The sequence below is a fragment of the Ruditapes philippinarum genome, unplaced genomic scaffold (genome assembly GCF_026571515.1).
Source record: "Ruditapes philippinarum isolate M1 unplaced genomic scaffold, ASM2657151v2 ctg2701_1_1_1_1, whole genome shotgun sequence".
NCBI classification, from domain to species: domain Eukaryota; kingdom Metazoa; phylum Mollusca; class Bivalvia; order Venerida; family Veneridae; genus Ruditapes; species Ruditapes philippinarum.
In genome coordinates this window covers 51-72,139 of record NW_026853988.1, presented here as the reverse complement: position 1 = coordinate 72,139, position 72,089 = coordinate 51, and the positions used below count along the sequence as shown (strand labels likewise).

The window sequence follows — 72,089 nt, the reverse complement described above, 5'->3', positions numbered from 1 at the left end:
ATATCTACGTATTTCAAATGAAATGCCGACCATGAGAAAAACTTTAGACGCGGTTTAATTGCTAAGTTGCCCGATTTTAACGAGTTATTATTTAATCATGGCAATCGTGATTTGATTTCTGTTGACAATATAGTCAATAAATTTACTGGTATTATTCGTGAGATAGCAGACCCATTATTTAAGAAAACCCGAAAAAATTGTAATAGACCGACTATTGATGATTATAACAAAACTTGGTTTGACCATGAATGTCGATCATTAAGATCTATTTACGAGGCGGCACTTAATAAGTTTAATGGGAATAAAACTCACGAAAATCACATTGAACTTAATCATGCAAAATATGCATATAAACAATTAATAAGAAAAAAGAAAAAATTACATTATCAAAAAATGTCTAAACAATTAACAGAATTAAAGCATGCGCGACCTCGTGACTTCTGGCGACTATTTAGAAAACACGATAATAACAAGACTGACTTATCTAATGATGATTTGAAACAGTATTTTTTCGTCAATGTTTGAAGATATTCAGGTACAATGTATCGATGAAGTTGTAAATTTTTTGTCAACAGACGAAATTAATATAAGTTCTGATGTTAATGTATCTAAACAATTAAATGAGCGTATTTCTATTACAGAAGTACGCGAAGGAATAAGGCGTTTAAAGCGTAACAAAGCTTCATGTCCAGCTGACAATTTACTAAATGAATATTTTTTTAATGCAGCTGACATTTTAGACGGGCATTTAGCGGATTTATTAAACATTGTTTCTGATTCAGGTGTCTTTCCAGAGAAATGGGCCGAAGGTTTCATTATACCGCTACATAAAAAAGGTGATGTGAATAACGTCAATAATTATCGTGGTATAACGTTATTGAGTAATCTCGGTAAATTGTTTACGGGGATTTTAGATGCGCGAGTCGTTAAGTGGTGTGAGAATCAAAAAAAATTACCAGATGCGCAATTCGGTTTTAGAAAAAAATCATAGTACCGTAATTGCAATCTTTGTACTGCAGAATTTAATAGAGCAAAGCTTGAACGACAAAAACGTCTGTATTGTGCTTTCGTTGATCTGAAAAAGCATTTGATTCGGTGAACCGTGACGCGTTGTGGTTTAAACTGTACAAAAAAGGATTAAATGGTAAAATTTTAACAGTGTTTAGAAACATGTACAATATTGTAAAGTCTAGTATAAAATTTAATAATGAATTTTCTAATTTTGTTGAAATCGCGGTGGGCTTACGTCAGGGGCAGACAAATTCGCCGACATTTTTTCCTTATCTATTGAAGACATCGAATCGTTTTTGCAGCAAGATAATACAACTGGCCTAACCATTAATGAAATTTGTCTTGTAATTTTGTTATTTTCAGATGATATGGTAATATGTGGCGATGCTGTAGAAGATTTACAATCGAAACTGAATTCTTTACACGAATATTGTGAAAAATGGGGGTTAGAGGTAAACACTGCAAAAACCAAAGTTGTTGTTTTCAGGAAACGAGGGCCAGTTAAAAGAAATGAACATTTCATTTATAATGATGAACAGTTAGAAATTGTTGATGATTTCAATTATTTGGGAATAACGTTGAATTACACTGGTACTTTCGCTTTAAATATAAAATGTCTAAAAGGCAAAGCACTTAGGGCGATGCACACATTGTTAAATGATATCAAAAGATATAACATTCGTCCGGATATTTCATTGCAACTTGTTGATGCATTCGTAGGATCAATATTAAATTATGGTTGTCCTATTTGGGGGTTTACTAAGTCTTGTGAATTAGAACGTATTCATCTACAGTTTTGCAAAACAATCCTTGGTGTAAAACAATCGACAAGTAACGCAGCTATATATGCAGATTTGGGTCGCTATCCTTTATATGTTTTTCGTTTTGTACATATTATTAAATACTGGGTCAAGATTATCAATACGGATAATATGCTATTAAAATCAGTTTATGCACATTCATGGGCGCAGTATTATAATGGTAGAAAGAATTGGGTTTTCCATGTTAAAAAACTGCTTGATGATTATGGTTTTAGCTCTGTTTTTGTAAATCATGAAAACATAAATTTCAAATTATTTGTAAATTTGTTCAAGAAAACAGTAACGGATTGTGCCTTACAGAAACTATTTGGAGAAAAATGAAATACTGAAATCCTTGTACATATATTTAAAACCGAGCTTTGGTATATCGGATTACTTGATTAAAATAAATTCGTTTAAAATACGTAATAGCATAACTAGATTGCGCGTGTCGTCGCATAATTTATTTATAGAATCTCTTAGACATGGGCGTAATCGAAAACCAAGAAATGAAAGATTATGTTATTTCTGCGGTTATGACATAGAAGATGAATTTCATTTTCTTATCACATGCAAAAAATATTCTGACCTGAGAAACAAATTCATACCACAATATTATGTGAAAAATCCGAGCATGTACAAATTTATTGATTTATTAAGTTCTAAAAAGAAAAAAAGTCTTGTTAAATTTGGGAAATTTTATAGCACAAACATTTAAAAGCAGGGAATTAAATCAACCGAATCTTCAGACATAATTATAAAAATGTTATCTTGTTAGTAATATTACTTTATTTCTTTTCATATATATCTATCTATCTGTCTGTCTGTCTGTCTGTCTGTCTGTCTGTCTGTCTGTCTGTCTGTCTGTCTGTCTGTCTGTCTGTCTGTCTGTCTGTCTTATCCTATCCTATCCTATCCTATACTATCCTATCCTATCCTATCCTATCCTATCCTATCCTATCCTATCCTATCCTATCCTATCCTATCCTATCCTATCCTATCCTATCCTATCCTATCCTATCCTATCCTATCCTATCCTATCCTATCCTATCCTATCCTATCCTATCCTATCCTATCCTATCCTATCCTATCCTATCCTATCCTATCCTATCCTATCCTATCCTATCCTATCCTATCCTATCCCTATCCTATCCTATCCTATCCCTATCCCTATCCCTATCCCTATCCTATCCTATCCTATCCCCTATCCCCTATCCTATCCTATCCTATCCTATCCTATCCTATCCTATCCTATCCTATCCTATCCTATCCTATCCTATCCTATCCTATCCTATCCTATCCTATCCTATCCTATCCTATCCTATCCTATCCTATCCTATCCTATCCTATCCTATCCTATCCTATCCTATCCTATCCTATCCTATCCTATCCTATCCTATCCTATCCTATCCTATCCTATCCTATCCTATCCTATCCTATCCTATCCTATCCTATCCTATCCTATCCTATCCTATCCTATCCTATCCTATCCTATCCTATCCTATCCTATCCTATCCTATCCTATCCTATCCTATCCTATCCTATCCTATCCTATCCTATCCTATCCTATCCTATCCTATCCTATCTATCTAGAGGACACGGGAGACAGAAAAACAAATAATAAATTTCTTTGTATTCATTTAAGAACGTAAAAAATATATAGCTTTTCATAATTGGCATATTTATTAATGATTAAGATTGCTTTTAATCAAGTAATATGTATATTTAATCCCCACTTTGTATAACCGTGTTGGTGTTGTGATAATGTACGCTTTTCGGTACCGGAGACAGTGAAAGACCGAAACGTCGTCAATCGCACGTTGTAAACACGTGGATCTCGTCTTCTGTTGTTTATCTGAAGAATCATTAAAACAGAAATGGTAAACTGTGCAAATAAAAAAATAACATACTGATATAAACCATATTACTTATGAAGTGTCACATAGCGGCGATCCACTCCACATTTCATAGACAACATGACGGTAACTTGAAACATTAAAAATAATAATGCTATAAACATTGTCATGATTGTACAAGGTTGATCAAGATCCCAATTTCCCTGCTATATATTTTCTTCAAATATAAAAGAACAGAATCCCTAAAGAATGCCCCAAAACGACAATATTGAAAAATGTTGCAGGCACGGTTTAATTGAGCGTGTTCATGGACGACACTTGAAAATGCATGGTACATAGTTATGTCTCTTTTACAGTTTATGTTCTGTAAATTAAATTTTCAAAATGACGCAATTGACATTGCTATCAGTGGAGATAATTCATTAATTCTTGGACCAGCATGTACTGGGAAGTCATTTACTGTTTGTGGGATTAATAAAAGAATGTTGAAAGATGGGATACGTGTAAAAGTAACATGTACAACAGGTATTGCTTGTTCTTTATACCAATACTCAATGTCCGTGTGTACTGTTTACAAGTTGTTTGGTTTTAATGATGGGCGATATAATCCAAAAGAAATCAACAGTGTTCATGCAAACAACCCGTTTATAGCTATGTTGATGAAAATTTAAATGTAGACTGTAAAGTTAAAGTCGGATGTTCTATGCTAAGGAGAAATTTTTTTGTATGTGTTTAAGCAGTCTGCCAAAAAAAAAGAAATGTCATATGCAGTTTATCTTTGTAGGAGACGTTTATCAACTTCCACCTGTATGTAATTTATTACTTGATGATGATGGTCAGTTTTCTATTAAAAGCTCATTATTCTCTTCTGTGTTTAAACATAGAATTGTTCTGAATGAATGTATTAGAACAAATGAGGCACGTATACATAATGTCATCACAGAAGTGTTTAACTGAGAAATATCTGATGAAGGGGCGAGTTATCTGTATAGTTTGAACAGACAGATACCATTTCAATTGTCACAAAAAAGTTATTTTCAAAAAAAGGTTTTGTCTATGTTTACAATAGAATTTGTTTATTAAAACTTACTGGACAAGTATTTTTCTAAGGATTTAGGAAATACGGTATTTCTGAAAAAAGTCATCCATTCCAAAGATACTGTGGATAAAGATTGGTTGTCCAATAATTTTGTTACATATGTACCAGACTATACTTTGTGTATTTTGTAAGTGATGTTTTATCACATAGAATATTTTCTAAAAAATTTGGCCGTATAGTGGGATTGGGAATATACAAGTCAAACGAACAACAACAAGCTTTTAAATTCAAACTATAAATTTAATTGTGTGAATGAATCAATTGTATATAAATAAATATATAGAACCTATGTTTTCTAATTAGGATTACGTTAAATTTATAGGTTTATAGAAAGAATTGCCCTCCGATATTTAAATAATAACTAGATTTCTAATATTATTTTGCAATTAGCATAAATAAAATGAAGAGAAATAGATTCTCAAATTAAAATTGAAGCACTAAGGCTTCGAAGGAGTACCGGAAGGCCGATACACCTAGCTAGCATAATAAAGAAATGCACGAGTTTATATAGTAAATACAAGTGCAAAAATCACGTGACCAAGTAAACAATTAAACATTGGATAAAAATGGAAAGATATAACCAATGAATAAAGCCGTACTAGATTAACTTCGGCATAAACGACATAATGGCTGCGCCCACGAAATAACAATAATTGAAAGTAGCGTAAGTAAAAATAAAAGGAATATAATTAAAATACGCATTTAAGATGCAAACTATTACACATAATATATCGGACAGACTGTGTGCACAGTGTTGGGGATAGTGGACCAGTTGTTCAGTTTGATAATAAAAACATCAATATGGAAAAAATACAATTAAAAAGTCGGCTACTCATTCATTTATTCAAATAATAAAACATTTTAAGAAAATCAATGACCCCCTGTGGCGGGGCCAATTTTGACCCTAGGGCGTTTTTTTTGTAAAAACTTGGTAGAAACCTATTAAAAGACGTCGAAGCTCTAGCTATTTTGGTTTTTCACAAGATGTTTTAGGTTTTTTCGTTTGGTTGCCATGGTAGCCAGAATTCAGCATGGAATGGAATTCTTTGAACAATTTTTAAAATATCCCTATAATACATAGGCATTCGAGATAAAACAGTTTTTGGAAGGAAATTTTTTAAAAAAAAATTTCCTTTCTATAGTATCGGTCTGCCTATATTAAAAAGAACGAACAACACCTAATTGCATTCTGTTTGAGCTCAATAGAAAATAAGTAGTTAATGCGACCAAGAAAGTAGTGCAGCAGAACTATATGTATACTTTCAAACGTGGATGACTTGAAGAAAAAGCTGATGTTCAAAAAAACTTGAAATGATGATTTTCAATGTTAGCTTACATCAATGGAACATAATCTTAAACGTGTACGAAAAAAAAACATCAGTATTATTACGCATTAGGCCAAAGAAAAGTTTGTGTCCCTGTACCTATGTACAATAAATTGAATATAAATAAGGTGTAATTTTGTAGCAGAGATGCTGAAAAATTTACATGTAAGTCAACCGAAGGGAAATGAAAGTATTTATTGTATATATTTAGCAATTTATTGAATCGCATTTTATGCCACCTCTGATTTTTTTTACGTCAATAACTCAAGAGGAAACAATGGATACAATATGTGGCCTTAAAGAAGCGTACTATTTTCGCAAAAAAATGGTTCGCAAACTTTCATAGAATCAAAGCGTTTGAAACAAAAATATTATTATATAAATAATAAAAAACAAGATTACAATACAAGACTTTCAAAAGTATTCTGGAATTAACGGATGCAATTTGGTAAAACTTGGATTTGACTAGTAGGGCACACCCGCCATTGTTCGGACCAGCGACAGAATAACGTTCGTGTTTTTCAGATTTCTCCATGCAAGACCACAGACACTTGGGGTTTGGAGCTCAAAACGCCTTTAAAATCCAAATAAAATGCATATTTGTCAATCCCAGGTCATGTACTGATCATATATATCAAAAAATCTTAATATATGCCGTTTTGAAAAAAAATCATATTTGAACAACTATAATAATACACAAGATAAAAATGTTCGCCGGAAAAAAATCCGCACCCCTACCGTCATAATCACCATGTATTTTATTCCATTTCCAATATTTTCACATAATCCTTTGGTCCATCGACACAGAAGATATAATTCTTCACGATGATGGTCAATTTTAAACTTCAACGGTAATATAAACAACGCAACAGCCGAAATAAACATCAATATTAACGCCGTTTTTTTCCAACGACAAAATCTTTCGATAAATTCAATGGACCAGACGGCTATGAACGAAGCTATCCGATTATGTGGTTCCCAAACTTAAAAGCGCTGCGCATTTTGCACACGGCAAAGCTGGGGCCACATAATCGGATAGCTTCGTTCATATCCGTATGGTCCATTGAATTTATCGAAACATTTTGTCGTTGAAAAAAACGAGTTGGAATAGGGCCCGGCCGAGCTGTCTCGAGGGCCAAGTACGTTTAAGGGCAGATCTGACCCTGATTCGAATTTACAGTGTTGACTGTTGTGTAGGATTTGCTTTTTCATTTCTATTGTATATAGACTATCTATTAGCATAGAAATAAGTTTATGATATATTATATTTAACTGTTGTGTACAATTGATATTCGATAACTGTATCAAAATTTATCATGGCCCTCTTGATTTTTATTTGGCGAGGTCCGAGGACAGGCAGCCTTTCGCACAGACTGCAATTTGCAGTTGGTATAGTAATTTTTAGTGTTTGATGATCAGAAGATTTTTTCCTTCTGAAAATCATGGACTTGAATAATTCAAATCTGTGTGAAAGCGCAAAGAGAAAGAGACTGAAAATTAATTTATTATTTCTATGGACAATATTGATGTAATAAATTTGTAATAAAACATGTGGGTCAATTTCCAGCAGTAATTGAATCATGACAAAGTATTTTTTATAATTTTATTTTACTTATGGCTACTTGAAAATTTCATGCTGGATGTTTGCTTACCATTACATTTTGCATAAGAGCTCTATGATTGACATTAAAGTCCACGGGCCAATTCATTTCTGATATATCTATAATCTTTCCGATATCTTGTTATAATATTAATGACTGAACATCATTGTAGAATTATAAGGAAAAAATATATATATGTTCATTCTTTGTAAAAATGTTAGAAGACTTGCAAGTTACCGACTTAATCATTGCATTTATTTATTATTGAAAAAATGCTGAACAGCTAGTCTCAACAGTGTTTATAGGCTAGAATTTTCAGTTTGCATAAGGGCAAACATTATTAAATATATTGTTAGTCATGACGGCTTTCCCATTGCTGTCATCAAACTTTAACCTTGTTCATAACTTTTTCAGATCTTGGTGTATTGTCTTCACACTTGGCCACAACAACCCTTCAAATAGACCAGACTAAACTAAATTAACTTGACCACCATATAAACATTCAAGGTAAATGTCTAAATTTTCTTGATTTTTGCTATTAGTGGCTATAACTTTGTTATTTTTGAATGGATTGTCTTCAAACTTGAACAACAATCTTTCAGGATAGGACCTGACTCACTCATAAATGTCCTTGAAGCTTTTGTGATCAGAAGTTGTACAGAATTATACAAACCCAGAGCAATTTCATTCACTTGGTTTTGCAACTTCTGAGAAAATGGATTTTAAAGATAGTTGTTTTCTTGAAATTTCAGGACAGTATAGTAGATAGTAAAGACATTTAATACATACTGTATATACACTATAATTACTATAGTATACTATAAAAATCTTTATGCTTGGACAATTTTAAACAAATTGTTTCTTAAACAGTGTAAGAAATTAGGATTTGAATCGACTAGGCTGGTCAGACTACTAGATTGGAATATTCACTTGTCCAAAAGACATTTCACTAGCTGAATTCATTTGTTCAAAACAGTTGTTTATATTGCCTCTGAAAATACAGTAGCCTGGTCGGGCTTGTTACTGTGAAAAGTTGATAGCCCGAGGAGAAATTTAGTAGTCGGGCTCTCGGACTACTGCTAATTTCGAACACTGCTTAAATTATTGATTTGATATCAACTAACATAATTATTGGGAAACTATATGTATATCTAATAATAATTATATTTTATGTTTCAGAAGTTCGGCCTACATGTCAGATTTATGAATGTGAACAGCAGGATATTGATTTTAAGGATGCTTTAGGGTCAATGATAATGAAATCACGAGAGATAAAGGCTAAAATGTGAGACTGTCAATCTGACTAACCTTGAAGTGAACAAATGGAAAAAATGTTTCTTTCAATAGCATGGGCTTTTAAGGAAGAGGTACATGATTATTTAGAAGTATTTGTATATGATATTTCTTAATTATTATATTTTAATAGCTTTTTTTTTCTTGACTTGTTTAAAGGCAGACACAGGACAGTTTATTTTAAGTCAGTGAGCTTCGGTCACTGGATAGACTATTGTCACAAAAAGCCAAATTTATAAAAAAAGAATTACAGTGTATTTGAATATCTTATACAAGAAATTAGGAACAAAATTAATAGCAAGAACAATTGTGACATGTAACATGTATTTAGGAATTCAGCTTTCTTTACCTTTTTACCTCAGGACAATTCACATTAAAATATTGAATATTCACAGTAAGCAGTGTTAGCACTCCGACATATCTGACATATATGATCATCTTATCATCACTTAGCTGTCTATAGCTTATCAGAATCACTCACATTTATGAATTTAAATAATTTTGAAAAAATTGCTGCTTAGCAAATAGATAAAATACTTGGGGTGTCTGTGACTGATTGGTTTAGTTTCTTGACTTTAAACCTTTAAGCCTTTCACTGCTGTAAGTTCGTGCTCGGCAAGGGTTTACAAGAGGAATTTTAACTTTGCAATTAACTTTTTCTAAACAAATATTTCAGGAAACAGAGGCGCTTATATGATAGAACAGTAAAAGCAGGAGTGATAAGGAAAGATACATGTAGATGTGTCTTCATGTCGGAAACACTAAAGAAATAGAAATATTGTGGTTTTATAAAACTTAAAAGAAATTGGAATATCAGGAGACTGCCTGCCCTTTGCAATGTTGGATAATGAGTTCTTAGATGTGATGTCGAAAGCCTCATGAATATAGTACCATGACTTAATCTAATTAGAAAAAGAAATGACATTGAGGAGAAAACTAGTCACCAGTCTTTCACCAAGAACTAGAGATAACTTTCCAATATTTGAAATATCATAATATGTATAGAACTTTATTGAGCCACCAGTTTTACACCAGGAAAATAAGATCACTTTACTATTTTTAGCTCACCTGTCACAAAGTGACAGGGTGAGCTTTTTTGATCGCTTTTCGTCTGGCGTCCACTTTAAATGACATCTCCTCATAAACCATCAAGCCAATTTGATCCAAACTTCACAGGAATGTTTCTTTGGTGGTCACCTCTAAATATTGTTCATAGAACGCTGGTTGCCATGGCAACCAAAAGAAAAAAACTTAAAGTATCTTCTTTTAAAGAACCCAAAGAGCTAGAGCTTAGACAAAGTATCTTCTTTTAAAGATATGAAACATCTTCTAGTGAGTGTCTACCAAGTTTGCTCAAATAAAAGCCCTGGGGGTCAAAATTGGCCCCGCCCCAGGGGGTCATTGAATTTCCCTATATGCATATAGTAAAAACTTAAAAATCTTCTTTTAAAGAACCAAAATAGCTAGAGTTTAGATATTAAGCATGAAACATCTTCTTGTAAGTGTCTACAAAGTTTGTTCAAATAAAAGCCCTGGGGTCAAAATTGGCCCCTCCCCGGGGGTCATTGATTTTCCTTATTTGTGTATAGCAAAAACTTAAAAACCTTCTTTGAAAAAACCTTAATAGCTAGAGTTTAGATATTAAGCATGAAACATCTTCTGGTAAGTGTGTTCAAGGTTTGTTCAAATAAAAGCCCTGGGGTCAAAACTGGCCCCGCCCAAGGGGTTTCATTGTTTTTAACTTTTTGTGTATAGTAAAAACTTAAAAAATCTTCTTTTAAAAAAAACCAATGAGCTAGAGCCTAGATGTTTAGCATGAAACATCTTATGGTGTCGACCAAGTTTGTTCAAATAAAAGCCCTTGTATAAAAATTGGCCATGCCGGGGTGGGGGTGGTGCAGAGGTCTTTGTTTTACATTATAAGTGTGTAGTAAAAACTTAACATCATGAAACATCTTCTAACGGGTGTCTTACAAGTTTGGTCAAATAAAAGCCCTGGGGTTTAAACTGGCCTCTCTCCAGGGGCCTATATACACTTGGCCCTCTTGTTCAACAATCTTGTTGAAATATGTATGAACAAATCTTTATCAACTTCAAGCTTTTATTGAAGGAATTTGAAATAACTTGGCAGAAATGATTGTTATAATAAGACAATGAGTCATGTCAACATCCAGACCCCTACCTCCAGGGTCAAGGTCGCACTTGCTCATTCAAGGTCAACTTGTCTATTTGAGAGTATATCTCGTGTCCGGTCTTCCCTATCTCTAAAGGGATTTTGTAAATTCTTGCCACAATTGCTCACAATAATGAGAAGATGTGTCATGCTTAACAACAGGTCACCTGCCTCCAAGGTCAAGGTCACACTTGGAGGTCAAATATTAGCATAGCCTGTTACAGGGTATATTTCGTGTCCGGTCCATAACTTTGTCATTTATTGAAGGAATTTGAAGGAATTTGAAAGAACTTGGCACAAATGTTTGTTATAATAAGACGATGATGTGCAACAACCAGACCCTTACCTTCAGGGTCAAGGTCACACTTGCTCATTCAAGGTCAACATTGTCCATTTGAGGGTATATCTCGTGTCCAGTCTATACCTTTCTTATCTTTGAAAGGATTGTTCACAACAATGAGATGATGTGTTATGCGCAACAATCGGTCACCAACCTACAAGGTCAAGGTCACACTTGGAGGTCTAAGATTAACATAGTCTGTAGGGTATTTTTTTTGTCCGGTCCATAACTTTTTTGTATATCAAAGGATTTTGAAAACACTTGGCACAAATATTCACTATAATAAGACAATGTGTCAAGTGCAACACCTGCATCCCTACCTCCAAGGTCAGGGTCACATTTCGAGGTAAAAAATTAACATAGTCTTTTAAAGGGTATATATTGTGTCCAATGTAGAACTTCTTCATAGTTCAAGGGATTTTGAAATAACTTGGCACAAATAGTCACAATAATAAGACAATATGTCAATTACAACATCTGCACCCCTGCCTCCAAGGTCAAGGTCACACTTTGAGGTATAAAGGTAACAAAGTCTGTTATATGGTATATTTTATGCCCCGTCCATAACTTCTTTATAGATGAAGGGATTTGGAAAATACTTGGCACAAATAGTCACAATGATAAGATGATATGTCATGCACAACACCTGCACCCCTACCTCCAAGGTCACACTTAGAGGTCAAAGCAGGGATTTTTTCCAGGATTTTGGGAACATAACCCATACCCATGCAACTTGGAATTTCAGAGATATTTTGTTAAAATTGGGAAAAAATGTATGACTGAAAGTTTGCAGTGATTAAATGTATGCAAGCAATCACTGCCTAGGATGGCTTCTTCAAACATTTAAACACTATTACAGTAAAGAAGCTCTTATAATTTAAAAGATTTTAAAATTCTTTATTCAATATTTATATTTTTGTAACTTTAAATTGGGAATATTTTCCTTTGGATTGGGAAAATAATATACTATTTTCAATTGGGAATATGTCCCAATAACGGCTATAAAATAAGCCAAAAAATCCCTGCAAAGCTTAACATGATATATTTTGAAATTCAGTAGGCCTATTTCATTTTATTTCTTTAATAAATTTATTGTTGCATTTGCAGATCCAGCATTGATCATAATTTTGGACTGAAAATCCTTAGATCCCTGCCTCAATCTTTTGAAATAGCACAATTTTTTGCTTCATATAAAACTTCCCTGAGGCGGGGGACGTTGGTATCTCTGTTACAAATTCTTGTTTATTTTACCAACAAGTGTTCACTTTGAAACTTTTGATCATTGTATTTTTTGTACTACCTTTTGTATAATGTTGTATTTTATTTATGTTCTTATTCTAAGATTAGCATGGCCAACTCATGAAAGTCCAAATGATGGTCAACTTTTTTATGTTTTTTTTTTTTTTTTTTTTTTTTTTAACATTATTTACTTTATTTTTACAGTGTTCCTCTGAATCATACATTCTGTTTTAGTTAAACATGCACTTCTTGTTACTTATTTTCCCATACTTCATATTACATTGATCACGGTTTGATGTGATGGCTCATAAAATTATAACAATATCATTTCTTTGTACTTTACCTAGTAAAATATGAAAACAGAAATGCTCTTGTAAGCTAACCAATAAGATTTGTACACCTTTTAAGGATTCAATTTATAATTGGTATATTCAACAATATATCAAAACACAGGTCAAGTATGATTTCAGTTACATTCCAAAAAATTTATACAACATTATGCATTCCTTACCAAATCATATGCAAAAAATTGATTTATAACTGATAATATTTGAATGCTTTTGAAATGTATAAAGATTTTTCATATAACTCTGGACAAAATTTAACAGTCTTTAGTGAGTTGGAGTGTAGTATGAAAAATCAGGTGTCTGTTGCAAAGATCAAGGTTACTACTTTGGATCAAAAGTCAAATAATAACTTAAAACATGCGAGTATATTTCTATATACATGGCTGGATTTTCATAACATTTATCACAAATGCTCACTTATGTATACATCTTTCTCCCCAATCTGAAGCTTTAAGGTTCAGTTCTGAATAATGGCAACAGGCTTGATATATGCTGCCAGTGGGCTTGTCTAATTATGTACATATTTTGATTACCCACTCAATATAAGCATTGTTCTAAACGCAGGCATTCAAGTCCTATGGGCACATTTCTACTTTTGACTATATTTTGTTGTATAATGTCAGTCTTGTATGTAAAAAATCCTTAAAACAGCACCTCCTATATTACTGGCCGTTTGCATTAAAGCTTCTTTCATTCAGATTGTTATAACTTGTATCACCTCAATATGTACCAATAATTTAAAGGGACTCACTCCATTGAGGTTTAAAAGCCTTTAACATAACATTTGAATTTCTACAGAAATGAGCCGGGGCACTTGATACAGAAATATATGCACAGATAGTGAAGAAATATACTTTGAAATGAATTGAAAATCAATTTTTTTATGCTTTTCTCAGCCTGGTCTGCGTGATATGTGTTTAAACGCTTTCATTTTGGGTAATTTTTTTACAACTTGAATAATTATTCTTGAAAAACGAAGTGCGCAAATGATCTGAAATTTTTCTCAAAGAGTAGTGGTCAAAACATACATCAAGTGGTACATTAATCTAGAAAAATAAATTTCAGTCTCATCATGTCAAAAAACCTCAGTGGAGTTCCTTTTACACATTTTATCTGACAAACTAAATTTCATTATCTCCATATATTTAATCATTTATTTTTTATATTACATATATTTTTATTTTTATGCAAGTTTTGACAATAAAAGTTTATTTTAAATCATTGTTCTTTGTTTTGCTATGACTTTAACAGCATGTACATCAATTTCATACTAAAACACAATTAGTTATGTTTGAACTTACAAATGTAAGCACATGATGAGCTTTTCTTGTCCTTGAGTTTAAAATAAAAAGTCTCTTCATTAACTATGATTAAATAATGCTTATGGCATGGTCTTGAATTCCTATGAAGTAGTCATATAAGTCATGGCCGATTTAGGTCAAACTGAGTGGTTCTTTGTGTGCATAATGCAGTAGTATTATCTATTAATTCACTTATTACTATATTAGTAACAGAATTGCCTATGATTTCAACTGATTATGAGTGTCACAACTTATGGGTTTGGGGCCCTGGGCCAAGAACTAGTTATCAGCCCACTGAACATGAGTAGTGCAAAAACGGAAGCAATGACGTCACATTTTACGTCATCAAATCAGCTAGCTGTAGATTGAAGCTTGCACATATTCCTTTGTTTTTAATTCACACGCATTAGGTATTTCTATGAAAATTTCCTTCCAACAGTACTTTCAGTGCTTTGATTTATAACAGGTTATTCGGCTTCCTTTTCACAAAAATATCTGAAAAAAATGTGAACCCTCGGAAGCATTAATCACAACAACATTTAATGACAATTGCAGGCTCTGTTTGATTGAGTTTGTACATAAGAGATAATGAAAAAAGTGCACATCACTAACGCTCCCCCTAAATTCGGCCTGTATAATTTATTATCTCGAGAACGTCATTATGCTGATAAAATAAATTTGTGTAAATAGATTTGACACAATTTCATCACTAAAATGAGTGATAACGGTCGGTTTGATTAACATTTTCATATTATATTTCTATCGATGGTGGTTAGTCTATAGCTTGCATGTTTGAATTCCAGATGATAGTTTATATATAAATGCAGTTCAGATTTCATGTTTAAGGTATGTAAAATGTTTTTATTTGGGTTATTGGTTTGTTTGTTTGATTGTTTGTTTGTTTGCTTGTTTTTGTTCTGAATTTTAACATATATCTCGGGGGTTAACTTTCCGGAATGAACTAATCGTCTACATACTCCACATACCTTTTCGTGAGATGCATGACCATGAGACACAACGTCCTAGTTAAATTTCGCCTCAAACAAAAATTTAAACAAGCGAATCCCGGATTACTTAAAACTTCCATAACTTTCTAAGTATGACTATGTACAATGCACTTTTTCGGTTGACGCCCCTGTTTACGTCGTTTCTGAGCTGGGGCAATTATATGGTCATTATTCGGACAAATTTAATCAGCAATGACAATGATAAATCTGTGCCGATCTAAGGTAACATATGATACTGTTGGACATCGTTTTGGTGACAAAGAATAAATGAACTATTATTTGTGAATGAATTGCGTGATACTGCCGATGTCAGGAATAAAAATATTCCTGGCGGTCTTACACAGGTCTATTGATTTTATGAGAATATGAGAAGTTCCATACTTAGCTTCTACGGCTATTAGAGTTCTGTTCCAGGTGCCTTTCTTGGCTAACCACTCAAAATCAATTGGCCAAACGACACTTCTTGAGACGTAAATAGAAAATTTTAGACGTAAATAGAAAGGATAAGCAACCTTATTTCCATAGTCACTTTGGCACGGGCATGTTGAACAATGACGAAAACATCATAAACGTCGAGCATTTTCGAAACCACATAAGCACAAGATGAACTCTTGTTTCTTGCTGAAAGTTTCTGGGGCCTATATGATAAATACGAAGAGTTTCTAACAAATCAACAAATCTAAAAATGTGGCAGGAGTCTTCCCATAAATGCCTTCAACAATTACAAAACGTATATTGAAAAAGGTATATCCCTTTTATTTAGAATCTTGTTATGCGGTAGTCGAATAAAATCGAAAATCATGTAAATAAGTCAAACGTTAATGGAGATGCCTACACCAACGCCGGTAAAATGGAGCGTTTTGTTTTGATTTATTCATTGTCCATGGTAACCTATAGTAAAGAGCAATGTATGTCTTATACGCATGTCTAATAGAAATTTATTCTTACATTTATTGTTATGTGAACTAACTGAATTCTTAGTGTGATATAATTGTTACCATGCTTTATAAACTACTACGATCTTTTTGTACCGTAATAGTGTAAAATTCGTCGTTCATATATAGCACAAATCTGCACGGAATTCACGTGGGCTATGTTACACAAATGTTTGTCGATATTGTACATGAAAAGTAAAATGGAAGGTGGAAATAATGATGGTTAGTCTTGTATTTCACTTATTAATAATTTTCTTTCTTGTTTAAAATAATATTGATATAAACGCACATACTTGTATAATAATGTTACTTTATTTTAAAACGTTAGTGTTGACAATACAAAGAAAATTATACAGATGGTTACTTGTAAAAATACATGCCTATGTGACGGTTTTTAATTTAATTTTGTATATTTGTTCAGATAAAAATAGATTTGTTTTGTCATTCATTTAAATAAACTCTTTATCTATTTATTCTATATTTTGAAATCAAAATATTTGAAATCAAAATATTTATGACTCATTTCTTTTCTCTAGGTACACTTCTTAAAAGGTGTACAGCCTATAAAAATTGGCAAGGAGGAATTTCTTTTGCTTTTGAGGGCTTATAATTCACATCCTACAAATTTGTCTGACGTCCTAGATGAAGTGCGACAGAATCTCGACGGCTCTTTAAGTAAGTTGAGGTCAGAATGAGCGATGGAACGTCTGGATTACTGTCCAAAATAGCGAGGATAAAAGTGGAAAACTTTTAAAATTTAGACATACATTGTACGGTACAATATTTGAATAAGCCACACCAAAAATTAAGAGACATAAAAAACATAAAATCTGTAATTTTAAAAATACGTGTACAAGTATAATTCATATTCTGCTTCTCGATTTCAACCTTCTACTTTAAATAAGTTAAGTATCTAAAACGCGAATTAAACGTCTTTATATAGGAATTTCATGCTTATAGTGATCGTTTATGTTGTCGAGGAACGGCAATGAAGATACATGTTATTGGCTATGGAGCACAGTCTTTAGAACGCAGGGATAGACACAAGAGAACAAGAAGAAAGCCACACCAGGATAATCAACCAGGAACATCCTCTGATTTGAATAAAAGCATTTAATGGACAAAGCCTCTTTGAATACTGTGTATGCATGCTGCCTATTTAATGCTTATGTGAAGTTACAGTTAGATATAAGCAATAGTAACAGAGATATGACAGAAAAACAAAGGCTTCGTAGTACAATACATTGGTGAGGTGACCTTGACATTCAGTATATAACGGGCACAGCTTCTTCATGTACTTTGTATGCATGCCTGTAACGCAAAGTTTATGCAAAGTTGCAGTAAGATGCATGAATCAACAAACGTAACAGAGATATGGTAGAAAACAAGTTACCAAGAAAACCAATGCCTTGGTGGGTAGAATAGCATCCCTATTCTCTGAATAGTGAAGTTAAAACTGAAACTCAAGATAATTAAAAAAACAACTACATTTTTAAACTGAATTTATTTGTTTCGAAATTGAATAAAAAGTATCCATCTGTCTTTCTACCTATATTCTAGGTAATGATGGATTGATCATAATTGTCACAAGTTATAAGTAACAAAACTTTATAAACATAATAACATGATATTGGTTCATGAACTTTGAATAAAGTCTACAAAGACTTTTTTATGTCATAACAAACAAGAACTTCGCGAGTCGGACGTGTCTCCTGACAATACATGTAGTATACAATTAAATTAATTTGCAAATAAGCAAATTGGCAAATCAGCAATTAGCAAATAAGCAAATTGGCAAATCAGCAATAAGCAAAATAAGCAATTCAGTAGTTGGCAAATAAGCAAAGTGGCATGTCCCTACCGAATCCCGGTAGGGACATTCCAATATTTGCTTATTTGCCAATTACTGAATTGCTAATTGCTGCTGATTTGCTTATTTGCCAATTTCCTACTTGCTTACTTGCTTATTTGCTAATTACTGATTTGTTTATATGCCAAGTAGACACCATTTTATTATTTTCATGACACAGTCTTATTTTTACGGTATACGATTAAGTATCAGACCTTATCAATAAGGTTGTGCTAGTATGGACTTTTCTGGTGGTGAATTTTTTATGATGTGACGTGCACATGAAAACAAACTATTGAAAAATATTATATTTCAGGTGCATATCACATCATACTCTCCATGAAAAAAGTATATACTTGATTTAAGATATAAGCTGTAAACCCCTGTACAATTTTGTATTGGATGCACATATTATAACTTGTCTTTTTTGTTTTGTGCAAGTACACTAAGCCTTTTAGTTTGGTTCAAGTTTTATATCAAATGTTACGGTAAGCACTTTTTAGCTCACATATCAGATATTGACAGAGAGAGCTTTTGTGGTCTCCTTTCGTTCGTCGTCTACCCGTCCGTCAACAATTTTGTTAACACTCTAATAGTCACATTTATGAATATATTTTTGTGAAACTTGGTCAGAATGTTTGTCTTGATAATCCCTCGGTCAAGTTTTAATATGGGTCATATGCGATAAAAAGACCAGGTCACCAGGTCAAATAAAAGGAAAGGGTTGTTAACACTGTCGAGATCATGGAACTTATTCAGAATATTAATATTTATGATTGCTAAGTTCAAACCTGAACTAAGTCATCAGGTCAAATCTAAGGAAAAACTTGCTAACATTCTGGACGTCAAATTTATTTGTGTATCGTAATGAAACTTCTAATTTCAAAATGTTTATAGAAGTTCGAATCTATGTCGTGTTGGGTCAAACACTAGGTCTCCTTATTTTTTTAAGCAGGCAACTTATGTCAGATGATCGTTTATGGCAATTATGGCCCTCTTGTTATCTTTTTTTTTAGTGTTTGATCTTACAGCAGTGTCGTCTTTGCTTTGCATATTTTCCATATGTTAGGTTTATGTAAAATCTACACAACCAATTGGTAACAGCTGTGACAAATTACATATCTACATAAATCTACACACTAAAATGAACCTTAGACTCCGTACGGAACGTACCGTTCCGTATGATATGTTGATCGGGCAAATCCCTCCATTTGAAGAAGCGTTAAACTAGAGATCACGTGACAACTCTGTATGAGCACGTTTTCAATCAGAGTGGTCAAAGAGTCATGAAAACTCTGTGCATTTCGGAAATCAACCTTTATATAACAATAATGTCGCTCAGTCAGCCATGCAGTCGAACACCGCACAATTAGACAGCCATGGATAAACTTCAATACAGAATATCTTTACTGAAAATATTAGTAGTTATAACCACGTAAAAAAACGGCGTGATAATATTTTTATTTAGAATTTTACAATAAAAGGAATAGCGAAATGTTTAGAACAATCAATATTATGTCTTTAAATGTGGTATAACACAAAAACAGATATACCCAGAATTTTACGATATTTTAATAACATTGAAATAATTGGTTTTCAAGAAACGAAAACAGATAGTATAGAAAACTATGATGTTTACTTTAAACATAGAAAAGAGATATCGAAAGGGAAATCAGGCGCTATTGACTCTGCTGTAAAATTTTATTTAAAAACATTTGTTCATGTCATAGAGGGTTAAAGTAAACATGTAATCAGGTTCTGCTAATTAAATAATTTATCTTAAATAAGGGACATTTTAATTGTGGTAGTATATGTGCCACCTGAAAATTCCAGAGTATCAGATTGATGACACTTTTTCTGAAATACAAGACGATATTAAGTTTTTTCTCGAAAATAAATACACACCTTTGTATCTTGGTGATTTGAATAGTAGAACTAAATGATTACATGACTGTACAGATTTAGATTTTGATGTTCCATGAAAATGGACTGAATGATTTTCTGTATGATATTTAGTCAGATATGAATTGTTTCCATGATGCAATTATCTGTTTCAGACGAAATAACCGAGATGGAAATGTGAACAATTTTGAGTTTAAGTTTGTTGATTTTTTAAAGTATTGTTATATGTCTATTTAAATGGTACAACAAAGGGAGATCTACGCCAGTCGGTGACATGTAAAAATGTTAGCTCCGTCAATAATAATGTGTGTTCGTAAAATGTATTTAACATGATTGTCCTAGAATACTGCCCAATAATATTTGACGTATGTAATCCTTTATCCTTTTCTTTTATTTTGTTTTAAATTTTGAGAATCATACACAAAACAGAAACAAACATTGTTTGATACATCCATTGGTGATGAATTTCATTATATCTTTGAGTGTTCGTGTTTTGTTTACAGCATGACACGTTGCTTGAAACCTAACTATTTAAAGAAACAAAATAAAATATACATTTTATTAATCTACTTATGAACATGATGTTAACCTTTCAGATTACAGGGAAAAAATGTTTATTAATTAAAGATTAGATTAAGATTGAACTGAGTCAAAACTTGTATGAATGAATTGCTGTGGAGAACTCTATTTAAGAATTTACTGTAATATTGACTCCCCCGCAATATTTAAGTTAAAAATGTATATGAAATGTCATATTGATACTGTTTGGCTAGTATTAATTGAATTAAAATTCAATTCAAAATTAAATTGAAAATCTTAGTAGTAATCAAATAATCGCAATTTTACATAACATAAAGATATAACTCTATGAACTCTTAAGCTGTCCGATTGCCAATGCGTACAAAATATTTGTCCCAGTAAACTACAATATTCAAGTCAATTAAATAACTGAGACATTACAAAACTCGACCATAAATTATAAAAAATGACTTAAATTTGTAAGTGTTGTTTTTCTTATTTACTCATTCTTCACAATAAAAAGTAAAAAACTATCATTTTCGAAAATCAGAGTGAGATAAGAATAATCTAATAATTTCGTTCTAAAAGTTTTCAAGCCTAAATCAAACGGTTCATGAATCTCGGGACGAAATTTTAAATTTTTAAGTCTTGCCTTGTCGAAATACATCATTGGAGACCCTTTAAGATATCATTAAAGGATATATAATTATAGTAACTATATGTACAACACAGACATGTTTTGATATCATTTGACTGTTTATATCAACATAAAACGGTTCAATATTATTTTTAAGATTGAAAATGGAGAAAGGGAGAGAATTTAGACAGCATATGAAACAGGATGTACTATCACACTCAAGAAAGGTAGTTAATTTTGGATATATTTGAATTTAAACATTAAATCAGTATTTAAATAAAAACAAAATAATACAAGGGTTTGTGAATAATATTTTGCCCACTTTTTACTAATCATGTAAATATGCAAATTGAATTAAAAAAATAAGATGTCTGAAATACCGATGGCATTTAAACGAAATTATTAGCTAAACTAAAATGTTATTGTAACAGAGTTTGAATGTAGAAATATGCCTAAATTTGTATTTTATGTTTGTCAAGAATCAGTCAAATTGTCAGTCTCAAGGTCAGTAAACATATTATCAACTTGTTCTACAATATGTGTGTGATGTGTGTGTGTGTGTTTGTTAATTCTAGGCAATAATTGCAGTGGCAATAGAGTTCAATATGGAGACATCAAGACTGGCACTCTGTTTGAGAAAAGATGTTAATGAAGATTCGATAAATATGTTCTGCAAGCTATGGCAAAACTCTGGTGTTGAAACAATATCAGCGCCATTGAATGTTATCATTAAACCGGATGGCAAAACATTGTACTGTTATGGATACGACGCGGAATATTGTGAACTCGAACTGACAAACAGATACAATCAATATTATTTCTTCAAAGATATTTCGATAAAGTTGGTGAAATCATTTAAGGAGGTACAATGTTTTGTTTGTATATTTCCAAAGTAGTTAACAACTTTTTACTCTAGTTTATTAGATCCTTTGTCATAGACATGTGCTTTAAATGCCAATATTGTGTATAGTTGTTTATGAAGTAGATATAAGCCGAAAACTGTTCAATGTGTAAAATATTGAATTTCATGAGGCGCGTAGCGCCGAAGGAAATTCAATATTTTACTTATTGATCAGTTTGAGGCTTATATCTTACTTAAATTATTACATTTACTATCAAATATCATGTTATCAATCGAAAATTTAGAAATAATGTATTTTTGTGCTAGAAATGTGCAATATTAATGTTTTAGCAATTATCTTTTTCTTACTTGCAAAACCCTATAGGTAGCCTTTTGAATAACAAAATGTCGGTAGCATGAAATTTTCGTGTTTTGAAATATGACATGAACACAATGATATACACAAAATATACCAGTTACACAAAATGTTCAACTTAACACACATACAATATACATCAATTTACATTGGAGATTTTACAAGAAATAATAAAAATGAAATGTTTTCAAATTTGTGTTGAATCTCGGATATTTTGAATGATTGAAGAAGAATTTATACTGACCATTTAGTGTTTAAATGATATTTTTCTTACTTTATTACAACTATCAAGGATGTAAAATGTTGTGTCAGAATTGCCATTAGTGTGAATTTTGGATATTTACGCAACGAAATGATATTTTCTTATTTTTGAATTGGTATATGTCATACCACAGGAGTCTGGAATCGTTTCTATATATACGATGTCAAATATAGCCGCTTTTGTTTCAAATAGATGTATTCATTTTCTCTTTTGTATTTATTTGAAAAGCCGACCATTACACTTACTTGAAAAGTTGACCTTACTGGAACATAACGTACATACAATTAAGCAAATCAAGTATGATTGTCATGTAAACGTATATTTAAAACAAAAAGAAAGAAAAAAAACGGACAATAGACAAGAAATAAACAATCCCATAAAAATCTGTCACTTGGAAAGCGTAAACAGTGATAAGATGTTAAAAATTTGACAAATCGAAAATCAGTAGGCTTGGAATAATGATTCGTTAAATGAGCAAGATAACAACTATTGTTCTTTTCGTAAAATTATGCAAAATGCGCAATATTGGACTTACACATTAATATTGGACACCTACCTGTACTGTATTAAAACTACAGTACGGTCAGAACAAAGGAATCACGTCATAGTAGTTATTTAAATCTATGAAAACAATTACCCGTATTCGCGTATTAAAGATACATGTCTTTTATATGACTGACAAAGATAGAACATGTGTGTTTGTTTTTTTGTGTTTTAAAATGAAAGCCTTTTTTAAATTTTGAGCCCATACTGTAATCAAGCGACATGGTCGAGTGGTTATTGTGTCAGCATTGTCGTGTTGGTATAAACCCTGTCATGGGCAAACAAAGCGCTCAATGTGTCTTTTTGAGATTACAATTTGTTAGTGCGTCCATGCGCCCGAAGTAAAAATTTTATGCAAACAACTTCTTCTCAGAAAACACTAAGCAAAATTTGATGAGGATTGTCCTTGCATGAAGCTCTATTAAATTTGTTCAAATGGTTCTGTTCAATTGAACATGTGGGTCAGGAGAGCTTAAAAGGATTTTTCAGTAGATATCAATAAAATTCATCTCTGAAAGTGCAAGGTATAGCTTAGATATTTTGTGTGTAGCATCATCTACAAAAATGTTCAAATATAGCCCTGAATTAGACTCGCCCCAGGGGGTCATTGATTTTTCTTATATGTATGTAGTACAACTTTAAAATCTCCTCTGAAAGTGCAAGGCTTTGAGCTAAGATATTTTATGTGTTTTGCCTCATCTGGTGAAAACAAAACAAAAATGGTTCAAATCATAAACCTGGGATCAAAATTTGTTTCGTCCCAGGAGTCATTGATTTTCCTTATATGTATATAGTAAAAACTTTAAAGAATCATCTTCTCTGTTTCGAAAAAGGCTAGATATTAGGCATGGAACATTGTGTAGAAGACCCTTATCACGATTGTTCAAATTAAAGCACTTTGGTCAAAAATGCCCCGCCCCGGGGTTCATCGATTTCCATTTTATACATAAAGTATAAATTTACTAATCTTCTCCTGGCCTAGAGCTGGTATCTAGGGAAATTATAGAACTCTTCCATGAAAATAATGTCTAAACCCAAGATATTTTGTATGTAGCATAACACCTAAAGAACTTGTAACAATGTAACAATAAAATAAAATCATATTCTATTTGGGAATCTAACTTTAAGCATTTTATATTTAGATACTATTACATCATAGTAATAATATTGTTGCAAGATCAGTTTTAGGTCAGTGTAGAAAATACTCCTGGAAAATAAAAAAAGGCCGAAAGAAAAATTAAATTTGTTTATTGTACCTGACTTACATTTTTTATTTATTGATTGTCATAGTTTTTTTTTCATTTTAACCCGTTATCTGTTTCAAGTGCGTAATTCAATTTTGAAAACAGTTGAGCTGTTATTGGGATTATTGAAACAATTTTACCTACTTTCTTGTGTTTTGATGTACAGACCGATGCCAAATTGAATTTTGATATCCACTGACATACTTATTATATTAATGATATCGTTTGACCTAGGTTTTCGTTTTTTGCTGTACAGACTTAAACTATTGACAAGGGGTGCAATTTGCTATCCTGAATTAAATTTTGAAAACAACTGGCCTACTTTTGATATCTTTGATATTGCTTGACATACTTTCTTGTTTGTATGTACAGACTTGAAATTTAGAACAGTGGTGTAATTTTGTATGTTGAGATGACTTTTTATATATATGGTCAACCACAGTAAAAGGAAATGCAACGTACAAGAACCACAACTATCTTTAATTACCGACAACCATAACTCTATTCAAATTCTTTTACAAGGTATTCATTTACTAGTAATTTCCTCATTTCCAAAACAGTCTTGCGGGTGTATTTAACACATTTAGTGATAGTTTTAGTTAAAGCTAGGTCACAAATAAAATGGGACTGAGCCTTCATAATCAGGGAACGATATAAGGGCCATCATGGCCCTCTTGTTTTAAACTTTGTACTCATTGCTTAGTACTGGTTGATTCAAAAATTGTAAGTGCATATCTTCCTATACAATCAATTATATATTAATTATACCTGATCTAAATTCTACAACATTTAATTAACTTCTTGAATAAATAATTTAAAACGCGACATTTCCATAAGTACAGACTCTGTGACACGGTATGTTATTTTTAGTGCCATTGAAGCAAGTATGAACAAAATTTAGCTTAGTTAATTGTTGTTTAAATTCGTAGATGCATGTTATTTGTATAATTCAATTAATTGTTACACATATACGACGAATGAAATTGGCTCAAAATTTCTGTACTGTATATCACTATTGGTTATATTAGTCCTAAGGAATGCATTGATTGGCAAGTAAATAACCTGTTGATGTTTATAACATTTCTTTTTAGAACAGCGATCTTCATCTGAAAGCAAAAAATGGAAAAACACTTCCTGCCTTAAAAGTATTCACACTTGTTGTAGAATTCTTCAAAAGAGAAAGTCAAAGACTGTGTCCGCTTTTATTGGAAGGCGACAAACTCTATGTTATTATTGTACCAGAAATATTTCAAGAAATTGGGGCAATTGATTTTATGAGGAACGCCGCTCTTGAGGTCTGTCGTTTTCATTTTTAATTAAACTTTGTTTTTGATAGAGCATAAACAAACTATATTTAATTTTAGTATCGGTTTCTTTATAACGAAAAGAGAAATTATTTTCTACATGTTTTTTCTTAGTAATACACAAACTTTTAACTAAAGTGATATTATTCATGAACAGTTGTTTATATGTATAGCATAAAACAAAGTTATCACTTGTTTATTTTAAGATAAACAAAGTATGGAAAATTGATTAAGCAAGCCAATATTTACGACATATCACAACAGAATAAAATTAACAAGATTAGCCGCGCTTCGGAGGGGTACTATACGCTCGAATAACATTTTGCCTGAGTATTCAAAAATATTTTTTTAATTAGTGAATAGACCTTTCACGAAACACGATTATAAATTCGTTATCGACCCGAAATTTGAAGAATTTGTCATCCTTGTGTATGATTATTAATTCTTTGAAGAGATCTACTAGGCAACATAAATACGCTCTGGACATTGTAGTTTTCTACAAAAAGATTAAATGTGTTTCTTATACGTCAGTCAACATAAGACATGTGATCCGGAGGTCAAGATTATTTTAGTTTTAAGATAATTGCTTATTAAGGTTTTGTAGAAAACTTCAAATTAAGGCATTTATATCAAATACTGTTTTCATAATTAAGTAGTGAAAAATCTCAAGAAATCTTTATAAAGAAATAAGATTAATTTACGAAACCTCAAAGATGGTGAAAATTTTACCCAGGGTCATGATAAAACTTTTATAGAAGTCAAGTAAGCAATGTCACGTGTCAAATAGCCAAGCTTTTGACAATGCAGTTTTAAAGAGTAAAAGTTACAGTGATATGTTTTTCTATCATTGTATTTATTGACACAGGTGCCCCTAGGGGCAATGTAAATATTTACTAAAACAGCAGATAATTATCAGTTTTAAGAAGGTCAACAGGACAATATCACATATCTTAATTGTAGGAAATGGAAAACGAAAAATGTTGCAGGCTCTGGTGATTTAACCTGTTCTTAGAATGTGCTGGATGTAATTCTGCTTAAGCCGAATAGTACCGAAATAGACCTTTTCTTCGTTAAGATGCCAAATATATACATTCGTGTTACATTATGTAGGATTACACTTTCTGTTTTTGTTTACATCTGAAACCACGTGGTATAACTATTTTCAATCCGTTTTAACTTCGAGGTCATTATAGCTGAGGAGGTTCCGATTATTGACAAACATGTTTATTATCATAAATGGATGGCATTTCAAACAGTTGATAAATTATGTATTGCACAGATATGACGATTTTTCTTTTTTGCGTCTATTTTATCCAGCACTGGGATAAGGAACAATAATTATGAAATTATGAAAGCGCATAACCTGAAATGCATCATTGCAAGTCGGGCTATATCTTATGAACTATATGTCCATAGAACTTACTCTAAGTATTTTTTTCCTGTGATTGGTGTGGTTGCTAATGAATTAACTAATTGCATTTATATGATTAACTTGTAAATCTTTGCATTTATTTTACACACAAAATATAAATCAATTGATAGTATGTTTATGTTTATTAAAATAGATATGTTTATTAAAATCTTTATATTTTTCAGATTATTATTTTTGTTACGTGATTTCAAGGAAAGAGTCAAACAAAAACAAGAGCCTTTTCATTTTCTTGTCTTTTTGCAATTTGCCGGACAAATTTCAAATTTCCGAAAAGTTTTATTTTGCCGAACAAAAGCTTTATAACATGTCCAATAAACATTTCTACACTGAAATCTGTCTCGATTTTTTTAGGCATATCTACAATGTTTATTTATAGGCTGGAATAAATATGAAACAGCTAATTGTTGTAACTGAGATAGACGCAGTATCTTTGTTTCACCAGAAAGAAACACATTACAAGACATCTAGCATCGGAAAGAAATTTATGATTATCAATGCCGGAAGTAGGAATAGAAATACATATTTTTTAATAGATCCAAAATTATATATTCATTATCACGAGGGACCTTCCCTTTTCCTTTATAATATTTATTTTTAGTAACTTATTTTTCCCAATGTTTTTGTTTAAATTCTCGTTTATGCGTTTATGTATCATCTTTAAAATTTTTAAACTCGGGGACTAAATCTGATCATATTTCGAATTATTTTTTTGAAATATACATTAAACGATTCTTTGTTCATGTTGTTTTGTTTCCAGTTTTAGAAATATACTTTTTGACATTTGCTATTTGCAGAACGATTTTTATATGGTTAAGTATAAAAATACATTGCATATTTTTAGGTTATTTTACAACCATTGCAGTACATGAGTCGCCTGATCTGGGAATAATCAAAGAATATAAAGGTGTTGAATACAAAGAAGCGGGCAACAGATTGTTAAAGAAAGCATTCAAGAAGTTTTGTACCGACATATTTGGAGAGTGTTTGTGTACATCATTTAAAACACATTCAAAACAAGACTGGTCGGAGTTGAAAATTGATTTCCTGAGAAAAGCACTCACGTTTGATCTTTGCACATCAGATGTTTTTAGACTTAAATTTCATTATTCATTTTTGAATAGTTTAAAGAAAGATATTACTTTACACAAATTCTCTCCAGGAAATGAATCAATTGAAGGCATTTCGATAACATGTGATAAAGTATATTTTCCCGCAGAACTGATAAAAAAAGTTATTGATCCATCCGTACAACAGATCATCTCCGTCATACCCACTTTAGCTGATATTGATGAAATTGTTGTCTTTGGAGAATTCGCGAAGCAACCGATGTTGAAGAATGGTGTTAAAACGAAATTTGTTAACAAGAACGTTGTATTTTATGACAAAAACACAGAAGCGGCGTTGAAAGGAGCAGTTATAATTGGTCTTGGTTTGGGTCAGATTGAAAAAATTGACAAGGTAGGTTTTTTGACAACTGGCTTCTCATATATATCATTGCTATAAACGACTATAAATTTTTAACTATAATTCTCGCGATTAGGTTACAAAAGTACTTCCGAACATCATATAGACAGCAATCAAGAAGGTTACATAAAACTTTTTTATTGGCAATTATATGCCACAAATATAGACTTTACTACCTATTGTGGAAAACATAACATTGATGGAAACGTTCTGCCTTTTTAGATTACAGAAAGGCTTTCGATCGAGTTAGATTAGATTTTTCAGTTATTACTCATTTAAAATTTAACTTTTAAGCAATGTTTATTTAGCTTTTTTGGTGTGATATAAATAAAAATCTAACACATGGTCTCAGACAGGGGTGTGGAATATCATTGATTTTTATTATCGTTGCCAATGTCTTACCAAAATTAAATCGAGAGAAAAATGACGTCGATAGCTTCTAAATAACAAATAAACGATGCAAATTTCGCAACAAGCCGACAATACCACGATGGTTTTAAAATGCACAGAATGCATTATAAACTTTTGCGTTTTTATCTTCAACTTAATTTGAAAGATAAGGGATAAATTTGCGAATTTTAAATTATCTAAAATTAAATGGGGAGAAAATAAATGAAAGCTAAAGGCGTGTTCTTTGGCATAAATAACAAAAAACGTGAATAGTTAAGTTTGGAATTGAAAAATAAACTAAACAACAATAAACACTTATTATTATTGATTATACATGGGAGAAAAGAAAGCCGAGTCATTATCATAAAATAAGCTTCCAACATTTAACTTCTTAATCCAATCAATTTGATTTTACAGAAAGAAACTCAATTTATTATTCATATTTATATTATAATACATATATATATACACTTTTCGTACAATAAACTTGAAAATATGAAAAGAAATACATTTAAACATGATTGACTTGACAGTTTTGCACTATGATTAAATCAAATTTGTAAAATCTCTTCTTTCAAAAGTTTTTTTTTTCTAAAATAAATTCGGCAAGAATGTCCTTGTTTATAACTTGAACATAAAATATGCCTAAAGATTACCAAACAAGTATTATCATACTTTATCTTATTTCTATAACGAACTTATGAAACAATGGTTTTATTTAAGAATATTTATAATAATTAGCCAAGACACTTCATTGATATACGTAAGGAGGAAATTTGGGGTAATGAACAGATTTTATGTGACAAACAGTCTTCATTTTTATTTTATTGGATAAACTCCCGACATTATTTTTATAAATAATTTTATCTATCTGTGAACATCTTATTACTTAGTTTGGCTATCTAAAATTTACACGCTACGAAAAGCTAGAACACAACTCTAGAAATTTAACAACTTAAAATCCCAACAAATCAATCACAACTAGGGTTAAAACTGACTTTCCACCTCTACTCATGAAAGAATCAAACTGAATCAAACAACTTAAAACATTCTCAACAATAAAGCAGAAAATTCATACATTCATCGCTTATTGGGTATAATACTTGAATATAACCTTCCGTTGTATAAAGTGGACCTAAGTATAAAATGACGAATCGAAATATATACATAAACATTTCTATTATAAACTTATTCACAATAAAATACCGACAGAGGATAACAATCGCGAATGAAAATTATACAAGAATACAAACTGCGTTTAATGCTATTGCACTGAACATTTCTTTCATCAGAGCCGATCGCTAGATGTTTTCTCTAAACGAATTATTGAAACCTTTAAATCGATTGGAATCTGTAAAATATTTTTAATCTCCAAAATATTGTACTAGGTTATAGCAATAGTAATATAATGCAGTAAGCAACTCTTTGACGATTTGATTTGATTTTTAAAATCATTTGCTTAAGTATTTTTAAAGCTTATATGAAGGGGAATCAACGTACCGATACTGTAAATACTCATGGAAACTTTCTAGACGAACTTAGCAATATGAATCTATACTTTATTTATAAGAAATGTAATTTTTTTTCATTTATCGCTTTTTAAGATACTTTTAATAGTATCATACCTTTTTCTAAATTGTGATACATGTACTTATATCATACCAGATTTGACATGGTTGAAGTTCTTATAATGATTTTTAAGTTTTTAAATCGGAAATGAGAAAGAAACAAAACTGATTAATTACATTGGGTAAAACCTCGGCGGTTGGTCAACCTTACCCGTTTTTCTTAAAAATTTATTAGTAATTTCCAATTTCCTACATGTGACCGATTTCTTATCCCACATTATTTCTGAATCAGCAGCGAGAGAAAATGGACCACTAGACTGGATTTCAATATAAACTATTACCTTTGATCTATCATTTGGAAATTGACGGACGTGTCCATTGCAATTGGAACTCCATTTTCTCAAAGACAATAAGATTGCTGCAACTCCGTTCATTTTCACGAATAACTAAATCGTATGCACGGTATACCTCACAATGAAACCGAACGTGTGGCCGATTGTCTTAAACGAACAACGCAGTTAAATGACGGATATATAGAAAGCCTGTGCAAAATGCGAGACAAAAATTGTCACGGAGTATTTACACCTGTTTGTGGATCGAACTAGCAACCATTGGAGAAATATCTGAAGATTTCCCAATTGAGCTTTGGGGAAGAGGAGTGTACTATATTTGCAAAATATAATGTAGAAATTCACTCTGAGTTACATAAAAAAGTGTGAAGCGTTTATTGTTCATTGTCAAATTCCAATTAAAATAACTATTCTTAAAAACAACTGAGGAAATGATTTTTCACACAATCGTTTTGTCAAAACCAACATCAAATGATACATAAATCTCGAATTATTTCCAGTCTGTTATGTATAAAACTTCATCTGAGTCTGTTAAACGTTAACTTAAAGGAAACAATATCAATTTATTCTTTCTCTGCTTCTAGGCCCGTGATTCAGCTATTGTAGCTGCAATTGATTTTGGTACTACTTACTCTGGTTGTGCTTATTCTCTTCGTGCAAACTTCGACGCAGATCCGGCAAAGGCATTTACGAAAAAGTGGAACTCGGGCACTGGCATAACAGTTAAGACTCCTACGAGTATTCTAATAGAACCAGATGGAAAAACAGTCAAAGCTTTCGGATATGAAGCTGAAGATGAATATGAAAATTTAGCAGCAAATGATGAGCATAAGGATTACTTTTATTTTGAACGTTTTAAGATGTCGTTAAACATGAAGCTTGGGAAGGTTATATAAATGTTAACTTTTTAAGATTATTTTTAACTGTTAGTCTACACATCAATAGAATTTTCTACAAAAGAATCATGTTCTTCAACTTTAATTATAATAATTAATCCTCTATAGAAATTATATAAAAATACCTTGTTATTGTAGGCTAAATGCTTAGCGTCACCATGGTGATATGAAGACATGTATTTCAATAGCCTATTTTTATTTTACGTGATACGTATGTTTTGTCTTCGAGAATACAATTCATCATTCTTCGCGTAAACTTGTTGTATTATTATAGAAGCTAGATAGAAACATGACACTAGAAGACGCAATGAACAGATCGCTGCGTGCTATGGACGTTTTTGCAATGGGCATCAAGTTTCTCAAAGACGTCTTGCTAGGTATGTTGTGCAACAAACATACTGGAAACATCAGTTTGGATGATATACACTGGGTGTTAACAGTGCCTGCTATTTGGACGGATGGATCAAAACAGTTTATGAGGGAAGCTGCAATAATGGTAGTTATTTAAATTCAAAAAGAAAATTTGCTCATTTAAGGTAGTAGTAGTAGTAGTAGGAGTAGTAGTAGTTATAGTAGTGGTAGTGGTAGTGGTAGTCGTAGTGGTAGTTGTAGTCGTAGTCGTCGTGGTGGTGGTAGTGGTAGTAGTTTTTTTACAAGCACTTTTTAACAATAAATTTATTTTTGCATTTTATGATAGACTACTTTCAAAGTGATAATATAAATAGTACCTCATCATTTTATATTTTATGTTCCTTTTTAAAAAGTGTGTAATAAAATAAAATATAGTATTACTTATCATAAGAACTAATAATATAGGACCTTATCAGCAACTTTTCGGTAAAAGAATTCAACATTTTTGGAAATTTGCAAAATCTTAAAAAGTTAAAAATCCAACTTATTCATGACACTTAACTTAATAAAATGTCTATGATTATATAACTTGTTGCAAAGAACCCATTCAAAAGTGTACATTTTCCCTAAAAAAAATATAACAGATTTATTCTGCTGCTGTTGGCTTTTTCAATTGGAAAAAAATAGGCTATTGTTTTATTGGGAATGTGGCTATATTTCGCTTCTGGTGATGGAGTGAAAATGCCATGTAGTATAGAATTAAATGGAAATAAGTGTAGAAATATCTTAAAGACTGGTATACAGAGTAAAAGACTAACAATAGCTTTGGAACCAGAAGCTGCATCGATGTTTTGTCGTTACTTACCAATAGAAGCTACAACTTCCGACACGGGTGTCAACATTTCCTCGTTATCAATCGGAGCACAGTATCTGGTCCTAGATGCGGGTGGTATGTAAATAAAAATATATTGTAACAAAATTGTTTAAAGTACATGCTTTGCTAAGCTTACATTATTGTTGTCATTGTTACAACAGGGTTAAATAATTTTATCAATGAAATAGTTTTATCCTTCTTTCCAGACAATGGATTAATTTCTTTTTAATTAAAGGACAATAACAAATATTTCCGAAGATTATTTTCATTTGACATCACTTCCCAATGCAGTGTCTCATACCTACAAAGATTTAAGAATTCTGATAAAAAATAAGTTGTCATCCCATTTTATATCTCAAATTGTCAAATAATACAATTATTTATTTAATTATTTAATACAAATAAATTAGCATTGTAAATTAAATTTAATCTTTAAATTAAATACTTAAGATTAAAGATTATGTAACAAGAGCCACTTGATTGGTTTGTTTCCTGTAAAACATATATTATAAAAATTGAGGAAAAATCGTTGAAAATCATACCTTGACATCGTTGTTAATGTTCGCTTTTTCTTTTAATACAAAATAGACCTTTTTACCCTTCTTAAAACTGACAAATATTTTTTATATAATGCAATATTTGTATGATCAATTTTAAGGTGGAACGATTGATATAACAGTACATGAGGTAGATAATGATAACAATATAAAGGAAATACATGCAGCTAGTGGAAGCGGATGGGGTGGCACTATCGTTGATAAGGAATTCGAGAGTTTATTAGTCACTTTAGTCTCAAGAGATGTTTACGAGGATTTTAAACGAGACAATACAGATGACTGGCTTGATGTCTGGAGAGAATTTGAGGTCAGGAAAAGAACGATAACTACATCTTCAAATTCACCATTAAGAATTAAACTTCCTTCCTCGCTTGCAAAAAGGTATAAACTTGTCAGTAACGAAATATTAGCCAATGCTCTGAAAAATTCAAAATATGACAATGACATTAAAATTGTCAAAGACAAAATAACATTTTCACCAGAACTTGCTAGATCATGGTTCAGAACATCTGTCGAAAGCACAGTGCACATGATAAAAAGTATTTTGACATCAAGATATGTTAATATTTCGGCAATTTTAATGGTTGGTGGATTTTCTGAGTGTCTAGTTTTACAGAATGCCGTGAAGTCAGCATTTAAAGAAATAGATGTAATTGTTCCCGAAGAAGCCTCAACCTGCGTTCTTAAAGGAGCAACCATTTTTGGCCACTTGCCAAAAGTCATTATTGAACGTGTTCTAAGACATACATATGGGATTGAGACATTTGAGAAGTTCGTACTGGGACGTCACCCACCAAGTAAATGTATCATTACGGACAACGGCATGGTATGTCAGAAGGTCTTTAGCAAACATGCCGAAATAGATCAAAAGGTTAAAGTTGGGGAACCACAAGTTTGGCGTACCTACAGTCCTCAATATAAATCCCAGAAACAGATGTCATTTTCTGTGTGTGCATCAGACAAACCAAACCCGATTTACACAGACGAGGGGTGTATTCATATTGGTACGTTGCAGATTGACTTAGACGATCATGACGGGGCATTGGATCGGGAGGTTTTAGTTGCCTTCACATTCAGCGGAACAGAAATAGTTGTTCAAGCAAAGGATAGAAAAACAGGCAACGAGTCTTTCGTTGCTGTTGACTTTCTTGGATAAAGAAACGGCCTTATATATCAAAACATTTTTATTTGCCATACATATGATATATAGTCTGTGATGGCTTGTGTGTATATGAAAACCTATATGTTGCATATGATAAAATATGTAAACATTTTAAGTGGATAGCAAAGGAGTGTGATTCCTGTATATATATATATATATATATATATATATATATATATATATATATATATATATATATATATATATATATATATATATATATATATATATATATATATATATATATATATATATATATATATATATATTACGTTTGCGTTTTAATATCCGTACTTTCTTCTCTTTATTCGTAAATTGAAAACAAAACTGTAACAATTGTTTTTATTCCTGTATATTTTCATTATTTATCCTTTTACATAATTGTGTGGCGTTAATAATTGTAGCTAGAACTGAAACTGTAGTACGTACTGCTGTCAATTTTCAAGAATTTTCAAGAATTGCTGTTGATATCCACAATCAACACACAATTTTGCTAGGAGGAGTGGTGGGCTAATAGTTAAGGTGTCTGCCTCTCGACCCAAGGATCATGCTTGTTTTCATTGATTATTCAAAGGTTTTTTAAAAGAACAAAACTTCTAAATCTCAATTTATTGGGGTGCTGTTGTTGTAATTGCTGTTGTTGTGTTTCAGTTTTATTATTGTAGTTATGATTTTTTTGTTATTATTATTATAAAAAACAAACCTTGTTATGAAAATGAAAAAAGTACTTTTTTTAAAAGTGCAGCTTCAGTGGAAACATAATGTAGAATAATTTTAACAACTAATTTTAGTAACAGTTTGTATGTGTATCTGTTAACAACAAATTAAAAATGGCTAATTTAATACTGTTCTAAAAGGGAACAAAAGAGTAGTCAAATTATTATTGCATATATATGATCATCCCAAACTGTAAAAGCAATCATTATGTAAAAACGTATTAAGATTTGAATGGCGAAACGTAAATAGTAAATACAATGTAATAGTAGAAAAACGTTCAGTATGTGTTTAATACAAAAAAACTGTAATCTATAGTAATTTATGTATTTGTCGTTTGACAATTATTCTTAATGAAAACATATGGTAAACAACACACCGTTCTTAAAATTTCTGAAAGATTGAAGTTTTGATGATCATGAAAATTTATTATTCAAAATTTGATGTACGATGATTAGTGTGGATCATTCAACATGTTACATCATATATTCCGGCTAACAAATGCATTTATAGTCATTAATAACCTTGACATACACAATATTTTAGTCGAATATAAGACAATATTACTTACTTTATAAAGCCAAAGCCTTGGATATGTATTACTCATTGAAATATCACAGAACAATACGTCTTTAGACAAGACATAAACAATTGTCAACTGAGCGTCGTTGTACACAGGAATTCGGTGCTTCCCGCACACTATTTAAAAATCAGTTTTTGAAGCATTCATACGTTTGTTTTAAACAGTTATTTTTTGTCCAAAGTGGTGTATATATTAAAGCAAAGTAAATGAACTGTATTTTTGCTATTGTACTTTTTTTGTTTCCTTGCATTGTTGTATTATTAGCGTTTACCCAAAACAGCTTCTCTGTTTACTTATGCCATACAACATGCTTAACGCTTCAACTTGCCGTCGTGTTATTAGCTGATATTAAATAGGTTAGATTTTTTTAAGATATGGAAACAAGGAAGTGTAGCATTTAATGATTTAATAAACGCATTCCCAATCACAGGACCAAAGTTTCTTTTTATGATTAAATTATTTGACTATGGGAAGTTATGTAATAGAAAGAGCACCGAAACACGAGGCTATCTGATTTGTACAAGGGGGCGTAGCCCCCGAGTATAAATCAGATTGCCGAGTGTTTTGGTGTTCTTTCTCTTTTGTATCATAGTCAAACATAAAAGCACGTTCCCTGCTGTCACAATATGAAACCCCGGCAAAAATGAACCAATGAACAAACATCTGAATATGAAATTTCTGTCGCTTTCCCTTTCTCTGCCGTCACAATATGTAAACCCCAGCAAAAATGAGCCAATCAATGGGCATGCTCTGGAGTGCGGGTAACTAATACCCGCACTCCAGTTAACGCACTGTGCATGTATATGTATACGATTTAACCCTGACACATTTTCAACAGAAAAGTCTCCGAACTATGATACAATAATGTCTTACCTTGCGGTTGTTAGAGTTATGTTTCTGTATAGTACATGCTGTAACACTTTTGTTAGTGAATCACCATTACACACGTTTATAAGTGCTATAGTTTTTTTAAGAGAATATGAAATATCACTTCTTTGCCTATAAGAAAATGAAAGGCTACTAAGAGATTTATTACGGAGCCCCTAATTTGACATTAAGGTGATAATTCGTAATATTGAAATATTAATTCGTTTTCACGAAATATTAATTTGTAAAAACGAAAAGTTATTTCGTAAAAAGGAATTAATATATCTTAAAAACGAATTTATATTTTGTAAAATCGAATTATCATTTTGTAATTATAACGAATTAATATTTCGTAAAAACGAATTAATATTTCGTATAAACGAATTATTATTTTGTAAAAACGATCTAGTATTTCTAATTTTTACTTATATATATTTTGTAAAGGCGAATTTCTAATTTTTACTTATTAATATTTTGTTAAAACGAATTATTATCTCTTCAAAACGAATAATTATCTCGTTAAAACGAATGAATACTTCGTTATTATGAATTGACGGGAAGTGTGAAAATGTCACCTTAAGGGCTCCGTAATTTAGCCAATAATGTAAAAGGGAACATTTTGTCTGGCTTATGCAGCATACCATATTCATGTTTATTAACAGTGTCTACCTGAAATTGTCACTTTTAAAGAATTACCTTATCAATAACTATGTTTGTGAATACGCGACATATGGAGAAGAAAAAGCAGAACTAAGATATGTTATTTTATGTTCTTTAAGTAGTTTTAAATCCTACTTTTGCGACAGCAAGAACCTCCTTGTTCGGCAATCTAAGTCCTTGCGTAAAAGACCGAAAATGAATCAAACCTGCATTTTTGATAAGTGACGAAGGATATTTACAGAGTTTATTTCTTAATTAGTTCTTTACTGTTTAAAAAAGTATAGGTTTCAGATCGTATTTTTAAATTTCGCTTATGAATATTATATATATTCAGTTCAATCACTGATCGAGCTTTCCTATGTTATATCCTTTGAATTATTGCAAAACAAGAAGTTATGTAAAGGAAAACGAGAATCTGACATATATTTTATTGTATAGCTAACATGTTTTGCACAGATAATTGCATCAAATGAAAATCCATTAAGTATTTAAAAGATTAATATGTCTTAAAATCCAGGTTTCATGTAAAGATATACAATATATACAATATATAAAACTTTCAGTTTTCTCTAGTTTTTCTGTCTTGCTGTTTTCAAAATGATATTTAATTTGAGAGGTCTGCCGAAATATATTGTCTTCAAGTCAAAACTTTCATATCAGGTATATTTACCTGTCAGTGTTAAATGCTAATTTTTATAAAAAAAATTAAAATGCTTCAAGAAGTAAAATATTGTCAAGTGAACAAAGAAAGTAATTTACACATTACAAGCTGCACTTAAAATCTACGAAAATTGCTAAACATATGTCAAAATATGCAAATATTGCCCTTATTGCGTTAGTAATGCAGTATAAAATTGGTTATAAATACTGCAAAATCAGTCATTTATGGCATATAACATGTAAATTACTTGAATTGTGACTATTTTTACTTTTTTTTAAATCTTAGTACATTTTTCTCACGGTTGATTTTATTGAAATGTTTTTGTCCATCTGGAGGTATGCACCTTTAAAAAGAACTAATGATTGAAATATTACTATTTGGAAACGTTAAGTGCTCATTAAACAAAAGTATCCATTCTTTGAAAAGCATCTTCTTCCGAAGCGCAATGTCAAAAGTTTAGATATTTGGTATGTATATCGTCTATTCAATAACAAGGTCTTTCCATAAAAGCCTTAGTGTCATGTGTTTTCTTTATATCTATATTGTAAAAAACACAAATTATAGAGTTTAAATGTTTGTCATTTGTATTTTTTAAAAATTTTGTTCAAACTCTAGCTCTGAAATCAACATTTGCCTTAACCCGGAACAACCATTTTTAATAGTACCAGATAATTCTTCTAAAGCAACCAATGAATTTCAAAAGTATTCAGTAACTTTAATTCCAACCAGTGACATAACATACTTACCAGTGACTTTCATAACAACAAATGACGGTGGCCAGTGATTTCCATAACAACCAATGACAGTGACCAGTGACTTGCAAAACAACCAGTGATCTTTGCAACCAGTGGCTTTTCTTAGGATCCAGCGATATCCATAGCAACCAGTGACTGCCATAGAAACCATTGGTCATCCATGGTAATTAGTGACTTCCAATAGCAACCAGTGAAATCCATGGAAAGCATTGCATTTTAACTAGTGGCTTCAATGTTAATTATTTACAGTCCATGACTTCTAGTGACTTACCATTGCAACAACTGACTATCACTAGAAACAACCGACTTCGATTGAAACCAATGACTTTCGGTAGCAATATATGACGTTCGTAGCAGTGGCTTTTTACGGGTGCAGTATTTCTTAAAGCAATACATTTCTAATGCGTTTCTATTGCTTTATCAATATTTGAACAACTTACAAAAAGTGCGCCCTTTGAAGACACATTCACTTTTATACTTAATGTGCATTTATAGTTATCAACATTAATTGTTCCCCGTCCAGTACAGCCTGCATAGCCAGCAGCTGAGCGACACTAGCGCCAACATGGCCACAATTTATTCTTGCATATCAGACTGGTGTTCCAGTAAGTATTATGTTTAATGTACTTTATGGTGATTATAGATCCCTAGTCATCATACTAGCAACATTGTACTTGATCTCTTCACATCTGTTCAACAAAAGGAGAAGAGGTTTTAGCACATGACAAATTTGCAGTCATTTGTGTTAACGAAATCAAATTACAAAGCATGGATACAAAAGGCAGTGGTTGGCGTAACTTTAAGTTAGATTTTAAGTAATAAATAATCCCTAAAGAACACACAAAAACGACGAAATTGAAAATGTTGTTTCTCTCATTTTTTTTCTTTTCAAATTAAAGTCATCACTGTTGAAAATCTACCGTATGGCGACCGTGATTAACTCCCGCACATTCAGCCAGGAGGAAAGGTCGTTTGGATGCAAAAAACTAAACCGTTGGAATAGATGTAAGTTCGATTCTAACAAGACAAAATCAGGGAGATTAACGCTATTCATTCACGCGATGATTATTTTTGCTACACAATTTCGTAAAGAGCTTTCCAGCTTGTGCTACGGGTGGGTGTGGGGGACGATATTTTGCAATAATCACTCAATAAAGAGATGCAATCAAACTTCAAATACCTGTACAAAAGAATCATGAGTTCTACATTTTTATTGCAGCTCACTTAGATTGTTCTGTTTCTTATTCTTTTTAAGGTATTTCAGGTACTAGTCTTAAGTATGAGCACTTTGATAAAACATTATGAAAATATATTTGGAACGTAGATGGTGATTTCTCTAAGCTCTTCAATAAAAAAAAATGATTATTGCATTTACGTTTCCATTTTATTTTTTTTGCGATTCAAATGAATGTATGAATGTTTCATGTGATATAATGGTAAATCGAGGAAAAAGACATTTTTTCTGCATTTGTGATAATAAGCTCTGTTTTCGCCAAGTGTTTGCGTTGGCGTTGGTTAACAGTTTCTTTTCAACTCAGATTTTTAACCCAGGTTAATCTTATGGTTAAAGTCTATTTCTCAGAAAGATATTTACCTCAAACGTGATATACATGTTTACTACATAATGTGACAGTATTTCATAATGGCAGATAGTCAAAAAATGCATGTTTGCAAAGTTATGTCCCGTTTGATAGGTTTTTGTTGTATTCATCCGCCGCGGATGGTATAAATTAGTCGTTTTCCTAGTTCTGTGCAGTTTGTATGACACGTATTTCGTTAAATGTTTTATTTTGCCACACCCGCACTTACCGTAATTTAAGTGTGTGTTTCTTTGGTTCAGGCACATTGTACATGTTTTTTTTTCTGTTTTTCTTTTTGATGTTGTTTGTTGTTTTATTTTGTTATTTTGTATTTTTTATTTTTGCCGCCGAAGTTAATTGTTTCCATTTGCTATTGTGATTGTAGGGGACTTTAATTTATGTAATATGGAGAGTTTGAGTTCATATATTATCATGTATTTTGTCCTGCACAGTTATTATTTACATGTAGAAAATGAGAAGAAATATCAACAAGGCGTCCATGTTTAAGTAATATTGAGTTACGTTTATCTATACATATATCAATAAATAGTTTGGTACGTTATTATTACTTAGAGTTTGCCTATGGTTTTGAGGTAATTTCACAGAAAGTATCAAAGATATTTACTTTACTTGTCCACTATCAAATTTGACATGAATTTCTGGGACGGATAATCCTGAAAGCCATTTCGCTTTATTGTTATCATTTAATTTTTATTTTTAATTAGAATATTTGCCATTTTGCTCAAAAACCTATATAAGTTTTTACTTTAAACTTAAAATATTTGTGTTGAATAAGTGAAACGTGCTGTCCGCACACATGTCTTGTTTTTCCTATCGTAAGTATACGAATAATTTATTTACCGGTAATTAAATTTAAGTAAAGTATTATTTCTGAAATGTCTTTGAGGTGAATGGTGTTGTGTTTGGTACAATGTTAAGTAGAGAAAAAACAGAATCCCGTAAGAAAGCCCAACACGGCAAAATTGTAAAATGTTGCAGCCTCGGTTTGATTGAGCCTGTTCATGGACGGTACTGAAATGTGCAAGATACCGACCACGCCCCATAGCACCGGCTTAAGCAGAATTCAACATTTAAACACAAAAATGGTGTAATTTTGAATTTAGAAACATCCGCAGATCTGCTAATACGGCAGCCATCATAGAACCTTCAATTTGACAGTAGTGTCATTCCTTGAAAAGCGGCGTATGGTCCCCAAGTAAAAGAATGCGTGTGCCCTAAACGAGAAAACAATGGGCGAAACTAAATAAAATGAAATTTTGATAGGGGGACCTGAGGTTATGAAGCCTGCATATCACAGCCAAGACGTTAAAAGACAAATTTAAAAAGCAGGCAACATATACTAAGGGTGATTATACAGTATTCAAGTAGGAACTCTGGAACCACCCAAGTTGAAAAAGGCCAAATACAAGAATCTATAAATACCATCTAAAATAAATACACAACAATAATGTCGTGCTGAACGATCTTCAAGGATCGAAAATATAAAACATTGATTAAATGTACAGGGATACTTTTTACAGCCGCCACACGGCACAAGTAACACGGATGTGACAATATAATAGAGGAAAATTCATACAATACACTTATTCTTCACTTATTGTTGTGTTTATTCCTGTTACCCATATAAGTCAAAATGTATTACTTATGAGACACACCGCCTGCTAAACTCATCTGTGCATTAAATATCTCATAAATGATCGTTCAGAACTATAGATGTGTTGCTTCTCTAACAATCTGGCCACGAGGGTAACCTAACATTAAGTTTCGGGAATTTTATCAATAAGAGATTTGTATTTGTTCTATTATAAATAACGTAGGTCTCTTGAATTAATCTGTCATGATATAATTTGATATCTATATGGATTTGATGACAATGCGGAATCACATCTTATCACGAACGTTTTATTAAATGAACGTAATCAAGTTACAACATTTGAAAGACTGTGTAACAACAGAAATAAGGGATCAAACTGAGGGAAAGATGCCTATTAGAAGACTTGAAAACATGTCAAAAACCGGCAAACTATAATTCTTCTGTGTTTCTCAATGTAAGACGTATTTACTTAGGTAAACATATACATGTATCCTTTAAATGTCGATCCAAAAATACTATTTGTCTTGCAGGCAATGCCAAAAGGATAGCTTCTCTGACCAAAGATTCGAGAAAAAAAGAAAACATTACATAACACAATGCCTATGAAGAGGTTGTTTTCTCTTATATCAGGAGTTCCAAAGTGTTTTTGAAATGTAAAATCGGAGAAGAGGACATCAGTGTTAAACTACAGTCTGGTTAAATAAAATAGCAAGCCGGAACAGCTAGAAGAACCGGACATATCAATTAAAGTGAACACATCAAAGCGTGGGCTTCACATATTGTGTCATTGAGGGATAAGACTCTGTGAAAGTTTCAAAGTTAATCAGGCAATAATTGTCGATAAATATCCTTTTCTGAGAATAAAAGACATTTTTGCAAATTTATCAAATAGAAAAACATAATAAAAGTTAGATTTTTGCAAAGCATATCTTCCGTTTGTGTACGATGTCAAAACAAAACAAATACAATGTTAACATTAAACACTCTAAAAGGTTTATATGCATATATTTCACAGACATATAGAGTATCATAAGCACCTGCAATATGTCAAAGAAAGAAAATCAATCGAATTCTTTCAGGTTTTAAGTGGATTCACGATGATATTATCGTCACAGCAGAAATTGACCAAACTCACTTAAACATAAAACATGTATGCCCCCTATGGGCAGCCAATTAGTCATGTGATCAGGTTATTATGCATGACTTCTGACCCAGTGAACAAAAAATTAATAAGGGTTATCTAATGGTCATGGCTAGTCAAAAGGTAATAATTATTGTGACCCCATAGGTTGTGTGCAGCAATTTAAGTTATTACAAATCTTGCCAAATAAAATATGCATACATTTTATGAATCATGTAGGCCTCATTAATGACAGCCAAGTTGTTATATTACAAAAGACCTTCAAATGTGTATACCAAAAGCATTTTTAGTTTAATATAAAAATATCGACAAAGGCAACTTGAGTTGTTGAGTTATTTGTCAGAAACCATCATAAAGTAAAAGATCAATTTGACACTGATCCCGTGACCCCAAAATTCAAAAGGGGTCATTTACTGTTCATGACCAATCATCATATAAAGTTTGAAGTTCCTAGGCCTAAGTGTTCTTTAGTTAATTGATCGGAAACAGTTTTTACTTACAAGGTCAATGTGACCTTGACCTTTGACCCCAAAAACAATATGGGTCATCTACTGCTGATGACCAATCATCATACAAAGTTTGAAGTTCCTATACCTAAGCGTTCTTTAGTTTTTGATCGGAAACCGTTTTTACTTACAAGGTCAATGTGAACTTGACCTTTGACCCTAAAATCAATAGGAGTCATCTACTGGTCATGACCAATTATCATACCAAGTTTTAAGTTCCTAGGCCTAAGCGTCCTTTAGGTAAAGAGTGGAAACCGTTTTTTAAGTCAAGTAAATGTGACCTTGACCTTTGACCCTTTGACCCTAAAATCAATAGGGGTCATCTACTGGTCATGACCAATCACCATAACAAGTTTGACGTTCTTAGGCCTAAGCGTTCTTTAGTTATTGATCGGAAACCGTTTTTACCTACAAGTTCAATGTGACCTTGACCTTTGACCCCTAGACCTCAAAATCAATAAGGGTCATCTACTGGTCATGACCAATCATCATACCAAGTTTGAAGTTCCTAGGCTATGCGTTCTTTAGTTATTGATCGGAAACCATTTTCTAAACTACAAGGTCAATGTGACCTTGACCTTTGACCACTTTGACCCCAAAATCAATAGGGGTCATTTACTGGTCATGATCAATCAGCATACCAAGTTTGAAGTTCCTAAGATCCTAGGCCTAAGTGTTCTCTAGTTATTGATCGGAAAAAGGTCAATGTGACCTTGACCTTTGACCCCTTATCCCCAAAGTCAATAGGAGTCATCTACTGGTCATGACCAATCACCATACCAAGATTGAAGTTCCTAGACCTAAGGGTTCTTTAGTTATCACTCGGAAACCATTTAAGGACCGACGGACCGACAGACAGACAAATGCAAAGCAATATACCCCCTCTTTTGAAGATGGGGCATAATAACAGTTATAAATAAATCGATAAGTAGCAGTAAAATAAATAAAACAGATAAAATAGATTATTATTTAAAAAATAGTCAAACAATAGCTTTGTACGCATTCTTTTACTTGGGAACCATACGCCGCTTTTCATGGAATGACATGAAAGTGTCACATTGAAGGTTCCGATAACCGCCATATGAACACATATGCGGATGTTTCTAAATTCAAAATTTCACCATTACCAGGATTAAATGTTGAACCACATCTCAAGACCATATTTTCAAATTTCTAAATTACAATCAAAGATTCTTAATGACCTAGTGACGATATTTAAAGCGCTAAATCTACTGTCAGAAGAGGAGCCCGAGTTTGTTTACATTTAGGAATGTTTGTTTGTTTGTTTGCTTGTTTGTTTGTTTGTATTTTTACGGCACGTCAACACATAACTGGCCATATTGTGCCGAATGCTAAAATAGGCTTAAAGTGTTAATATGTAAAACTTTGTAAATGACAATAAAAGTGAGTCAATTAGATCCTAGAATACAAGTTTATCTCTTGAAAGTAATCAATGATGTTTTTTGATGGAATCGTATTAAAGAGTTCTTTGAGTGAATTTACACAATAAAATCTATTGCGGGCCTGTGAAAAATCATGACATTCAAGAAGAAAATGCTTGGCAGTAAAATTTTCATTACAAGCTACAGAAAAAGGGGGATTGTCATTCATGAGAAGGTAAGAGTTGGTAATTTTAGTGTGTCAAATTCGGCATCGAAGAAGAACTGTTAGATCATGGCGGTTTGACAGAGAATAAATGGTGACACATCAAGAGATGGGTTAATATCATTAAGTTTATTAAAAAATGCATTGTCCCAATTTGCTTTCTATTAAGATTATACGAGTTTATTTATAGCCGGTCTAAAATCACAAGCAGGTAACACTAAGTCAGTTTTTTTAGATTGAATGATCGTTTAGCTAACGCATCTACTTTTTTCATTTTCTCGAATAACTACATGACTTGGAATCTAATATGATTTAACAGATTTTGTTTTAAGTATATCATGAAATCGTAAAAGAAGGTTTCTTATGATATTGTCAGATTTTTTATTTTTAATGTATTTTAAAACAGAAAGCGAGCCAGAAAATATCACTTTCTGTTTTGATATCCATTAGAAATAAAAAAAAAATCTGACAATATCATGATATTACGATTTCATGATAAACTTACAAAATCTGTTAAAATATATTGGATTCCAAGGAATGTTGAACGCGCTTGCGAAATCAAAAGTTTAGATAACGTTGGAACACGTTTTCACGCTTTATGATCCTAAATAACCAATTTAGTTAGAAGTGGATGTTTCCCGTGTCTCTCTCTCTTAAGTGTTATCATGCCCGATGGGAAATATACGGATGGCTCGTTTGCATGCTACAGAAAAAATAGAGCATGCAAGTAATTTGAAGACGATAATTGTCAATGGACGATTTGATAAAATTCTGTTAAAGGATTTGTTTAATTTGTAAACTTGTCAAGTAAGGGTTATCTATCTTCTCATACGTTTTGGCATTAACCATCTCTAGAGAGCCATCATGTGCAGTCTGTCCATGCTGGTTGGTCAAATTGTGTACATTGATAATGATATCGCTTTGTGAATCATTAAATGGATTCTTCAGGCTTTACAAATCCATATCTCAAATTCAGCATATTATGGATTTTTTGTATTTCTCGATTAACTGTTTTCATTTAACTGTTACATACAAAAGCCTGAAGGTTGTATTGGTTCTGGAACATGCATAGATAGGTAATACATAAATTACACAAGGGTTTGAGGGTAAAAGTAAAAATATCATCCCGAAGAAAATGCGCTCTACTGTAGGTGCAAACAACCATTTTTTCTGGGTTTACATAATCACTCTTACCTGTGATGCTATTTTGTGGTGAATATCGAAGAATAAGAGGCTGTATCAAGAAAAAAATGGCGGCCATTACATTTTTTCCGACAATAAACCACGTGACTAGATTTTACTGTTAAGAAGTACTGCTACATTTCTTTGTCACGTGGTACACTTTTGATTCTTACCTAGATTAGATACTATGTTTTAAATGAGGTACATGCTTGTTTAAAATGTTTCTTATTTCATCACCTCTTCTAATTAAATTGTTGTCAGAGTTATATGAATCCCATTGATAATTAGATAAACAAAAACGGGGAGCCCCTTAAAATGACGAAACCGGCAAAATTGAAAATGATGCAGGGTCGAATTAAATGCGCCTGTTCATAGACAGAAATGGTATTACAATTTGTAATTTTTGAAGGTACAGTACAAAGTATTTATACCGGAGAATAAAGGGAAGATTACTGCGTAATGATTGTCCGGTTCGCTATAGAAGTTGAATGTGTGACTTCGTACAATAATCCCGCTCATGATTTTCTTCTAATAATAACGGTAACATTTACATTTTACATACATTAATAGATATATTTATAATATTTCACGTTTGCAACGACGCTTTTCATTAGATAACCGTGAGGTTTATACTCATGTTAACTTGTGTCTATTTGTGAACTTATTTCTTTTCTTTTTTCTTTTCTCAAATAATGCTGCAATCTTCATTTAAATTTAGCATAGATTTATTGTGTTTAAATAAAGACCTATCGCATTAATTTAAAGTTATAAACCCGAAAGTAGATGGATTAGTGTTTACTTATAAATTGATTAAATTTCAAGGAATCATTACTTCCTGGTTTATAAATATGCGTATCCAGGTGAAAACATAAACAAAATGTGTTTTTATGGTTTAGATATAGGTGTAAAACTAAAATGGTGCAGTGATTTAACATTAATATATAGTATGTACAAGTTGTTTAATGTAACTGTGTTGATTCAGTCAATATGTTTATAAAAATATCGTTTTAAGGGTGAACGGTATTTGGCAGATGGTTAATATGAAATAAATTAGCAGGTAATTTTTTTAAACATGCTGTATTTGATATATGCTTCCATACATTTAGTAAGGATACGTGCATAACTTCATATTGATTTGTTTAGATAGGGACACTAATTTCTTATTCTCTTCTTTTCCATCTAATGTGTAGATATAATAGTCATTTTGTGTCTGCCTTATGCTGTGTTTTCACCGCCGATCAGATCAACTCAATCAAGCACGATCAAGCGATCGGGTACCGGTCTAGCTCGGTCTGCATGCGTGATCGGGGGTGGTCGGAGCGGTCTACCTTGGTCGGCATGGCTCGGGATTCCTACCCGAATTTTTTTTGACATGTCAAAAACATTCGAGTAGCGATCGAGTAGATAAGCGGTCGAGAAGCGATCGTATAGTGATCGAGTAGAAGATCTTGTTGATCGAGAATAAATCGTGTAACGATCTAGTTTGGTCGGGTATACATCGGGTAAACATCTCTTAACCGATCTGTACACGATCATCTCGATTTCTACTCGAGCATTATCCGATCGCAACCCGATCAACTCTGTTCGATCTATTGTCCAGAATAACTTGACTACTACCCGACTGCTACACGACCACACACGATCGCTTCCCGATAGTTATTCGACCATACACGAGTTCACGTTGCGTAAACAATATATAGATGTAAACATATTGTTTGTGTCTCATAAGCTGTTACAAATTTGAAGATAGAGCAACTTCCAAATTCTGACAACAAAAATGCCTAGAAAGGGCAAAAAGGCAATATGAAGTACGAGTAGTAGGGCCATCTGGACCACAACTGCTTAATCTCCATCATGAATTGATTTGAACCACGAATGTTTGAAGATTTTATTCTAAACAATTCAATACACGACTATACACGACTCGATTACGATCATTATGATCTGGTCGGTGGAAATCTGGCAACGATCGAGCAGAGGTCCAGTAAGTCTAGTTGAGATCGTGTGTGACTCGCGTATAGGTCTGGGTGATCGAGAAGAAATCGGGATGTTGGTCGGGTTGTCGTCGAGAATGTCGTAAAACATCGTGTATGGTCGACTTGAGGTCGTGTTGGAGTCGTGAATGTGCATTTAATCCAGCTTGATCGGGCTTCATCGGGGAATTAATGTGATCGGGACGATCGAGTTGATCTGATCGGCGGTGAGAACATAGCATAATTCAGTATAATGTTTTATAATATATTTATTCGTAATGTTTTTGATAGATTAATGTATTAATAATTATTAACGAATATTTGTGTTTAACAGTACTTTAAAGATATATTATGCTATAATGTGATATTTGAAAATATTGAAAATTGCTACACTGTCTCTTTGTAAACATATAATCAATATCTTACGACTTCACACTAAGTTGATATGCTACGTTTTTAATTCTACACACTATAGACGGACACAATATGAATGTATGGTGTCTTTAAAAAATTGGCAGTTTTTTTAAGGAAGCACCTACTTAATTTGACCTTACAATGTAAAAGGGAATGCAGCTTCATGTACATATTTTTTACATTCTTTCATTCTAATTAAGATATATTCAGTAAAAATTTCAGAGATTTCAATAAATTTCTGCGATAAAATGTTACTCAGTGATGGGCATAGTAGAAATGACTAGGTAATATTATGATGAACAAGAGCTGTTGGTAGGACAGCAACGCTCGACTATTCTTAGTGCTTGATAGTAAAAAAAATGCTTGATACAGTTACCTCCTCCTGTTTTCAAGTTGGGGTAATGATGGTGAACAAGTGTGCAAAGTTTCAAAGCCATATGTCAATGAACTTTGAAAATATTTGAGGTATTACAAAAACTTTAACATAAATTCTAAGTCGAAAAAGGAGCATAATTCTGTCAAAATGCTTGATATAGTTACCTCCTCCTGTCTACAAGTTGGGGTAATGATGGTGAACAATTGTGCAAAGTTTCAAAGCCATATGTCAATGGACTTGGAAAATATTTAAGGTATTACAAAAACTTTAACATAAATTCTAAGTCGAAAAAGGGGCATAATTCTGTCAAAATGCTTGATAGAGTTACCTCCTCCTGTCTACAGGTTGGGGTCATGATGGTGAACAAGTGTGCAAATTTTCAAAGCCATATGTCAATGGACTTTGAAAATATTTGAACTATTACAAAAACTTTAACATAAGTGGTTACGCCGACGCAGACGCCGACACCGACGCCGACGCTCGGGTGACTGCAATAGCTCTACTTATTCTTATCGAATAGTCGAGCTAAAAAGTAGGTGGGCACCAAAAGCAAACGCACATAGTAATGGTATCAACAACAAATATATTTGAATATGTATTAATTAAATAGGTTTATTGCAATTTGAAACAATATCAATCATATCAGGTAAAACAAACAAATTAACTATTGATAATACAATTTATATCAATTTGATATAAAAGCTTAAATCGGGCATGTAGTCTTCAGGTTGATCTTTTGTTTGTGAGTTATACGGTATTATTTTTATTCTACAACTAAAGCTTCGTTTAAGTTAAAGTGTTTGAAAAAATGACAAATAATAATTCGTTCAGCAATCAAAATGATTTATACAAAGTCAGAGTAAGATAACAGTATACTGTTATAAGATATGTTATATGATATGGAATATTAACAATAACATAGATATTGAATTTAAGTTTATTGAATGTTTAAGTCGGTGGGCGCGTGTGGTAGTTTAAATTAACCACTGCTGTCAAAAAAAATCCATAATCAACATGACCTAGTTTGCCGTGTTGGCTCCATTTTAAGCTTTCCATGTTTGGCTAATTAAAATAATATATTTTTATGGTATTGCATATTGTATATATCGCATTATGTAGGCGGTATAAAAGAGTCTACAGTGGAAAATAAAATTGGTTTACTGTACCCACAATGCAAAAGACTAAAGCTAATTATAACCATCTGTAAAACTACAATTTCCAAAATTGGATACGATATTAACTCCTTAAAGAACTCTAAAAACGACACAATAACAAAATGTTGCAGGTTCGGCTACACAGAGCGTATTCACGGTAGTGGCAAGTGAAAGCTACCCTTCATGTCCCTGGAACAAGTTCAACAATTTAACAAGAAAAGATGAATTGTATAATAAACTATTTGTGCCAAGTAATTTCAAAATCCCTTAAAATACCCTCAAATAGACAATGTTGACCTTGAATGAGCAAGTGCGACCTTGACCCTGGAGGTAGGTGTCTGGTTGTTGCGCATGACACATCGTCTTAAATTACAAACATTTGTGCCAATTTATTTCAAATTCCTTTGATAAATGACAAAGATATGGACACGAAAGTGTGACGGACGGACGAACGGACGGACAGACGGAAGGTGCTTATTTCTATATCCCCTTTTTTCTACGAAAAGGCGGGTGACAAAACATATAACCGTTATTTGATTCCTTGTTATTTATATTGTTCATGTTGTACAATTTATATTACAGAGAACTGGCACACATGTCAACCATGTAACTGAGCACCAAGAATCTGAAGTATACAGTAAATTACTTTATTCTTTCATATCAACAAGAAGCAACGGTAAGTGTAATTGAAATATGAAATGCCTCTTTAGTTTTTTAAGGTACACGTTAAGGCTCTTTGTCGGCGGCCCGGTATTGGTATTTTGCAACTCATAAGCTTCTCATAATACATTTCACTTTAAAGTGTCTAAAAGCTATATATTTCAATTGAAAATTATTCTAGGACCTAATTGGGCAATCACAAAATCGTTGCCGAACGCTTAAAACTCCAAAATAGAAACTAATATTTTATTCCGGAACATTTATTCTGTTTAAATACAAAACTCGTGTATGTTAAATAGCGGAGACATTTTATAACTCAACTAAAGTTAATTAACATTAAACCTGTACTGTTAAAAGAGCTCCGTTCAGGTAAAAAGAGTGAGACAACATAAAGTATGAACTTTTATGAAAAGTTATTGTAATTAAGTGTTGCAACTATTTTTTAGATTTTTTGGTTTCACAATTAAAAAATGGTAATTCTGGAAAAAATAAACAAAGTGAGAGAATGATCTGAAATTTTGCATACAAATCTACAAGCCTACATAAAATGGTACATAAATCTTAAAGAAATATTTCTAGTTTCGCCATGTTAGAAAACAATATTCGAGTCCTTTTAATAAATGTTATAGGAAAAAAACGTAATATATGATTCTATTATGGTATGATTCTACTATTTGCAATATCGACATGTATTGATATTATTTAACTGTTTATATCAACATAAGGTCGGTGACTTCAAACCACTTGCCCCTCACCGCTGTGGGTTCGAATCCCGACAGGGACTTTGGATTCTTTCATGTGAGGAAGCTATCCAGCTAGCTTACGGAACGTCGGTGGTTCTACTCAGGTGCCCGTTCGTGCCTGAAATAATGCACGGAAGTGCACCTGAGGTATTCCTCCACCAGTTAAAGCTTGAACGTCGCGATATGACCTATACTGTGTCGATGTGACGTAAAACCCAATCAAACAAACAAATATCAACATAAGACAGTTCAATTTTGTTTATTTCAGATTGAAAATGGAGAAAGGGAAACAATTTGAACAACATACGAAACAGGGTGCACCGTCATGCCTAACGAAGGTAGCTGTAGGTTATTTTCGCATCTTTTCAGTACAAATAGTCAATACAATATTTAAAGCATAAAGTGTAGAAAGGTTTGTGAATAACAGTTTGTCTTCTTTTTAACTTATAACGTAAATTTGCCAACTAAATTCAAAATAAAGATTTTGCAAAATACTGATGACCTCCAAACGGAAATGTACCTGGAATAGAATTTGAAACTAGCGGCTGAAAATGTTTTCCCCATTTAGACAAACTCTGGCGAGTAAACCCTGCTTATAACCGTAGAAGATAACGCGGAGAAAACTTCGATATTTCATAACAGTGGTTGGAAACAGCAAGAAACATTTGACTTCAATGGCCGGTAGCGTCCATTGCTTGACTTTACATTTTATCCCTCATCCGTCTATAAAAGGTCGAGGAACAGAATGAAATCCGTGCCATTTTTTACAGGGATAAAATCATAGGCCGCAACTTTTCGTTCCTCAACAACGGTCTCATAAAAGGTCAGGGCGAGTAATAACAATTTTTAGCCGCGACATTTCCCGCAAGACATTTCTAGGCATAAAAAATTGAGATTTAATGCTCAAACAAGGTATGTATCAAAACAAAATAACGCGGATTATAAATTTAAAATGGACGCAATCTGCTACCTAAAGTAGGCATATGGCTTATTCTACTATGTAGACAGAAAATATCACGGTTTCCCTCGTACAACTTTTTATATCAGAGGTCTGACAGAAGCGTATATGGTACATTCTGTTGACGCGTTCATGTAGGGAGAGACACGTTATGGCATGTCGACATGCTTCAACAGGACACATTATGTCGACATAGATAAAATGACTTGTCTACATAATTTTCCAGTATCGCTACTTAACGTTTTGTAATATGCAGATATATTCACACCTTTATAAACACCAGCATCGAACCACGAATTTGAATATACGCTTTGTGAACCAATAAATATGTTATTGTTATAAAATAAAGGATGTTTTCCGAAAGAATGATTTTCGCTTGGAATTAATTCTATATATCGTGATAAGGCTGTAAAAGTCTCCTACCAAAAATGATTGTTTAGCAAGTTTATCAAAGTAATGGTTTCCGCAGTGAAAAAAAACTTTTGCATATCTATTTTGTCGTAAAGAATACTTTTCCAACTAGCATTTGAGATTATTCTTTTAAACCATGTTATTTTTAATAACATGATAATGTTATTTTTAATAACATGATAAAGGCAGAAATATTTCTCATCTGTAAGCCGCCCTCGGTATAGTTTTTTACAATAACGGAAGACTTAATTTTTACATTTCCTTGCCAAAAATAGTCATAAAACATTTTATTTAATACACTAATTACATCCTAAGAAGGGTTTGGTAGTGAAATGAATAAATGATTTAGAGATGAAATCAAAAGAGATTTAATAAAAGCAATTTTTACCTATTGGTGTGAGAGTTCTTTTCTTTTCCAATTTTGAATAACCTTTCGGATATTTTCTATTCTTTCGCTATAGTTTAAATTTATAACTTTACTTAAGTCAACATGAAAATTTATGCCTAACATTTTAAATTGATGTTGATTCCAAGACAATTTCCATCTTGATTTTATACTGTTTTGAGAATATTTCATTTTCCCTATCCACACAACCTTAGTTTTATCAAAATAAACACTAAGTCCCGATAGTTGTGCAAAATCTGACAAGATTTCCAAAGATTTATTTAAAGACGCACTTGATCCATCTAAAATCATTGTTGTGTCATCTGCAAATTGTGACAATTTATGTCAAAATTTGTTTTAAAAAAACCCCACATTGATTAACAGCAGAAGATGCAACTTTATATAAAATATCAAACCATTTTTCTTATATACGGACTAAAGTTTTAAAAAGACAGAGTATTCTGTACAAATGACCAAGAGAGTGAATCAAAAGCTTTTTCAAAATCTATTAAAAGGAAAAGTCCAGGAATGTTATTTTCTTCATTATACTGCATGATATCATAGATAAGACGGGTATTTTCTCCAATATATCATCCTTTGATGAAACCTGTTTGATTTTTATTTATTAGTTTATCTAGAGTAAGTTCTATTCGATTTGCTATGCAACCTGCAGCAATTTTGTATACCGTATTAAGAAGTGTTATAGGTTTCCAATTTTTCACAAATTGTTTAGGTTTATTTTCTTTTGGAATACAATTTATAACACCTTGTGTTTGGGTCACTGACAATTTATTTGAAGTATAAGCATCATTGGTAGCTCTTACCACAAAAGGACCAAAATATTTCCAGAATACCTTATAAAAATCTGCACTAAAGCCTGATGTCCCCGGGCTTTTATTATTGCCATATTTTGTAAAACTTTACAAGCTTCTTCATAACTTATTTAGCCTTCTTATACATTGGATTCCGATTCACTTAAAACGGGTGCTTCTATATTTTCCCCAAATTGTAAAAAATTGATCAGTTGCATCATATGACGACTTTTTGCTGAAAAGAGTTCTATAAAAATCTTCAATTTCTTTTAATATTAACTTTTGATCATTTAGAATACTACCGTCATCTTTCTTGAATCTTTTTGAAGGGTATAGTCTTAGTTATGTAACTATGTTTTTGCGTAACCGCAAAACAATTTGAAGGTTTTCTCCTTCTAACGTCCATTTTGCTCTTGACCTTATAAGATAACCTTGAAGCTGAATATTATTAAGTTCTTTTAAATTATTTTGCAATTCTTACAATCGGTTTAGTTTATCGTCTGACAAGTTTGATTCGATTTCATGTATTTCATTTATTTTACTTTTTTCAACATTCCTTTCTTTTTTCTTTAGATAACTGTTGTAAGATATAGCTGTCCCTCTCTTAGTTCCATTATAAGTGTTTCTAAAAACAACTGATATTTTATCGTAAGCTGAATTTTATCATTTGGTATTTCCGATATATTTTCAAGGTTATATATAGGTAAAGCATACTGTTTTTTTTTAAATCAACTATTTTTGCTTGTATTTTATACAAATAATCTATATCTTTTAAAAGGGAATTATTATGTTTCCAGAGACCTTTCCCGTGTATAAAATAATTTAACTTTATCTTCATTATAACAATTGAATGATCTGACTGATAGCTTGTCTCAATATTAATATTTTCTACATGAAGAAAATTGTTTCAGTAACCAGGAAAAAATCAAGGCGTGCTTGTTGGATTGGAGTCGGTTTACGCCATGTGTATCTGTTTAGATTTGGATTCTGTGAATGGATCAAAAAGATTTCGCTGATCAATATTTGTAATATAAAATTTCTAGCTTTATTATTATTTACAAATTTTTAGTTGTAATAATCTTTTTCAGGATCTAGAACTAAGTTAACAAACAAGATATAAGAATCGTTTCCTATTCTGTCAATGATATCAAACAGTTCACTGTAAAAAATTGGTTGATCTGTATTTGGACCGTAAAGATTTATTAGGGTTAATTTTTTTTCCTCAATTGTTAATTCTAAAACAATAAAGTTTCTTTTGTTATCAATATGTTTGCTATGAATTTTACATTCAATATTTTTATTAAAAAGAATAACAACTCCCCGTGAATTGGATGTCCCTCAGGAAACATTCACTATTCCTTTTACAGTATATATTTTTATACATATTTAACGTTAAGTGTGTATCTTGTAAACAGTAAATACTGCAATTTTTAGGATATTTAGGCTACTTAAATTAATCTAAAACGTATATTTGAAAAAAAAATACGTGTTTCAAGGAAGGTAATGTGAACAAAACACAAATAAATCAATAAATTATTCATACATACATAAACAGATACAGACATACACACACATATATACAAAATAAACACAGAAAGGACAATTGTTCCCAGTTTAAAACTTGAGAAAAATAAATAAATCACTTTTACACTGGATATATTTTTCATTTTTAAATGCAAAAATGTGAGAGTAAAATAAAACCCAGATGGCTGGACTATTCTTCTTTTTCTGTTGTGCATAAACAAGCGCTTGGAAGACACTGTCTTCTTTTAACCAGAATAATTTATTTGAAATAAATATAGCTTAATTTGAAAAAAAAAACAATATGAAAAATCAAGCTTAACTTAAGATAGAAGCGTCTTATATTTTCTTAAAAGCTTACATCTATTTCTTAGAAAAATAAAAACATAAAAAGACAATGGTAGACAAATAACTGGGAATAAAAAAAAACATACAGAAAAATGCAATTTCTAACACAAAAAGTTTCATTGTGAAAAAAGAGAACAGTTTCCCCAAAACCACTAGATATTAATTTTTGGCATCATATCATATTTAAGCATACTTTAATGCTAAGTGGTGATTCCTACAGAGATATATCTTTAACGCATAATATGCACTTTTATAAAACCGACTTCTAAGTATTTATGCATTTATTATGTGCCGCATGAATAAAGTGAAGGAGAAAAACAAAAACGTAACTTTTTAAAGCACATTGAATAGTATATCATTAAATTAAAGCTATATTGAAATGAACCTCAAAGTAATGTCTTTGCGAAAAAGCGAAAAACAAAACGAAACAGAAAATATCATTACAGAGAGATTGCAAAAAAACAAACAAACGTGTTTATACATAATGATAAAAATTCTATCTTTGTGATTATTTTATTGATTATATTGCTATTTTTATTAATAGTATTGCTAATATTACTGTTGTTATTATTACTTATTATAATAGAATAGATAAATACAGAATCCCTAAAGAAAGCCCAACACGGCAAAATTGAAAATGTTGCAGGCTCGGTTTGATTGAGCCTGTTCATGGACGGTACTGTAAAGTGCAAACTACCGTCCACGCCCCCTAGCACCGGCTTAAGCAGAATTCAGCATTTAAACGTGAAATAGTAAAATTTTGAATTTAGAAACATCCGCAGATGTGTTCATACGGCGGTTATCATGGAACCTTCAATGTGACACTTCCGTGCCATTCCATGAAAAGCGGCGTATGGTCCCCAAGTAATAAAAAGCGTGTACCCTAAACGAGAAAACAATGGGCGGAACTAAATAAAATAGAATTTTGAAAGGGGATCAGAGGTTATGAAGCCTGCGTATCACAGATAAGACGTCAAAAGACAAATTTAAAAAGCAGGCAACATATCCTAAGGGTGATTCAACATTATTCAAGTAGGAATATTGGAACCACCCAACTAGAAAATGCCGAAAAGTTGAAACTAAAAATACCACAAGCACAACAATTATGTCGTGCTGAACGATCTTCAAGGATCGAAAATATAACATCATTGATTAAATGTACGGGGAGACTTTTTACAGCCGCCACACGGCACAAATAACACGGATGTGTTCATAAAATAGATAAATACAGAATCCCTAAAGAAAGCCCAACACGGCAAAATTGAAAATGTTGCAGGCTCGGTTTGATTGAGCCTGTTCATGGACGGTACTGTAAAGTGCAAACTACCGTCCACGCAGTAAGATATGCAGTAAAAACATCTCTAGGGTAATGATTTTGTAAAAAAGACAAGATCAGAGATTATACCTAAAATTAGATTGAATAAATAAAAAACAAAAGCAAATAAAAACTTTGCTGAATGTCACGTATATGTAGACATTTGTTATTTAAGAATCATTGTAACATACGTTTCAGCATTTTCATATTCTATTTTTCAAGAAAAAAACCGTATAGCTGTCAATTTATGGGGAAAGACAATTTTATGTCAAAGGCTGTCAATTTATCATGTTTTATCTCTTAATTGTTTATTTGGGATTTTCCTTTTACTGGCCACGGAAGGTTCAACCAGTAATCAAAATCGACAAACTTGATTTTTTTTGTCTTAAATCGTTTTATTGCATTTTGGTCGTCCATGAATGTCGCAAGAATCTTTCCATCCGTACACCAGCATTTTTTACTACATTTGTATCTTTAAGGCAAAGAGAAGATAGCATCTGTTGAACAAAGAACGTCAGATCATGGTTTATGAAAATATTTGTTGTTTTCAATTTCTTTAATTTTTTGGAAAACTTCATTTTTAACTTGTCTTTGTACAAACTTTACAATAACAGGTTGATCTTTCCCTTTATACTGCCCTAGCCTGTGTGCTATATCAAGGCTCTCTTCTGTTATTGACATTGAAAGCTTTTCATTCATAAGAGACACGACCTTAGTATTTGTTTCCTGAGAGGACTGGTTTTTTTTAATCGCCAGGAACACTATATATTCTATTGTTGTTTCTGCGGCTGTACTGCTCTAGGTCATTTAAAACCCTGTCGCTTGTTTCAGTTTCTCGTCTGACCCTATCACGAATACACTGTATTTTGTCCTTTATTTCATCTAATTCTTTCAGTTTTTTCAAATCTTTTTTAAGTTGATCTGTTTCAGACGCCTGATCATGGACACTCCCCTTGAGTATTTCCAGACGCTTTACGAGTGAGCTGAGAATCTGCTCTTTCATTTCATTTACAGTGTCTATGACAACCTGGCTTATTTAAGAAATGTCACTTTTTGTAATTACCTTTGACAATTTTTCATTTATCGTGTCTTACATTTTGTCTACGAATTTATTACCTAGAAGATCTTGTTTACTAGAAGTTTCCATATAATCAGCCATTTTTTTGTTGTTTTTGTATTTTTCTGCTTTTGTTTTTTCTTCTTTTTTTTTGTCAATTGGCGAATTATCTTAATCTTGAAAGACTGTTGAGTCTAAAGCGCTAGTACATTCTCCTTCAATGTTTGTTGATGAAAGCCCTCGCTATGTCCGCGAGCTCATTTGCAATGATATATATATATATATATATATATATATATATATATATATATAATATGTTACATAACTGCTTTTTAACTAAACAGTACTTTTCATAGCAAAAGTTCGATCAAGCGTGACGAATTTTTAATCAGGTGATATGTACAGGTAAATTTTTTACCTGCGATATCCCATCCACTTAACGTAATACGTTTTACACCAGACACTCGAAATTTTCAATAATTTTCATAAATATTTCAAAAAGTCATACCGGCATTCACCTTACGTAACTTTATACATCATTTTGTCAGTATTTCTGCTTTCTATCCACCGTATAAGTGATTTACTTGGTCTTATTTGCATCATAGAAAGAGTGTTTACTTTTTACACGAAACCGGACTTCAGAAAGAATCTTTGAAACCATAAATCTTAGCGCTTGATATTGACATTATCTAGTGAACCGCTACCAAAACTGTTCAAATTATGGCACTAAGGACAATTTTTTAAGCAAATGTATGTCGAAATTATGGAAGCCGATATCGTACATCCTGTTAACGCGTTCATGTAGGGAGAGACAAGTTATGGTATGTCAACATGCTTCAACATAACACATTATGTCGACATAAAAAAATGACTTGTCTACAAAGTATTTTCTATCCAACTAAACAATTATAACGTAGTATCTAAAAAAACATTAAAATTCATTCAAAAAAGAAGTCTTCATGGCGTCATTTACTAAACATAATAATTTCACAATGCTGCTGTCAGATGAATACAACTATAACTATTCCATATCTGTTACTTCGTGTAATTTGATATCAATTGATTCAAACAGCGACCTATTATATGTTCCTGTATGAAGGTTTTTCATCTAGTTTAAAAAGTTATAAATTATGTACAGTAGAGTTTGTGCATATGATACATATCGTATATTAATATGCCGACGAGGCCATTAATAAAGATAAACAAACAATTCTTAGACATTACACTCATCCAGACGTGCTTCTTGTTTCATTTTGACGAATAATCCTAGGATAGTTCTTAAACAATTAACAGCCTAAGCTTAATTACCCAATATGATATGAAGTATGTGTTTGTTATTTTTAGGCATTAATAGCAGTAGCAATAGAGTTCAATATGGAGACATCACGACTGGCATTCTGCACTAGAGACAGTTACAATAAAGGTCGGCTAAGGATAAATGGCAAGACATGGTCAACAGTTGATAATTGCCAAACAATCTCAGCGCCTATTACTGTTATCATTAAACCGGATGGCAAAACCTTACATGGTTATGGATACGAAGCGGAAGTTCTATATGATGAACTTAAACTAGAAAACAAACACAAACAGTATTATTTCTTCAAAGACATTTCGTTAAAGTTGATGAAATTATTTAAAGAGGTACAGTATTTTTGTATATCTTCATATGCAATTAACACATTTTCATTCTAGTTTGTAAGAGCAATTGCATATACATATGATTGCCAGTTTCATGTAGAATTATGTCTCCCAGCATTTTGGGAGACATATTGTTTTTGTCTTCGCCGTCCGTCCGTCTGTCTGTCTGTCTGTCCGTCCGTCCATCCGCATTATGTTTGTCCGGCCTAAACAGGTCAAACTACTGGTGGTATTTCAACCAAACTTTACGGGAGTGACCAGTGCCATCCTTAGTTATGCACATCTCCGGTACGTTCCGCTTCGCTGTACAAAAATGGCCACAAGATCTAAAAATAGAAACATCTTGTCCGGCCTTCACAGGTCAAACAACAGGTGAGATTTCAACCAAACTTTACAGAGTGATCAGTAGTATCCCTAGTTGCGCACATCACTGGCACGTTCCGCTTTGCTGCACAAAATGGCCGCCAGATCTAAAACTAGAAAGATCATGTTATATGTCAAACTGCTTGCGGGGTTTCCACCAAATTCACAGAAGTTCAGAACCATCCCTAGTTGTGCATATCTCGGCATGTTTCGCTTAGCTACACAAAATGGCCGTCAGAGCTATAATAGTAACATATTGTCCGGCTTTCACAGGTCAAGCTACTGGTGGGATTTCAATGCAACTTCACAAGATCCCTAGTTGTACAATCGCCGTCATGTTCTGCTTCGCTGCACAAAATGGCTACCAGAGCTAAAAATAGAAAAATTCTGTCCGGCTATAACAGGTCAAACTGTTGGCGGTATTTCCACCAAAATTCACAGGAGTGATCCATATCATACATTGTTTTGGGAGACATATTTTTTGTGATTCCAGTATGAACTTGAATGAAAGATAGCACAAAGTCAGATAGTATAGCGTTATTCAATCCTTAAATTATTGTTACTTTGTTACCGGGTCTCGTTAACGAGTTAACCCTGTCAAGGGAAAGCCATTGCTTCATTTAGCCTCAGACATTATATTCATTTCCTAGTGTACGTTTGTTTAAGAAAGGAAGCTGTAGTGTGCAATTTAAGCTGCACGTCTCCAGATGAGCCAAATATTTCAAGAAAATCATTGAGAAAAATGTACAAGGTAAAAACATACATGATCCAAGTGATATTTTACATGTTATATGCGGTTGGCGACTGCTTTTGCAGTATTTTATCACCATATTTCTACTGCGTTACTGACGTATTAAGGGCTATTTTTGCATACGTTGGCCACATTTTGGTAATTCTTTTTGGATTGTAAGTGCCAATTGCAATATGTGAAATGATTAATTTCTTCATCTCACAATATTTTATTTTCTAATCCATTTCCAAAGTTTTCATGAAAATTAACATGAATCTGGATACGTACTGATTAAGCTTAATGCATTATACATTACATAACCGAACTCAAATAATTATTTTTAATCCAAGGAAAATTATAGTAAAGGTTCAACTGATTGAACAAGTATACTCAAATGCGATATTTCCATTATCTCGGAAGTGTGCAGACATATATCATTGAATTTCAGCTTCATTTAAACAACTATAAACATCTACGAGCATGTTTATTTTTTGTTCAAAATACTGAAAAACATTGATTTTTCATATTTCATTTCAATGAATCTTTAATACGAATGAATGTGACCTGAAATTGTTGTAATTGTCTCGCCACTTGGTATATAAGGTCAAACGAATGCATTTTATGTTTTATTTACATATTTTATGTATGTATATTATTTTGTTTTTCCAGACCAATGACGTTCATCTGATAGATGAAAATAGAAAAACACTCCCAGCCTTAACAGTATTCACACTTGTTATAAAATTCTTCAAAACTGCAATTCACAGACTTTGTCAGTTATGTGATGAACAGGACAAATACTACGTTATTATCGTACCAGAAATATTTCAAGAAATTGGGGCAATTGATTTCATGAGGAACGCCGCTCTTGAGGTTTGTCTTTTTTTTATTTAAACTTTGTTTTGAAACAAGCATAACAAGACTTAATTAAACTTTTATATCTTTTTATGAAAATTGAAATTGTTTTCTGCATGGTATTTCTTTTACTCTCACACATAACTATAAAAAATATCTTGATAAGCAAGTAAATATGTATAGCATAAAACAAGACGTGTCACTTGTCAATTTTAGAATAAAGCGAGTCTAGACAAAAATTTGATTAAGTGAGCCAACACTTATCTCACTTCAAAATAGAATACATTTTTTAACACAGTTTTTAGCAATTGTTTCATAAAAGCGTTAATCATTGACATTATATAAATCAAATGAAATGTTATTTCATATCAAATGTCTCAGTGTTAAAGATTTTATGATCGTTGTAAAAATGTTAAAAATGTATGACAAAGGTAAAACATTGACTAAATGAGTCAGTTTCAAAAACACATAACATAATGAAACTTTATCTCTGTGTTTTCTTTTATTTGCATTAATTTAGAATTTACATGTAATAAATGAAATCCTTCACATACAGTATATGATATAAACCAATATAGGGTAGACTTGATAAAATTGTTTAATAAATTTTTCAAAGCTGAGTATTGTTCGGCTATACCTAGTTAGTTGTACATACTGGCCGTTCAAGTTATGTTTTTTGTCACTTGATATCTACGAGGGGTGATCCAAAAATTCGTGGGCACCCTGCATTAAACAAAAAGTAATCAAGCAAATCACATGAAATTCTAGTACCTTATAAGGTGAGCATATGTCGGCAAATTCTTAAAATATTGTAAGGATTGTACAAGAATTAACGATTCTGCACCAGTTTATATACATAGACATGACAAAACGTGGCGCAGCTCACGACGTTACAAACGACGTTATGCTATGTTAGGAAGTAATCTACATTACCGTTTTGCCTTATAACTTTTCAAAGTATTCCCCTTTAACACGCACACATTTTTCATGGCGGCGGACCCAGTCTCTAAATGTACTCGCATACCATTCCGGCTGAATGATGACAGTATGCATTGGGTGGCTCCTCTCTACTCGTCCAGATTGTCAAAACGTCTCCCTCTCAACTCTTTCTTTAACCTGGAAAACAAGGCGAAGTCACAAGGGGAAAGATCAGGCGAATATGGTGGATGACTGAGTACTTCTGCTCCAAGCTGCCACTTATAAACTAGAGAACGACACACGGACGGTTTATTTGTCACACTTTCGATCATTGTTTTTGTCTCGCCAGGCGTCTTTCCAAGATTTACACAGAACTGTATAACTGTCCAAAGTTTTGCTGGATCCGTGACGTCCATTTTTGATAAAGCTGTTTTAGCACCTGATCTTTAAAACACGAGCGTAAAATAACCGCAACTTCAAACTGTCTTCTAATACTGACAGAGTGACGTCATACTCATCAAAACAACGTTATTATAACGTTTCCCGCAATTTTCTTTGTTTGCACAGGTTTTACATGTGTTTAAATGAGATGAAAACGTTAACATCACAGAGAAAAAGTAAGCTGCGCCGCGATTTTGATACTTAATGTTTTGATGTTGTCATATATAGATAAAAAATGCAGTTGGTCTTTTAAAATTTGATCAATTAATTAAAAAAGCATTGATTAATAATATCCAATGAGTTCACCTCGGTAGGACGTCACGTTATGGAGATACACACATTGTCCACGAATTTTTGGACCACCCCTCGTATGTAAGAGTAAATCAAAAACACAAAGAGGCTACAACATTTCTTTTTCGCCGGTCAAATTACAAAAATATGTTCAAAACAAATCTTGAAAATAAAATATATCCATTTAAAGTTAATTTTAATATAATACATTCTACTCAGTGATATTATCATATGGCAGGAATCTGTGTAGATTATTTAAGGATTAACACAATGTTTACTTATAGGCTGGAATAAATGTGAAACAGCTAGCTGTGGTAACTGAGATAGACGCGGTATCTTTATTTCACCAGAAAGAAACACATAACAAGAAATCTAGCACTGGAAAGAAATTTATGATTGTCAATGCCGGAAGTAGGTTATCCATGGACTTTTCTTATTCAATAAATATATTTTTTACGCTGTTAGCTGCTGGTGGCTTTTTGTATGTATTGAGTTCAATTCTTGAAACTACACAGTACACACGTATAAAGATTTAGTGCTCTAACGTGCGCACAATATTCATGTAATACACCCCTGATGATGGCATAATACACCGAAAGTACTTGGGTATTTATACTTTTGCACTGTATGGTCTTTCATTTTCTCCCAATTTGCTTTTTTTATCTACATTCTTGTATCCTTCTTTGGATCCAGTGTTTTTGAAAGGTTTTTTGTAGATGCAAACATTTTCTCAACATTTTCAAACAATACGGATAAAAAAATCGGGGAAAAAGAATGAAGCGTTTCATTTTCAAATTAACATTGCATCTGTTTATTAATAAATTTGTAATACATGTAATAATTGATGAGAAATAATTAAATAACAAAGTATGATTAACAAGATCAACAAGAAAGGCGGCGTTCAATGAACCCAACACCCACACGACCTGCAAGAACCAGCTATAAGAAAAACTATAATACATGTAAAAGTATATAGGAAAAAAACGATAATAATAAGTTGACGCTTTCACTCGTTAAAGGGATCTTCAAGGGAAAGTAGGAAAAGTTTAGGTAGAAAATAAAAATATGAAATGTTTTCTCCCAGTGTTTGAATTTTAGCAGACCCGCTTGTCTTTCATATATTATCTTTTAAACCTTTCAAAATTGTGGACTAAATTCTATCATATGTCGATTTTATTTAAAAAGATAGACATTAAACGATTCCTGTTTTGTTGCAACTTTTAAAGGAATATATCAATCGTTTTATCATTTTATGACATATTTTATGAAGGATGAGTTTTTATTATTATTACGTTTTGTAATTAAAGATTGCATGTTTGTAGGTTATTATACAACCTTTGTTGTACATGAGTCGACAGATTTTGGAATAGTAAAAGAAAGTACAGCTGTTGAAATAAAAAAAGGGGGAGGAAAAATGTTAAAGAAAGCATTCAAGAAGTTTTGTATTGAGTTATTTGGAAAGGACGGATATAAAACATTTAAGTCGCAATCAAAACAAGAATGGTCGGAGTTTGAATCTGATTTCCTGAAGAAAACATTTTTCTTCGATCCATTTACATCAACTTTTGTCAGGATGAGTCTCCCATCAATTCTTCATCAAAAATGTAAAGATATGCTCTCTAACAAGTTTTCTTCAAGAAATAAACCAAAAACATTTGAGGGCATTTCGGTTTCATCAAATAAAGTATGTTTTCCCGCTGAATTGATGCAGACTACTATCGATCCATCCGTACAACGCGTCATATTCTATATAAACAGAACCATGTCGAATTTAGCTGATGTTGATACAGTCATTGTGTTTGGAGAGTTCGCAAAACTACCAATGTTGAAAAATGGTGTCAAAAAGACATTTTTCAGCAAGAATGTTGTATTTTATGGAGAGGACACCGAAGCGGCTTTGAAAGGAGCAGTTATAATTGGTCTTGGGTTTGGTCAGATTGAAAAGATTGACAGGGTAGGTTTAAGTAACAAATATATACAAGCTGCCAACAACTTAATGTATTAGATTTAAAATTGATATTAGATTTAAAAGGAGTAAACAACTCAATTGTATTAAACATTACTATATTCTGGACATAAATACAAAAAAAAGATATTTAAAAAGTTTACCATCTTGTTTGATAAACATTGACAACTTAAGTTAAACTTTTGTATAGGTTTTAATTGTTGATAATTGAGAAGAGTAGTCCGGACAAACTTTAAAACATAAAAATAGTTCAATGGTCATTACTCTGACAAAATTCATTGGACAATCAAAAGCCGATGTTATGCACAACTTGACTTGGTACTTATCATTCCTTTAAAGTTGGGATGGAATTGCACCAACAGTTTTGAGAAGTAGTCTATCTGGCAACACACAAAAACATCATTTTATCAAAAGGCCATTACTCGGCCAAAAATCATTCAACCAAGAAACACGTGCAATATGCGCAAGGACTTGAGCTACAGATTTTCATTGAATTTGCATTGGTGGTGTAAGAGGAGTAGTCCGGACAAACTTAATTTTTATTATAAAAGTGCCATTACTCGGACAAAAATCATTGAACCTGAAAATGCTAATGATATGCACAACAAGATTTGATACTGATCGTTCCTGTAAAAATTGGATGAAATTGCACCAGTAGTTTATGAGTAGTAGTCCGGACAAGTTTTGTGACGGACAGACGAACAGACAGACAGACGGACAGACATACGACGGTGAAAAGAATCCCATATGTCGCCACTACACCGTAGTAGAGGCGACACAAAAAATCCTTAAAATTAAAAAAAGATCATGTCTTGCATTTATCGGATGGGGCACTCTAATCGGATGTTTGTTTGTTGGTTGTTTGTTTGTAATGCTATTTTAGCCGCTTTCAACACATTAGGTCAGATCTCAACCGTCTATCGACCTAACCCGCTTTCCTGAAAATTATTAGTAATTACATTTTTTCGGAAGTGACTGACTACGATTCTCATATCATTTCTGAATCAGCGATGAGAGGCCATTAGACTGGACTTTCATGTATTAGCATGCCTTATTCGTTGGAATGTCACGTCGGCGTTTATTGCAAAATGAGTTAAACGGTGGTGTAATTAAGAAATACACTCACAATTAAATGGAATTGAAAAATAGTTTTGTTATAAAATTTCATCATTTGTTCGTTATTTCATTTTATATATTATTTTCAATTTTCACGATTAAAACCATTATTCTGGGGAAAAACTGCGAGGAAATTATCTCAATGTTTTCACACAAGTTATTGGTTCAAATCAGCATCGAATGGTACATTATTCTCGGACAAATATTTCAAGTCTTTCATGTATTAAAACTTCATTTGAGTCAATAAAACGTGTAACATAAAGGAAAAACTACCAAATTGTTTTCCTTTACTAATAGGTTCATGATTCAGCTGTTGTAGCTGCAATTGATTTTGGTACCACTTTCTCTGGTTGGGCTTATTCTCTTCGTGCAAACTTCGACGCAGATCGGACAAAGGCATTTACGAAACTTTGGAAGTCAGGCTCTATCTAAACAGAAAAGGCCCCCACTTGTATCCTGATAGAACCAGATGGAAAGACAGTCGAATCATTTGGATATGAAGCTGAAGATAGATATCAAGATTTAGCTGCCAATGAAGAGCATAAGGATTTCTTTTATTTTGAGCGTTTTAAGATGTCGTTGAACATAAAGCTTGGAGAGGTGTTAAAATGTTTACTTTTTAAGTTTGCTTTTAATTGTAAAAAAATGGAAGAAGTGATGTCTACACATCAATAAAATATTCCTCTCCGTTCTTTCCTCAGAAATAATCAAGTTATACCACGTAAAATATGTTTATTAACTCTCTATGAAAATTATATAAAAAATATCTTGTTTGTTATATGTACATTGCAACTATTTACAGTCATTTCGATGATATATAAGAAAATGTACTTGAATAAACACTTTCTCTCAATCTCTGTATTTCTAGTGATATCAAAAAGATTTTTTTTGTAAAAAAAATAAAGAAATTATTATTTTTTAACATATAATTTTTAGGTGAATTGTTGTTATATTTTTGAAACTAATAGAAAAAATACACTTGAAAGTAATTGAACAAATCACTAGCGTGTATTGAGTGTTTGCATGAGGTATCAAGTTTCTCAAAGACGATTGTTAGGTATTTTTTCCGACAAACATATTGAGACGTCAGTTTGGATGATATTCATGGGTGTTTACAGTGCCTAGCTATTTGGCGGGATGGATTTAAAACAGTTTATAGGGGGAAGCCTGCGATAATGGTGTTAGTGTTACGTTGTTTTTTATTATCATTAACATAAATTATATTCACTTCAAGAACTAACTAGCATTATTTCATAATAAAATGATTTAGCCACTTTATGATAACCATTATTTTAGTGAAACTATAAGTTAAACCTAGGCGTTTAGACATAATATGTACTTAAATTAAAAAGTGTTAATGAAGTTAAAAAATATTACTTAAGAATTGATCATAAAGGCCTATTTAGCAATTTTGATAGTAAAAGGTGCTGGCATAAAAATTCGATAGAAAATATCTTCAACATTATTGGAAATTTTGAGAATTTTAAAAACTTTAAAAATGTGCGGTATACATGACATGTTTGTAACATGTGTTTGATCATTTAACCTGTCGCTTCTTTTAAAACAAACAAGTCAAACAAGTTCAATTTTCCTCACAAATTGAAACAGATTTGATTTGCTGCTGTTGAGATTCTTTTAATTGGAAAAATAGGCCATTTTGGATTGTGAATGTGGTCATATTTCGCCACTGGTGGAAATGTCCTGTGTTATAAAATTTAAAAAATAATGATTGCAAAAAATATTTTTAAGGCTGGAATCAAGGGAAAAAGACTAACAATAGCTTTGGAACCAGAAGCTGCCTCGATGTTTTGTCGTAACTTACCAATAGAAGCTACAACATCCAAAACGGGTGTCAGTATTTCCTCGTTATCAGTCGGAACACAGTATCTGGTCCTAGATGCGGGGGGTATGTTAATAAATATATACATGTTTTGTTATAAAATACTTAAAGTAACTGCTTTACTTAGCTTATAATACTTTTTGTCATTGTTAAAAACCTCGTTAGATAATTTTATCCATGAAATAATTTCATCCTTCTTTCAAACTAAAAAGGATAAATTTTGTCAATGATTTTTTGTCAATTTTTTAAAAACATAATTTTCTATTGCTTAATTCCCAATACAAGTGTCTATAGCTACACAGCGCATTTAGAATTCTGATGGAGAAATTGACATTTCATTCCCCATCCTTATTGTTTATCTCAAAAATTTAAAGTTACTATAGTTATACTTTTATATGCTGAAATCTTTTAAACGGATACTAAAAATGTTTTAAGGGATTTTTTACCCAAGAGGCCACTTTTTTGATTTGTTTCCTGTAAAAGAATTTATAAATAATTGAGAAAGCAAGTACTTTTATAACATTAATAAAATGCAAGCTTTTTCTTTTAAATTAAAATTGACCTTTTGTGTGACCCTACCTTTAAAAAGACAGATAAATGACAAAAAACTTGTCCTACAATGCAATATTTATATTAATTAATTTTAAGGTGGAACGATTGATTTAACAGTACATGAGGTAGATAATGATAAGAATATAAGGAAATACATGCAGCTAGTGGAGGCGGATGGGGTGGCACTATCGTTGATAAAGAATTCGAGCGGTTATTAGTCACTTTAGTCGGAAGAGATGTTTACGAGGAGTTTAAACGGGACCATACAGATGACTGGCTTGATATCTGGAGAGACTTTGAGGTCAAAAAAAGAACGATAACTACATCTTTAGTTTCACCGCTAAGAATGAGACTTCCTTCCTCACTAACAGATAAGTTCTATCATGTCACAAAAGAAAAATTACCCGATGTTTTAAAAACATCAGAATATGCAACTGACATTAAAATTGTCAGGGACAAAATATCATTTTCATCAGAACTTGCAAGATCGTGGTTCAGAACATCTGTCGACCGCACAGTGTACATGGTGCAAAGTATTATGACGAAAAGACATGTTAACATTTCGGTCATTTTAATGGTTGGTGGATTTTCTGAGTCTCTAGTTTTACAGAGCGCCGTTAAGTCAGCATTTAATGGAACAGATGTTATTGTTCCCGAAGAAGCTTCAAGCTGCGTTTTTAAAAGGGAGCAAAAATTTTTGGACTTCCCAAAATTTCGTTACTAAACGTGTTCAAAGGGATATACATAGGGGATTGGAGACTTTGAAAAGTTGTACGGGGAAACATCACCCCCCAAGAAAACGTAGTTACGGAAAAAAGGGTTTTATGAAATTGCCCCAAAGGTATTTTGGGAAAACATGCAAAATTTTGATAAAAAGGGTTTAAAAAGTTGGGGGAAAAACCCAATTTCGGGCCCTACAATTTTTCAATTTAAATCTCAAAAAAAGATGTATTTTCTGTTTTTTGTATCAAAAACATGCCGCCCCGATTTAAAAGACGGGGATGTATTTGATTGGGAAGTTGCAGATAGACTTAGATGATCATGACGGGGCATTGGATCGGGAGGTTTTAGTTGCCTTCACATTCAGCGGAACAGAAATAGTTGTTGAAGCAAAAGATAAGAAAACTGGGAATCAGTCAATTCTGGCTGTTGACTTTCTTGGATGAAAAATGTCCACATGTTGATGGTATTGTTTACTTAATTATGAATATGTTTACTTACATTTGCTCATACACATATTAAAGAATAACACGTTTTCCATGATGATGAGTAAAAGTATTGTCAATTCATTTGACAACCATTGGAAACGCTCACGGTTTGTAAAGTTGTGTCACTCTAATCTGTTTAAACGGGATACAAAATAACTGAATCTTTAAGTAGTTCAAATTAATTATTAACGCCCATATATTATTGCCCCACATTTTATGTTTTTTTTTCGGTCCATTCTGTTTCCCTTTGATGAACGTCATTCGAGCTGCCTTGGGTGTATATTAAGTCCCCAATACCATTTTTACCAATTAGCCAAGCCCAATCCTGAGTACTGGGTTTTTAGCTCGGTTCAGTACAGTATTTATTTTAGAAGAAATTAAGTTAAGTAACAGTACGGGTATATATTCATCATAGTTTGAATCAATACACACTGTCGAACAAAAATAATATATAATGTATTTATGCATGTTTTAATGATATGTTTTTTTCAACAATTGTTTCAATTTCACATGTGTACACTTCAAATAAAAAAAATCAAACATTATTCAGCAAAATAAACGGAATTATTATTTACTTTAGAGTATACATTTTTAAAACTTTAATGATTTAAGATACTTTTCACAAACAATATTTACAACATATTTTCATGTCATATCTTACCGTTTAGTAACCAGTCAACTGTATGAATACAATGAAATCATCTTTCATTTAAAACACAACAGTCTTTTGTTGCTTTTCAAAACCCCCACACCTTTGTTCAATTTATACCATAGTAAATAACAACTTTTTATGGTGCTAACAAAATCACTGTATTAATACTATTTAGAATAGAAGCAATTGATAAGTGTAAATCTTGCACATTTTTACTAGTAAATACAAAGAGAACAACATAATGACAATTTTAGCAGTACCATTTTTTAAGACAGTCATGCAGTATCAGTACCAGTAGTAGCAACATTTTGTGAGGGTAATTCAGTACCAGTACTTTCAAAATCATTGCAGTACGTACTAGAGTAAATCTCTTGCTTATCTGTGTGTGCATACAAAAAGGCGCCAAAACCAGTACTTTCGGCGCTTAAATCTTTTCTAAGGCTTATCACTTAAACAAAACAATATTTATTTATTTGTATTTATCTGTATGTTTGTTTATATGATAAGTTACAATTGTAATCATAGTAATAGAGTAACGTGTTAACTTTACATGTCCTGTCTAAGAACTGAAATTTATGTTCTAAAAGATAAATAGTATCGTACATCATGTCTGTTTTGATATACATGTACTGAATGTGCTATGTTTTTGAAGTTAAACGTGTTTTCACAACTTTT

The 72,089-nt window shown here is 32.2% G+C and overlaps 2 protein-coding genes and 1 long non-coding RNA gene across 4 annotated transcripts; all 3 read left to right on the top strand.

Annotated features, from left to right (window-relative positions):
- Positions 1 to 8,067: 8,067 nt before the first annotated feature.
- On the top strand, positions 8,068 to 10,666 carry LOC132738627 (uncharacterized). Its single transcript, XR_009626898.1, has 3 exons — positions 8,068 to 8,199; positions 8,872 to 9,059; positions 9,662 to 10,666. It is a non-coding gene; the product is annotated as an uncharacterized LOC132738627 (long non-coding RNA).
- Positions 10,667 to 15,096: 4,430 nt separating this feature from the next.
- On the top strand, positions 15,097 to 34,949 carry LOC132738626 (heat shock 70 kDa protein 12B-like). 2 transcript variants are annotated; one of them, XM_060726186.1, is made up of 10 exons: positions 15,097 to 15,231; positions 21,392 to 21,461; positions 21,810 to 22,097; positions 25,592 to 25,795; positions 27,613 to 27,739; positions 28,078 to 28,694; positions 31,593 to 31,895; positions 32,179 to 32,400; positions 33,048 to 33,204; positions 33,788 to 34,949. In XM_060726186.1, the coding sequence occupies exons 2-10, from the start codon at positions 21,399 to 21,401 to the stop codon at positions 34,840 to 34,842; spliced, it is 3,036 nt and encodes a 1,011-aa protein (XP_060582169.1). In that variant the 5' UTR covers positions 15,097 to 15,231; positions 21,392 to 21,398; the 3' UTR covers positions 34,843 to 34,949. The 2 variants fall into 2 exon arrangements, with proteins under 2 accessions (XP_060582169.1, XP_060582170.1); XM_060726187.1 differs by having other exon boundaries at positions 15,137 to 15,231; positions 21,823 to 22,097.
- A 12,415-nt stretch (positions 34,950 to 47,364) lies between these two features.
- Positions 47,365 to 68,020, top strand: LOC132738625 (heat shock 70 kDa protein 12B-like). Its single transcript, XM_060726184.1, has 8 exons — positions 47,365 to 47,774; positions 51,217 to 51,310; positions 52,306 to 52,375; positions 60,189 to 60,485; positions 62,245 to 62,448; positions 64,365 to 64,491; positions 65,403 to 66,034; positions 67,460 to 68,020. The coding sequence occupies exons 3-8, from the start codon at positions 52,313 to 52,315 to the stop codon at positions 67,592 to 67,594; spliced, it is 1,458 nt and encodes a 485-aa protein (XP_060582167.1). The 5' UTR covers positions 47,365 to 47,774; positions 51,217 to 51,310; positions 52,306 to 52,312; the 3' UTR covers positions 67,595 to 68,020.
- The last annotated feature ends 4,069 nt before the right edge of the window (positions 68,021 to 72,089 follow it).

What these genes read in the sequence shown, in the direction of transcription:
- LOC132738626 (XM_060726186.1), top strand. Translation starts at nt 21,399, where the DNA reads ATGGAGAAAGGGAGAGAATTTAGACAGCATATGAAACAGGATGTACTA. An exon ending in TGAGGAACGCCGCTCTTGAG is followed by an intron (nt 25,796 to 27,612) that starts GTCTGTCGTTTT and finishes GTTTATTTATAG; the next exon opens with GCTGGAATAAATATGAAACA. An exon ending in AGATTGAAAAAATTGACAAG is followed by an intron (nt 28,695 to 31,592) that starts GTAGGTTTTTTG and finishes CTCTGCTTCTAG; the next exon opens with GCCCGTGATTCAGCTATTGT.
- LOC132738625 (XM_060726184.1), top strand. Translation starts at nt 52,313, where the DNA reads ATGGAGAAAGGGAAACAATTTGAACAACATACGAAACAGGGTGCACCG. An exon ending in TGAGGAACGCCGCTCTTGAG is followed by an intron (nt 62,449 to 64,364) that starts GTTTGTCTTTTT and finishes GTTTACTTATAG; the next exon opens with GCTGGAATAAATGTGAAACA. An exon ending in TATGATTGTCAATGCCGGAA is followed by an intron (nt 64,492 to 65,402) that starts GTAGGTTATCCA and finishes GCATGTTTGTAG; the next exon opens with GTTATTATACAACCTTTGTT.